General features: G+C 38.0%; 2 pseudogenes; both read right to left on the reverse strand.

Moving 5' to 3' along the window:
* Positions 1 to 7,466: 7,466 nt before the first annotated feature.
* Positions 7,467 to 20,888, reverse strand: LOC149237357 (pentatricopeptide repeat-containing protein At5g15010, mitochondrial-like; annotated as a pseudogene).
* Positions 20,889 to 27,062: 6,174 nt separating this feature from the next.
* Positions 27,063 to 45,776, reverse strand: LOC149237358 (glutamate decarboxylase 1 pseudogene; annotated as a pseudogene).
* Between the last annotated feature and the right edge of the window lie 26,313 nt (positions 45,777 to 72,089).

Below are 72,089 nucleotides of genomic sequence, written 5' to 3' on the forward strand. Positions count from 1 at the left end.
CCCCTTTTACTATGATGATTTTGAGCATTGAGCATTGTTTGTCTAGTCCGTTGACACAATTGCTTTATTTTTAAAAATTTGGATATCATTAAATTTGAGCCACCTTAAAGCAATTTCTAAAACCATGGCTCATGAACTTGGTGAGGGTGGAGTGCACGAGTTCAATTCGAACTTTCCCAAATCTCAACAACAAAAATAATTCAAAATGGAAGTTTTTCTTTTCCTTTTAGGCACTTACATGTTATGGTGGTGAACTTTTCCCTTCACCTGCAAGTTGGATTGACTTGGCAGTAAACACGCCATGAGTTACTCATAGCTAAGGATCTAACTCACCGTTACTAATGCGTTTGACTCGACTACAAAGACTCAAACTTGGGTCCAAGGTAATTCAATTTGACAAAAAGGGCGAGTGGCATGTCGACTTGACAGTGATCAATTTTATTAACTATGCGCCATAGAACCCATATTAGTGGTTTATGCCGCTTTGGATTTGAATGTGTGACCTCTTAGGAATAATCACATGTTCTTGACCATTAAGGCTAATCATGTTGTACTATAAGTGATTCATTTTCGTTAATCTATATTGGTTATGGTGTTTAAATGAATGTTAGTAGCACTAGAACTCGAACTAATACCGTTTAACACTAAAATCATTAATTAAATTGGAACTGGATTTAGAATCAAACACATTATCACAAATCAGATTCCAAATCAAAATAGTTAACCCTTAAATTAGGACCTCCTTAGAAGTGGAGTTGGACAGGGTGAAGCAAAATAAGAAGCAGGATTAGAACCAAAACCAAAAAGGTTCAACCTCAAAGTCATGAACGGGAGAAAAATGTTCAACCAAGACATATATAAAATGTTCAATTATATATATCCAAGCCATTAAAAAACACTTGCATAAATAATAATAATAATAATAAAACAATGTAAGCTACTAAACAACAATTATAGAAAGTATTTTTGATGTACAGAGAATGTAAGGGTAAATACATGGAATCTATTGACATTTAATTGAAATATATTTTGAACAAATATACATAACATTGATGATCTAAATTGTGTAAAGAGTGCAAAAATAATTATACTATAATCTACAATTAATGTATGTATATGGTCCAAAATGTTCGTTCATATATATATATATATATATATATATATATATATATATATATATATATATATATATATATATATATATATATATATATATATATCCAACCTATTAGACACCAATGCTATAAAAGTTTTTAATGCATAAAGAATGTAAGGGTAAATACATGACGCCCAGTGGAATCTAATGGCACTCAATCAATACATTTTTCAATCAAAATACATAATATTGAGGTTCTAAATTGTCTCAATAGTCCAAAAATAATTGTAGTATAGTCTACAATCAAATCATCATCCAAATATTAGTCTTCTACCATCTTTACATCGGTGTATACTCAATGTCCGATACCAATGTTTGTACCTTGCCACAATGAATGCCGTTTCCCGTCACAATTCCATCAAGATAAGTCCATTGAAGATGGGTGGAATCATTAAATAGATTGAAACCAAGCTTTGGGTAGTTGCGGTGTTTTTTTTTTTTAAATGGGGATGGCGCAACACCAATTAAATTAATTGTTTTGCCTGTGATTTATCACAATAGCCAATTTTAATGGATTTTGTCTAGTTTTGATCAATGCACAACATGAGAAGTGAAAACTAGTTTGGATGACTAGTGTTGTTTAGAAGTGACCAAAATTTGGTTGAATTAGTGAATTTTGGTGCAGAATGATCGATATCAATAACACCGGTTCAACAATTTTCTTTAATTTTATATTTGTTTAATTTTCAACATCCCTCCAATAAGATTGAAGAACTAATATCACGCCATGCTAAAACATCTCGATATGCTTTGCCACTAGAGCAAACAACCACTTTGATAGGGTGTTCAAAATGATGAGCATTTGGGTCAACACAAAGTTCAGCCCCAAACAAAGAATACCAGTGTCATCGCGGTTTAATATAGATTTCATGTATAAGTTATAGACTAGAGACTAATCTCACATTGTTCAAGATGCACAGGATCATGTGGTGAAGAGATGGGATTAGATTCATCGTGTTACAACGAACAATCCCACATAATAAGAAGAATGATTAACATAGATTATGAACAACGAGCACAAGAATAAAAGGTTACAACAATGCATCGAATATGCACACCAAAACATATCTGCACTAGTACATCAGTGGTGTTCATACATATTATTCACAAGGTGGACAATATATACATGCGCCACCAAAAGACATACATCAAGCATTTCTTCAATGGATTCATCCTTAATGGTTACATTGTCCATCTAATCATTAGCCACACCGGAATGTTATTGCTTAGTTCTGGTCCGTAGGTGTCAGCGTTACAAACTCAGCAGCCTCTCAATGACTTTCAATGTGCTCTATTGTACCAATTTCACCATCCTTAATTCCCCTTACTTTTGTCTCATTGACCTATAATATTAATCCTATTCCAAATCCACTTGACTTAATATCCAAAATAGTATCGATCGCAGTACCTTCAAGAATATTACCTCATCCATCTAGATTTTTATGCTTAGAAAGTTGCTTCCTTGCGATGGAAATACAAATAGACTTTAATTTCCTTCTAGACTGTAGGATGTGATTGTGGTGGGTTGTCCTCACAACTTATGGGGTGAGGGACGGGGAGCGATTTTGACGAGTAACATGATTTCATCCCAAAGTTGAGAGTTGCATGGACTAAGATAATCAGTGGGCAAACTCAACCTTTTTGGTGAGTTTATTTTTTAAGACGAGGTAAGGTTTTGTGTTGACCTACTCGTTTTTTCAAACTTTCGTTGATTTGGGTCTGCTTAAAATGAACCAAAACCTCTAATGGAACAGTTCCACGGTAAAGATTCCCATTAATCACGTGGAGCGTAACATTTGGCATTATTCCTAATAGATTCGAGCAATAATTTTAAGGGGAAAGAGACTAGGCTTTTCCAGTATCTAAGTTACTCCAAATTGCTATCATCCGCTTAGATACCCATGATAATAAACTAATACCTTTTTTGAAACCATAAATTGGAATTTATACCCACTTTCTCGGAAACCTTACATCCAAAATCCCACTCCATTTCTTCTTCTTGCCACCTCTTAAAACACTTGAAAGGTTCCATTTAATGAATATTCATGGCTTTTATTGTAGCAATGGCCGCGAGCTTTAATTAGTATGTGGAACAACTAGAACCTTTTCATATGAAATTCTTGCCCAAATCTCACAAGGTTTTTCTTCGAAGTTCTAATTCCACCTTGTTGATGGGAAATTTGAGGATGAGACTTTGGCATTTGGGTTTTTGGTCCATTTTAAGTCAAGGCGTGTGGACCAAGAACCCGTAATTCCTCATCCACCGTGACATACAAGGATTCAAGGGTAAGAGGTGATGTTGAGCTAGGAGAGATGGCAAATTAGAAGAAGGGAGGCTTGGGGGGGAGCATAAAACTCAAAGGAGTAGTTTAGCAATTGTAGCCAAATTTCGCCAACCCACAAGCATTCATTAAAGAAGAAGGATTTTGACCATGGAATTTTGAATAGCACGGTCTAAGATTAGTTCTTCGATCGGATGGAAGGGATGCCAAAGATTAAAGAAATATGAAATTAATGGAAATTGTTGAACTCAAGCTATCAATGTTGGTCGAATTACACCAAAATCCGTTGGCCATAGTTCCCGTCAATTAGAGTTCCTAATTGGAAAAAGGATATATGGCGTTGGGAACTTTGAATGGTAGGAACTATGACCGACAAGCGAAGGTCATAGTTACCCCGTTGGTCAAGGTTTCTTCCTCAAAGTTCCTATCAGTCAGAGTCCTTGACTAAGAAAGGGTGGTATGACCTTAGGAATGTTGACTGAGAGGACCTATTCCCTGCGATTACGATGGGAAAATGAAAGTCATAGTTCCTTTGTTGGTCAAATTTCCTTCACCACTATTCTTGTTAGTCAAAGTTCCTCACCGGAAAAGTTCCAAATCACTGAAGGAACCATGACCTCAAGAAATTTGATTGATAGGAACTATTCCTAGAAAAATGACTGATGGATGAAGGTCATATCCCCTTTGTTAGTCAAAGCTCCCGATGTCACAGTTGTTTACTAATAAAGGCACTGTGACCTCAAGAACTCTGATTGATATGAACTACGACCGACATATGAAGGTCCTAGTTCCTTTGCCAAGCAAAGTTCCTTCATCATAGTTCCTATTAGTTAGAGTCCCTAACTAACAAAGGAACTATGACTTGGGTAATTTTCATTGGTAGGAAATACTCCCTAGAACTATGATCTACAAATGAAGGTCATAGTTCATTTCTCAGTCGAATTTCATTCGTCGTAGTTCTTGTGGTCATAGTTCATGTCTGTCGAATTTCTTGATTAACAAAGGAACTGTGACCTCAAGAGCTTTGACTGGAGAGGACTGTTCCCTAGGATTCGAACTGACAAATGAAGGTCATACATAGTTCCTTTGACAGTTAAAGTTCATATAATTCATGTCAATCAAAGTTCCCGACTAACAAAAGAACTATGACTTCATGAACTTTGATTGATAGGGACCATTACCTAGAACTACCACTGACAAATAGAGGCAATATTTACTTTGTCATATTTCATGTGGTCAGAGTTCATGACGGACAAAGGGACTAGACATCATTTTTAAATTAAAATATCTGGATGATTTTAAAAGAGCATTTCATGTGGTCAGAGTTTATGACGGACAAAGGGACCATGACCTCATTTTTAAAATAAAATATGTGGATGATTGATTTTAGACTTTAGTGGTCCATACTAATTTTGATAATCCGAAAGACATTATCAAATCTCTGGATGATATATTTAAAAAAAAAAGAGGCAAGCCGGCATCTTAAAATATTAAAAAAAATCTGGCTGATATATTTTAGAAAAAAGCGCGGGCACGTTAAAATATCTAGATGGTGTATTTAGAAATATAAGCGGATGAGATATTTAAAAAAAATATGAAATGGATGATATATTTAAATATAAATGAAATTAAAATATGTAGATGATATATTTAGAAATATAAGCGGATGATATATTTAAAAAAATATGAAATGGATGATGATATATTTAAAAGAATAAAAAATTATGAAATGGATGATGATATATATTTAAAAGAATGAAAAATTATGAAAGGGATGATGATATATATTTAAAAGAATGAAAAATTATGAAATGGATGATGATATATATTTAAAAGAATGAAAAATTATGAAATGGATGATGATATATATTTAAAAGAACAAAAAATTATGAAATGGATGATGATATATAAATTATGAAATGGATGATGATATATATTTAAAAGAATAAAAAATTATGAAATGGATGATGATATATATTTAAATAATTAAAAAAGCGGGCACGTTATCCTTCCACTGCAGGGAGCGGGAGGTAGTCGTTGCTCTGTGAAGCCAGCCTCACGCGTTCCCCTCCTCTCTAAGGCGCATGACACTTTCTGGAAGAAGCTCCCGGACCCTGCCCTTCGACAGGGGGCCATGTACCAACTCTCTACTTGGACCAGGGCGCACCCACACGTCCAATTACACCTCACGCCCACCACTATCAACGCTTTGGTTTCTGCGCCCCTGGCGCGTGTGGGATATATGTGACTCTCTCACTCACTCACCATTACATTCCTATCCTCTGTGTCTCTGTCTTTGCTCGGCTCATCGCATTGTGGTACCAATTCAATTCTTATTATTGTGATCATCCATATTTTTGTCAAGGACAACGAGCAGAACACAGCTGGACGTGGAGAACAGAATCGATTGCTCTCACACTCACAATACGCATTTCACACCACATTCGCGCATTTAAATGTAAAACTTCCTTTCTGGACGTGCACATGCAGAAGAGAAGTGTATTCGCTCATTTCTCCCTTCAACACATTAATAGTGAATCATTCAGATAACAAGCCTGTCGTGCATCCATAATAACCCACTCCAACACTCACCACGTGCCAAGTTTTCCAGCTTTTGCTGTGAAGACATTGATAAAAACAAATTACTAAAAGAATAACAAATGCCAGTCGATTTGCTGAATCCTTTGAATGTTCACCGTCAGGCCTTGCACGACAAGGGAAAATAGGGATCAGTTTTTCACGTTCACACTCTTTCATTTCTAACTTCAGAAAAAATTGCATTCCTTCTTGTGTTTGGACATTGCAATCTCACCGCCAGATAAAATTGCTGAGTTTTCACGGGAATTGCAGGGAAGCGTGAAAATATGCACAATTTCACCACTGTAATATTGTGAAGTTGTGATCTGCATCCCAAAAATATGGAACAGAAGGCAGAAATATCTTCCTATGTTAAGAAAATATGGTGACTGTCATGAGAAAGGCGCGAGGAGAGGTAGCAATAATGTCCTCATACTCCTTGCAGTGTTACTCAATGCTTTGGACATAAATGAGTGTGACAGACCCTTCGGCGCGATTGTCCAACTGGCTTGCAAGCAGTCAAAAGTACATGGAGGCTTACGTGGCAGAAATACTTCCTCACATGTAGTTTGTCATTCTTGGCAAGCTGTCACCTAGAATAGTTTGCACAGGTAATACGGTGACAGGCCTCCGCTCAAATGAAACACAACTTGATAGAGAGTACTAATAACGTTTTCGGAAAATAATATTTCATCGAAAACACGTTTTGTAAATTTCATAAGACAAAGACATTGTGCAAATTTTTTGAATGTCAAATACAGGTTAAATGGTTTGTGATTGGAATTTTTCCCACAAACTATGGGGATTTTTCCCGTCAATTCCAGCTCTGATTACACTTCAAAGTTATGATAACATAGTGATAACATAGTGTTAGTTATTTCACTTCAAGGTGGATATCATACCCATTTAGATGGGTATGTGCTTATGGATTCAAATTCTCAGTCGTCTGTGACTTTTGTCATCTTTATGCTCATGCGTATGAGATAAAATAGGTATATTTCCATGTTTGTTCTCTAATGTAATTTGTTTGCAGGGTGCAGATATGTTTGGGGCCACAATACGTGCAAGTTTTTTATTTGAGCTATTGGTATTAGATATGGAATTAAATATTCAAAAAATAATGAAAGCAAATGTGTTTGTAGAGGTTGGAATGGAATATTGGGATCATTGTGCTTACCGAACTGTTTAGCCTGCCTCGTTATGGCATATCCATGAGGTATAACTATATTTTACAGACATTTATCCTCATTTCTCACATCTCTCTAGAGATCTGATATTTATTTCTTTGTCTTTATCAAGTGGTTAATCATTTATAATTACATTTTAGAGAAAGGTGGACATTGATCCTCACTTCTCTCCAGAGATCTGATCTTTATTTCTTTCTCTTTATCAAGTGGTTGATCATTTATTTTCAGTAGCTGAAAATTAAAATTGCATCTAGTATATAATGTTCACTTCTTAGATTTTGTGGCAATGCCACTACCCCTTCTATGGATTGTAGTAGTAAATTTTGTTCTTTGTCTATCTAATTTCTTTTCTATTGGTTTCCACTATTGCTAGAGAAGGAAATTTTTTTGTCCCAAGTCCAAGATTCAAATACATTATTTATTTTTGGCTCCAGAGAAAATCCATTGGCCTTTATTTCTTGATAACATTTGCAAGCCTTTTTTTTTGTTAGTAACCTTATGTTTAAAATTTTTCCCTTCAAAAGTGATTTTCTAATAATAAATTTACCCTTTACCAATAAAGGTTTTATTAAAAAATTATCCTTCAATAACATAGTTATGTTAAAAAATTTCACATATTTATTATACTAAAAAAAGAGAAATGATCATAACAAAAAAATGACTTATTAAATTTTGAATCTTGGTTTGAAACTGCATGGAACACTCACAATAAAATTTGGGGAACCTGAAATTAAATGTGGTTGACAAAATAGTTAATTTCATGAATGCAAATTGACCTCTCACACATTTAAGGACCCTACCAAATGGAGGAGATGAAAAATATGATAAGATCTATTGCACAAATTGATGATCAAATATTTGCTCAATACTCTAATATATGTCATCCTTAAATTTATATTAAAATGATGCATTAAAAAAAAGATATGTTTTACAATTTAGTATTGAACAAGTTGGTGAACAAACACTCAAAATTATGATATATAACATTTTTAAATTTAAATAAAAACATATATTTAAAAATTGAAAAAGAACATTCTTATACCAATAAAAATGAATACACCTTAGAGATGATAATGTCTCCTAAATTTAATATTAATACATATTAATTTCTATAATATATCTTACATAATTCAACATCAAAACAATTTTATTTAAAATAATTATTAATTATTTTTATCCCTTATAAAATATATTATATAAAATTATTTTTATCCTTTTATAAAATATATTATATAAAATATAAATTTAATAAAGATAGATTTAATTTGAATTACTTAATAATCATTTAAAGTTATATTTTAATAATCATTTAAAGTTATATTAAACCATCGATCCCCTCTCTATATATACTATTTTATCCATAAAATTTTAAATCAATATTCTTTATATTAGAAAAAAACTTAACAATATACCTTATTTTCTTTTATTCTATCATCCTATATTGTATTACTTAGGAATATTTTTTTCTTACTAAACACTAAATTGTACTTTCTTTTTTTAAAATTTCAACTCCCATAACTCCCATAAACTAGCCATAATGTGTTTTCATACTTTTAGTTGATCATGGACTCGGACACTGAGACCGATATCAATAGCTAACTAACTTCTTAGAAGGAAAAACGTAAACGTAATCTTACCTAGTATGGATGGCTTAATAACCCCGAAATGCCAATTGACTTATTAGCGTTAGCAAGGGAAGTAGGGATGGGATATGGCAATGGGAGAAATGCTAATCGACAAATTTACTAGTGGCATACGATGGTTTGTACAATTTTCAATTTATACAATTGTTTATTATAAATTTTAATGGTCGTCTCAATTGATAATGATGGATCCTACATTTTGTACTACATCACATCCCTATCTCTTTGAATTTCCACTAACAGCCCAGACGAATCATAATGTTAACCTCAACGCAACGGGATGCTTCGCGAAGTGTTCCATGGCCTCTTTTCTATGAAGGTTGGATGCGTGTTGGGTAATCTACCCACGTAGACATCCAAGAGAGCAGCATTTTCATCATGAAGAGGTTACAAGAAGGGTCAAGTGAAGAAGATATAGCCTTTCTTAACCCAATGAATTCAGGCACGTGAGATATAAATGTTTGCCAGCTTGCTTGACAGTGAAGTATTAATATCGAAGAATTATACTAAAAATTAACTCATATAACGTGAATGAAACGTACTCGGTTGATATTACAGGTTAACATTAATATCAAACACCTACACTCATACTAATTTGCATAATGGCAACGAAACTGAGTTTTTAACACTACCACCCAACCAAAAACCCAAAGTACTCATGTGGAGTATTTATAGCCAAAGTTTATCGCTGAAATTTAGAGTGAGTACTCTTCTGATATGATATTAAAAATTACAAAAACCCTTTTGTATCAATCTTAATTGATACCTTCACTCAACAAAACATCACAAAGCAAGCCCCTGAGAGAAATCCAACCAAATTCGATAGCATACTTGGCATTCAATAACAAAATTCTCAAAGAGGAGATTTTATAGTAGTAGGAGGGATTCAAAGCACCATAAAAGAGGCATATCAAATTATTGTTTTACAAACATGCACCAGACAACACATCAGGGTGGGGAAGGCCAAGCAAGAGCGCTTATCGCGCAACCAATTCCAACCAACATCAGTAGGAGAAACTACTATGGAAGTCCCCATAGAAATCAAAATATTCTCAAAGGCATTATTAATATAAAGTTGCAGTTATTTATGAGAAGGATTACCATGAAAAAATAGCAACAAAATCAACCATTATTTAAGCTGGACTGCTGCTTAAAAATCCAAATATTCTTCACATATACATAATTGGTAGAAGATTAAGTAATAAACTAATTGTGAACACAAAACGCATGACAAAGAGGAGATATTTACGTTCTCACAATCACATAAAGATTTCTTGGCAGAAGTTGTTTTTCCTCCTCCCAGAGATCCTACTCATTAGAAGCCTATGGAAAAGTTTCTTCCATTGTTGTTGCTTCTGTTTCTATTCTCAACTCCCTCTTCGTGTTCTTAATCATAAGAATATCCTCCACATGTGGGTCCTCCTCGAGGTCGTCCTCATTGGAAGCTTCTAGAACAAATTTTTCCTCTACTGTTGCTTCTTTTATCTCTATGCTTTTCTCCCTCTTCCTCTTCTTGATGACAATATGATCCTCCAATTGTAAATCCTTGTACTCCAATTGTCTGTATTCACTCGTTTCTACATTTAACACATTAATAATGATTCATTCAGATAACAAGCCTGTCGTGCATCCATAATAACCCACTCCAACACGGGTGAGCTTAAGTCAAATGCAGATTCCTTGAATATTCGGAAATTTGATGGACATGAGCGCGGTCAAATCTGCAATCGACTTGAGGGCGGCCCTCCAACACTCACCATGTGCCAAGCTTTCCTGCTTACACTGTGAAGACATAGATAAAAACAAATTACTAAAAGAATAACAAATGCCAGTCAATTTGATGAATTCTTGGGATGTTCACTGTCAGGACTTGCATGACAAAGGAAAGTAGTGATCAGGGTTTCACGTCGACGCTATTTAATTTCTAATTTTAGAAAAAACTGGATTCCTTCTTGTCTATGCACATTGCAATCCTACCGCCAGATAAAATTGCAGAGTTTTCACGGGAATTATTGGGAAGGGTGAAAATATGCACAATTTCAGCACTGTAAGAATTCAAAGTTGTGATGTGCATCCCACAAAAACGGAATACAAGGAAGAAAGATCTTTTCATGTTCAGAAAATATGGTGATTGTCATGATATAGGTGCGAGGAGAGCTAGTATTAATGTCCCCCTACTCCTTGCAGTGTTACTCCATGCTTTGGACATAAATGAGTGTTGCAAACCCTTCGGCGTGATTGTCCAACGGGCTTGCAAGAATTCAAAATTTCATGGAGGTTTATGTGGCACCAAGACTTCCTCACATGTAGTTTGTCATTCTTGGCAGGCTGTCACCTAGAATAGTTTACACACGTAATACGGTGACATGCCTCAGCTCAAATGAAACATAACTTGTGTCACCTCAGCTCAAATGAAACATAACTTGATATAGAGTGTTAATAACATTTTCGGAAATAACAAACCGTCAAAAATATGTTTTGTAAATTTCAAAACACATAGGCAAGATGGTTATGCAAATGTTTTAGATGTCAAATATAGGTAAAAATACGTTTTCCCCATAAAATTTCAACTTTGTAAGGAACCCATTCAACAAAAGGTAATGAAAACTAGAATCGTCACTGAAGAAATGCTTCTCCATATCATTCCACATCTTAAACGCACTCTCATAATCGCTCCAACTACAACACCTTCGAATTGACATAATGTAATTTTCCACACTAAGGGCGCAACAAATTTTATACATTTTATCAATAATTTTACAGATTGCACCTTCATTATCAACAAATCTAAAGAATGCATGATAGATTTCGATAGCTGGCACAAATCCCTTCATAATCATCTTGCCCAGATGATAGTTTTCGATAGCTGGCACAAATCCCTCCATAATCATCTCGTCCAGATTCTTGTAAGCCTCTTTTGGGTTCCATGTCCCACAAAGGAGATAAATAATAAATGTGTATGTAACGACATTTGAATGGAAACCCATTTCTTGAATCTTGTTAAGGAGGTTTAATGCTTATTTGTTACATCCTTCTTTAAAAAAAAGATAAATTACAACAATATAGACCTTAAGGAGGTTTAAGGAGGTTTAATGTTTATTTGATACATCGTTCTTCTAAAAAAATTGCAACATTATAGACCTTAATATTTGGATAATAACTTTCTTCTTCATCTTAGCATCGAGTCTGACATGATCATAAAACTTGCCTATGTTGGAGAAATAACAGATGGAAGTGGTGTAATAAAATGCATCAAGGGTGATGCACAGGTTAGACATTTCTTCCCGTAGACTCTTAATAGGACACACATTAACAAAAATGGCACACCAACCATAAAGGATAACATTGAATCTCTATGTTTCCAGTGTATAACACTTCTTGTTAAAATAAATTAACTCCTTTGCATCTTCAACCATCATGTTTCTGCAGAGTGCATGGAAAAGGAAAAGAAAATCATCATAGTTTGCAGCAAGTTTGAACTTATTCATGGCATGGAATATCTTTATCGTTTTAGCACCATCAACTCTTTATTCATGAGTCAATATTTTTTTATTTTTATTTTATTTTTTTATTTTTTTTTTACGTTTTGGATCTTTATGCTTTCTATTAGGTAACGTTATGTTTAAAATTTTTCCATTTAAGAGTGATGTTCTACTAATAAATTAACCCTTCACCAATAAAGACTTTATTAAAAAAATTACTTTTCAATACCATTTAAGAGTGATGTTCTACTAATAAATTAACCCTTCACCAATAAAAACTTTATTAAAAAAATTACTTTTCAATCACATAGTTACGTTAAAAAAATTTACACATTTATTATAATGAAAAAAACAAAATGACCATAACATAAAAATGACTTACTAAAATTTGAATCTTGGTTTCAAATTTCATGGAACACTAACAATAAAATTTGAGGAATCTGAAATCAAATGTCCTTGACCGAAAAATTAATTTCATGAGTGCAAATTCATCTCACAAATTTAAGGCCCCTACAAAACGGAAGAGATGAAAAATCTGATAAAATCTATCGCACACATTGGTGAACAATTATTTGCTCAAGATTATAATATATGATATTCTTAAATTTATATTAAAATGTGCATTAATAAAAAATATATGTTTTACAATTTAGTATTGAACAAGTTGGTGAACAAACGCTCAAAATGGTCATATATAACATTTTTAAATTTAAATAAAAACATATATTTAAAAATTGAACAAGAATATTTTTATACTAATAAAGATGAATACATGTTAGAGGCTCTAATGTCTTCTAAATTTAATATTAATATATATTAATTTCTATAATATATTATATAAAATTCAACAATAAAACAATTTTATTTAACATAATTATTATTTATTTTTCATCCTTTTAATAAATATATTATATAAAATTAAAATTTAATAAAAATGAATTTAATTTGAATTACTTAGTAATCTTTTAAATATATATTAAACCATCCATCCCCTCTCTATATATAATACTTTATCTGTGAAATTTTAAATCAATAATATATATTAAAAATACCTTAACAATATATCTTATCATCTTTTATTCTATCATCCTCTATTCTACTACACCTGAAGAATTTTGCAAATAATTATTTCTTACTAAACACTAGATTGTATTTTATTTTGTTAATCTTTTACAAAATTTTAAAACCCACACACTAACCATAATGCATTTTCATATTTTTAGTTTATCAAGGGCTTGGACATGGAGACCTATATTCTATAGCTAACTATATTCTTAGAGGGAGAAAAGTAAAGGTAATATTACCTAGTATGGATGGCTTAATAACAATGAAATGCTAATTGACTTATTAGTGTTAGCAATGGAACTATGGATGGGTTAAATATGGCTAACAAGAGAAATGCTGATTGACAAATTTCAGCCTAATTTACTTGTGGCCTACGTTGGTTTGTGCAATTTTCAATTCATACAAATGTTTATTATAAATTTTAATGGTGGTCTCAATTCATAATTATGGATCCTGCATTTTGTACATCATCAAATCCCTATCTCTTTTCATTTCCACCAACATCTTAGCTTTTCTTAACCCAATGAATTCACTTACGTGAGATATAAACGTTTTCCAGCTTGCTTGACAATGACGTATTAATATCAAAGAATTATACTAAAAATTAACCCATATAATGTCAATGAAACATAATCGGTTCATATTACAAGTCAGTATTAATATTAATTCACATAATGACAATGAAATTGAGTTTTTCATGCTACCACCCAACCAAAAGTATTGATGCAGAGTATTTATAGCCAAAGTTTATTCATGAAATTTAGAGTGAGTACTCTTTTGATATGATATTAAAATCTAGAAAAACCCTTATGCATTAATCCCAATTAATACCTTTTCTCAGCAAAATGACATAAAATTCAACAAAACAACGCAAAGCAAGTCTCTGAGAGAAATCCAAGAAAATTCGACAACATATTTGGCATTCAGTGACAAAATTCTCAGGAGAGGAGATTTTATAGTAGTAGGAGGGATTCCAAACACCATAAAAGAGCATATTAAATTATTATTTTATAAACATGCAGCCAAAGAAAAAATTGGATTCCTTCTTGTTTATGCACATTGCAATCCCACCGCAAAATACAATTGCGGACTTTTCATAGGAATTGCAGGGAAGCACAATTTCACCACTGTAATATTGCCAAGTTGTAATGTGCATCACAAAAAAATGGAACACAAGGCAGAAATATATTTCTATGTTCAGAAAATATGGTGATTGTCACGAGAGAGGCACGAGGAGAGGTAACATTAATGTCCTCCTACTCCTTCAAGTGTTACTCCACGCTTTGGACATAAATGAGTGTGACAGACCCTTCAGCGCGATTGTCCAACTGGCTTGCAAGAATTCAAAAGTACATGGAGGCTTACGTGGCATGAATAAATCGCCACATGTAGTTTGTCATTCTTGGCAAGATGTCATCTAGAATAGTTTCCAAGCCTAATACGGTGAAAGGCCTCAGCTCAAATGAAACACAACTTGATATAGAGTATTAATAAAGTTTTCAGAATATAATAAGCCGTCGAAAATACCTTTTGTAAATTTCATAAAACAACAGGCAAGATGGTAATGCAAATTTTGTGAATGTCAAATACAGGTAAAATGGCTTGTGATGGGTATTTTTCCCGTCAAATGCCATCTCTACCTACACTTCAAAGTTATGATAACATAATGTTAGTTATCTCACTTCAAGGTGGATATCATACCCATCTAGATGGGTATGTACTTATGGATACAAATTCTTAGTAGTCTATGAAATTTATCATCTTTATGCTCATTTGTATAAGATGACATGGGTATATTTCCATGCTTGTTGTCTAATGGAATTTGTATGCACAATGCAGATGTTGGGAAAAACGCTGAGAGAGGGGGGGTGAATCAATATTTCCAAATCAATAAAATTCTCATTTCATTTCCTGGTTTCTGTACGCAACTTTACAGAAGGGAATTTGTGTCTGTATGTGACTACTCTTAAGGTAGATAGCATATATCCAGTACACATACTTTGCAATTAATTCATCTTCTGCTTATTTTGATCTAGTGTATCAATACTTCATTAAACATTAAACAGACAGTCAGTAAGAACAACATAAACCATCACACATAAGAAACACACATGAACACCAGGATTTAAGATGGAAACTCAATGCAGGAAAAAACCACCTATTGTTGTCGTCTCTGTCTTCTTTTTAATATAACGAAAAGCTTTAACAATCTTGTAATGACGCAGACTCATACCAGTACGCAGGCACCCACCTGCAAAAGTCTAAAACCTTCGCTCGTTCTCCACCTCCTACTAGAAGGGAGCTTCAACCCCGTAGATCTTGTACTGGCTTACACTCATCCCAGTATGTAGGCACCAACCTACAGAAGGCTACAACCTTCACTCGTGCTTGAGCTACTACTGGAAGGGAGCTCCAACCCCGTGATATTACTTACCATCTACCATAGGAAGGAAGCTCCAACTCCCTCAACTTCGAGGACCACATTTCATAAATTTTCATACTGGATCCACCTGCTACAAAAAATCATAACTTGTAGGCCATGTTTCATCAAATTTTCATACTGGACCCACTACCAACATTTAAGTTCAATATTATTCATCAAACTAAAACTTATCTTTGTAACTCAATCTCTGCCCAAGCTGAAGCAACCAATCACTGGAACCCAATTAAATGAAACTCAACCAAAAATTCTACCAATCAAAACAATCAAATCACTATAACTAAAATATAAACAACATATTGTGCATCACAGAAACCAGATTCTGTTACTACAAACCTTGATCAAGCATCTGTCAAAATATGTACACTACTTTTCAGTAGAAAACCCGTGTGTGTACACACCTTTCATGAATCATACTCGTGTATAGATCTTAAACCTCTGAAAACTAAAAACTAAACAACTTCCATTCTGAAACAAACACTGAATCATACTCATATCTACTCCATCATTCTAAACCAATCACAGAGCTTTCCCTGGTCTCCAATCACAATTAGCAAGTAACTTCAAAATTCTTTAATCAATCAATCCATAATCAAAACATCATTGTTTAAGCAAAGATCATCAAGAAGACTTCATTAACAGACAACAGAAACACATCAAGACTAATTAAGCTTATTAGACATCCTTCTCATCAAAACCCTACTTTCTGTACGTGCTTTCTTCAAAGCATATCTGCGTGTGTATGCATTTTTTAGAAACCAAACCTGCGTGTACGTGACTTACCAGAAACACATCTGCATGTGTATGCGCCTTTCCAGCTATAAAAATTGCGTATAGATCTACAAATTCAGAGTCAAATCTTTGCTATAACATATAACTTTAGACATATCGATATCTTGACATACACAAACAGATCATGTGTTAATATGCCATCAACACAAATCAAATCATCCAATAATCATGATTGTCGTCTCAGATCTATTGGATCTGATCCATCGTCAAACTCTCGAGTGAATACTTAGTTTAGATCCAACAAAACATCAATAGCCCATAACATGCATATTTGCTTCAGATCTAACTATTCATAATATTTCCATCACTTGCACACATTGCACACATGTTACCACTTTGATCTTCATCACCTTATATAGCTTAGCTTTTTTCAATACCACAAGTCAAAACCATACTCCAGCCGCTGGGTTTCTTAGATGGGATATAAACATTTGTTATTGGGCTCAGTACCACAAGGAAATACCATGGTAAGGACCATTGGTATTTAGAATAGCATGGTGTGGAAACTGTATGCGCCTTTTCTTCTTCAAACTCGTGTGTGTACGTGGCTTTGCTTAACAGAACTTGCATATACTTCTTGAACTTTCAACTTTATCATACCTCTGCCTCGAAACTACTATTCCTTTGCCAAAATACTTTGTCACATTTGTAAAACACTCTGTTATGTCATGTTGACATCTTCAACAATCAGGTTCCCATCAAGATCCAACTCATCAAGTAGGTTGTCATTCATGAGGTAGGTTTCCATCAAGGACAACACATAATTCATAATTCCAATCATCTCCCACTTTGGACTTGATGGCAACCACTTTGGAGTTTGGCCACCACAACCTGTAAATACATGTAAAACACATCAAGCCAAGCACCAAACCAAGATACTCTTGAAACACCCAGCTACTCTTCCCCTTTGACATCAAGGGAAAAGGGTTGACCAAATTCTAAATGAAGACTTATGTATCTGAACTGTTGAGTATGAACACTAATCATGCTCCCCCTGAGCACATGCTAAAGTTTCTAACGAATGTACAATGAAGTACATGACTCTATGACTCATATGACTTGTTCTATCATCAAGGACCCAAGCTTACATCAATCATGCAATGATAGTGGGTTTACATATTTCACATCATTATTACATCAACTTCCCAAAGAGAGTGGGGTTACAAATTTCATCACATAATGAGAAGGACTTGACCACAATAGTCCATACATGACTTAATTCTACAATGATTACATCATAGGTCTTTACATGACCTTTACATCAAATAACAGATAAGACATTTATAACCAAGACCAAATACCTCAAAAATACCATGATAGTCATCAATAACTATCATAAACCATACATGATCTACACCATAAGCATCTGTCAGCATCAACTCATCATCAATATATAAGATAGAAGAATGTAGCTTCAATATCATCAACATGTGGCCTATTATGCAACCACAACATCATAAGTGAGAATCATCATAAGATAGGACAGTGTAGCATCATTCTTCAATATGCCATGTTTCCAAGTATCATTCAATAGATGTAGCAGTAGCATATGACCATGTCTTCACAACATCATTCTCTTGGCCCAAATTATTCATAAGAAGAATTATGACACCAACACCACTTCATGAAGAAATGTGCAAATCAAGCATAAATAATCAACAAGTTCATCATTCAAGAACTTCGTCAAGATAAGCAACATCACCAAAGAATCATCATGTATGAAGAAAACATAATGCCAACAATTCATTATTAGAAGCATAGCAAGTGCTCCCCGTGAACCTGTGCCAACTGTTCACTTTCAGATCTAATCATATAATTTCATATATCAGTTAGGATATCAAAGGATCTTCATCAACCAGTCATCAAAAACTTATACAAACCAAAAATAACTTTCAAATAACTTCAACATACTGTAACCTTCAACCATCAGAACATAAAAGCCAATTGATAATTGACTAAAGCATATTAGACCATTTTCCTGAGTTTGTCCCACTGTTTCTTCATCAAACCAAAATATACACAACTTTTCAGTTCAGAACTCATGTATACATGCGACAATTCTTCATAAGATTCATGTACAGAAAGTGAAATACTGAAATTTCACACCTTCAGCTCCCCCTGAGTTTGTTCTGTCTTTTCCTGTTTAATGTTACTTCACCAGAGACACTGTCAGTAGTATAAGCAACAAGAAAATAAAAAACAACCATGGGAATCAATATGTATTACTCCCCCTGAGATTACACATCACTGATCCTGAGGACCTGATAACCATATTCTATTTCCATGAGGTCAAGTACCTCTCATCACTTCTATAGTCAATGTTAGAAATATTCATTTAAGAATAAGAGACTGCAATAGGCACCATCTTCTTTTACTTTAAGTTTGAACCTTTCTCATATCTATGAGAATTTTGATCTTCAAACACATATAATTTTTCTTGATTTCTATATCCTATTATTATGACTTTTCCAGTTACTTCATTCATAAAATTACACTTGGTTGATGTAAACATAATTATATTTCCCTTGTCTTCCATTTTCCCTACACTTAGAATATTCTTCTTTAGCCCTTGAACTAACAAAGCATATCTTGCTACTCTAGTTTGATTAATTTTGGCTTTACCTTGTACATTAGTTCCAAGAGTAACATTAACATTACATTATATTAGTTCTAGTTTGATTAATTTTGGCTTTACCTTTAATTTTGCTGAAACATTAGTTCCAAGAATAACATTACCATGATGGTTCTTCCTGAGAGACTCCATTTTACTCTTATCCCTAGTCATGTGATGAGAACATCCACTATCTATGTATCATTCATCTTCATCTTCATATGAGCAGAGAACAAGACCACACCTTATATGATCTTCTTTTTCTTGCTCATTGGTGGATCCACCTCTTTCAGATTTTCTAATATTAAGGTTCTTATCTAGTTTCTTATCATGTTTTTTGTAGTGATACATAGACTTGTAAATGCATTATTTTGCTACATGCCCAAACTTGTTACAAGCATAACATATTATATGTTTCATATTCCTTCTATTGAAATTAATGGCTTTGTGCCCAAACATATTGCAAGTAAAACAATGTCCCTTAAAGTACTTGGAAGATGATGATCTTTCTGTGAAATAGTTATTAGATTGAAACATTCTACTTATGCAACTGGTCACAACATGTTTCAAATTATGATATATAGAACACTCAACATTATTGATCAGAGGAGAAAATCTATTAACACTTCTATAGTTAGGAGTAAATGATTTCCTTTGAAAAATTTCTCTCCTTGGTTGTTGATGAGGTTGACTTCATATCTCCTTGTTGAGCATTTCATATTTTGCATTAGAATTCCTTGACTCTGGTTGTGAGCTAGATTCACCTTTAATAGTTTCATGAAAACCAAGACCAGATTTGATGGAAGGCGACCTTTGAATACTAAGAATATTATCCAAAATCTTAGTACTATCTTGAAATCGCAAATGTTTACCCTTTTCTTCTAATTTACCTTTTAGGATATTTACCTCAACCTTATATTTATTTTCCTTTTCTAGATACTGCTTCTTCATGATTTCTTCAACCTTTCTTCCTTCCTCCATTTGTTGTTTCAATTTGAGAATCTCTTCTTTCAACCCATTTTCTTGTTCTTAAAAAACATGAAGTAGATCTTCATTCCACTTATTTGATTTTTCAAGATCTGCTCTTAGAGGGATGAACTCAGCTTCAATATCTTCACAATATTGGTTAGATACCATACCAGCATAATCCTTGTTATCATAAGCTTGCAACTTATTGTTAAGATTAACAATATTTTTCAAAGAAAGTTCAAGTTTTGTTCTAAGATCAACAATTTCTTCTAACTTGTCTTCTCTTGAATCAACAACTCTATTTGTCATATTGGACACACTATTAGATATAATATTACCTGTGATATATTCCTTTGAGACTTCTTCATATATTTCTTGTAACTGATCCCACACCTTCTTTGTAGTAGTATAATGCATAACCTTATTCAATATTGAATCAGATATGTTACAAAAGATTTTACTCAAAGCCTTACAGTTCTTTTGTAGTTCCTTTTTTGATGGAGGAAACTTGATGTAACCATTGCACACTAGATGCCAGACATCGAGATTCATTGGATTTTACTTCATCTTTACCTTCCATTGTTGATAATTATTTTTTCTTAGCATAGGCACATCTGCATTGTCCATTAATTCTAACTTGCCTTGATCTACTGCTTCAAGAGACTTACTTTCACTTTTACCCATAAGTGCAAACTCAATAGTTTCATTGTCATCATCACTATCATTGTTGCATAGACAAGAAAATGGATCACATCTTGAACAAGAATCCATACCTGATGATGCTTCGTCTTCTTCATTCTTGATCACTAGAAAGCAGGTTCCTCTCAGATTTGAATATTTGTTGACATCTGTAACTATTACTGCATATGATCTATTCCTGTCAAAGTTTTCAATAAATGTATCATTTTCTTCTAGGTCGTCAATGAAATTATCATCACACTAATATTCAAATGATGTAAGTAAATGACAATATTGATCAGACTCACCTTCTTCACCATTTGAAAGACCATCATTGTCTTCATGTGTATAAAAAATTCTCATGTATTCAAACCTCTTCCTATTTATTTTGGCAACTTCTTTTCCTTTCTCCTAATTTTCTTTATAGGGACACTTAGTAGCATAATGACCAACTCTACCACAAGCAAAACATTTGAAAGGAAGCTTATCTTTGAATCTTCCTGTACCCACTTGGTGTTTCTTTACAAAGTTTGCTTCTTTTTCTTCTGATACATAACTCGATTCTTCCTTCTCTTTTCCTTTCGTAGTAGTTTTGAAGGTTGCTTCTCTCATATTTGAAGGGTGACCTTTCTTCATCTCAAATGTTGTCAATATTCCATGGAGCTGATCAAGTGTAAGACTTTTCAGATCCTGCATTTTTTCAATAGAAGATACTTTGGATTCGAACTTTGGAGTTAGAGATTTGAGAATATTTTCAATAATAGAGGCATATTTTATTTTTTCACCAAGATTTCTCATGGAATTCACAACTTCATATACTCGAAGAAAAAATGGTGGAATTTTTTCATCATCATGCATTTTCAATGTCTCATAATGAAATCTGAATGTTTGAAGTTTAGCACTTTTTACCTTGCTGTCACCTTCATAATTTTGGATAATATTATCCCACCTTCCCTTTGTTGTGTTTAGGTGCACTACCTTCACAAACTCGGTCTTGGCCAGACTTCCCAAGATGGAATTTATAACCTTTGCATTGGTTTCTTATTGTTTCTTTTCTACAGTGTTTGAAGGAATGGTGGTTGGAAATTGATATCCACTTTCAACTATTTGCCATACATCAGCTCCTAGTTCTTGCAAGTATGCTCTCGTCCTAACTTTCCAATATAAAAATTTAGTTCCATTAAATATAGGAGGTATGATAGAAAATACTCCTTCATGACTAACCATCTTGACGGATCTCGTTCAAGTGATCAATCTTCTACCAAAGGACCTTCTCTGATAATAATTGCTGGAAAAGATACTGGGGGGTGGGTGGTGAATTAGTATTTCCAAATCAATAAACTTTTCCTTTATTTTCTTGATTTATGTATGTGACTTTATAGAAGGAAACCCACGTGTGTACACAACTATTCTTAAAACAACTAGTGTTTATCCAGTAAAGTTACTTTGCAGTCAATTCATTTTTGGTGTATTTTGATCCAATGCATCAGTACTTCATTAAACATTGAAATCGATAGAAGCCATGTGCAGTAAGAACAAAATAAACCATCACACATAAGGAAAATACATGAACACCAGGATTTAAGGTGGAAACCCAATGTGGGAAAAAACCACTTGTTGTTGTCATCTTTGCCTTCTTTTTAATATAGAGAAAATATTTTACAATCTTGTATTAACACCGACTCGTACCAATACGCAAGCACCCACCTGTAGAAGGCTACAAACTTCGCTCATTCTCCGGCTCCTACTAGAAGGGAGCTCCAACCCCCTAGACCATATACTAGTGTACACTCATACCAATACACAAGCACCAACCTGCAGAAGGCTACAACCTTGCCTCATTCTCAAATTGCTACTGGAAGGGAGCTCCAACCCCCTGATATGATTTACCAGCTACCACTAGAAGGAAGCTCCAACTCACTCAACTCCAGGGACCATGTTTCATAAATTTTCATACTGGATCCATGTGTTACAACACATCATAACTTGTTGGCCACATTTCATCAAATTTTTAGACTCGACCCACTACCAACATTTAAGCTCAATATCAATCATCGAACTGAAACTTATCTATGTAACTCAATCTCTGCCCAAAATGAAGCGACCAATCATTGAAACTCAATCAACTAAAACTCAACCAAAAATTCAACCAATTAGAACAGTCAGATCACTGTAACCAAAATACAAACGACATATTATGCATCATAGAAACTGTATTTTTTTACTGCAAACTCTAATCAACCATCTGTTAAAATATGTATGCTACATTTTAGTAGCAAACCCACATGTGTACTCGCTCTTCATGAATCATACCCACGTATAGATCTTAAACCTCTGAAAAATTAAAATTGAACAACTGCCATTCTGAAACAAACATTGAATCATACTCAAATCTACTGCATCATTCTGAGCCAATCAAAGAGCTTTCCCTCATCTCCAATCACAATCAACAAGTAACTTCAACATTCTTTAATCAATTAATCCATAATCAAAACATCATTGTTTAAGCACAAATCATCAATAAGACTTCATTGACAGACAACAAAAACACATCAAGACTGATTAAATTGATCAAACATCCTTCTCATTGAAACACTACTTTCTATATGTGCTTTCTTCAAAGCATATTCGCGTGTGTACACATTTTTCAGAAACCAAACCCACATGTATGCAACTTACCAGAAAAACACCCATGTGTGTATGCGCCTTGCAAGCTATAAAACCCTCGTACATATCGAAAAATTTAGAGTCAAATCTTCGTCGAAACACATAACTTCATACATACCCAAATCTCGACATACACACAAAAATAATGCATTAAGACGCCAACAACACAAATCAAATCATCGCATAATCATGATTGTCATCTCATATCTATTGGATCTGATCCATCATAAAACTCCCAGGTGCATACTTAGTTTAGATCAAGTAAAGCATCAATAGCCCATAACATGCATATTTTCTTTACATCTAACTATTCATAATATTTCCATCACTTGCACACATTGCACACGTTTAACCAGTTTGATCTTAGTCACCATATATAGCTTAGTATTTTTCAATACCATAGGGAAAAATCATACTCCAGCTGACGATTTCCTTAGAAGGGATCAAAACATCCGTTACTGGGCTCAATAGCACAGGGAGATACCATGGTAAGGACCCTGGGTATTTAGAATATCATGGTGCATAAGTTGTATGCGCCTGTGCTTCTTCATACTCATGTGTGTACGCGGCTTTACTTAACAAAACCATGTATACCTCTGGAACTTTCAACTTTATCATATCTCTACCTATGAACTACTATGCCTTTGCCAAAACACATTGTCGCATCTATAAAACGCTCTGTCACATCTGTAAAACACTCTGTCACATCCTGTTTACATCTTCAACAAGTAGGTTGCCATCAAGAGACAACTCATCAAATAGGTTTCCATTCATCAGGTAGGTTGCCATCATGGACAACATATAATTAAAAATGCCAACAATTGAGGTTCTCTACACAGATATGTTTGACGCATTTTCAGTGGTAGTTGGAGCCACAATATGTGCAAGTTCTATACTTGAGCTATTGGTATTAGATAGGGAAATAAATATTTAGAAAATAATGAAAAAAAATGTGTTTGTATAGGTTGGAATAGAATACTAGGATCATTGTGTTTACCCGACTCTCTAGCATGCCTCGTTATGGCATATGCATGAGGTATAACTACATTTTGCATAAAGGTGGAATATGATCCTCACTTCTCTCCAGAGATTTGATATTTCTTTCTTTCCATTTATCTAGTGGTTGATCATTTATTTGCAGTAGCTAAAAATTGAAGTTGCATCTAGTATATAATGTTCACTTCTCAAATTTTGTAGCAATGCCACCACCCCTTATATGGACCGTAGCAGTGAATCTTCTTCTTTTTCTATTTAATCTCTTTTCGAATTGTTTCCACTATTGCTAGAGAGAGGAATATTTTCTTCCCATTTCCAAGATTCAGATACATTGTCTATTTTTGGCTCTAGAAAAAATCCATTGGTCATCATTTCTTGATAAAATCTGCAAGCCTCTTTAGGCTTTCCATTCAGAAGGAACCAGGGTTAGAATTTGGATTCCTCTTTACCCATGAGACATTTTTTTTGAGCTTTTAGGTCTTTATGATTCCCGCCGGGTAACATTATGTTTAAAATGTTTCCCTTCAAGAGTGACATTCTTATAATAAAATAGCCCTTCACCAATAAAGATTTTATTAAAAAATTACCCTTCAATAACATAGTTATGTTAAAATCTTGGTTTGAAATTGCATCTAACACTCACAATAAAACTTGGGGAACCTAAAATCAAATGTCATTGACAGAACAAGTAATTTCATGAGTGGAAATTGATCTCTCACACATTTAAGGCCCTTACCAAATGGAGGAGATGAAAAATCTGATAAGATATATTTCACAAATTGGTGAACATATATTTGTTTAATAATATAATAAATGACATTTGTAAATTTATATTAAAATGATGCATTAAAAAAAAAGATATGTTTTACAATTTAGTATGGAACAAGTTTGTGAACAAAGACTCAAAATTGCGATACATAACATTTTAAATTTCAATAAAAAAGATATATTTAAAAATTGAATGAAAACATTCTTATACTAATAAAAATGAATACACCTTAGAAATCGTAATATCTCCTAAATTTAATATTAAGATATATTAATTTCTACAATATATTATATAAAATGCAACATTGAAACAATTTTATTTAATATAATTATTAATTATTTTTATCCCTTTATAAAATATATTATATAAAATAATTTGTATCCCCTCATAAAATATATTATATAAAATAAAAATTTAATAAAGATAATTTTAATTTGAATTAATTAGTAATCGTTCAAAATTATATTAAATCATCAATCCCCCCTCTATATATAATACTTTATCCATAAAATTTTAAATCAATATTCTTTATATTAAAAATACCTTAACAATATATCTTATCCTCATAAAAATTTAATAAAGATCATTTTAATTTGAATTACTTAGTAATCATTCAAAATTATATTAAATCATCAATCCCCTCTCTCTATATAATACTTTATCCATGAAATTTTAAATCAATATTCTTTATATTAAAAATACCTTAACAATATATCTTATCCTCTTTTATTCTATCATCGTCTATTGTACTACATGTGAAAAATTTTGTAAATAATTCTTTCTTACTAAACACTAAATTGTATTTTATTTTATTAATATTATACAAAATTTCAAATCCCATAAACTACCCATAATGTGTTGTTATACTTTTAATTGATCATGAACTGGACACAGAGACCGATATTGAATAGTTAACGAACTTCTTAGAAGGATAAAAGTAAAGGTAATATTACCTAGTATGGATGGCTGAATAGCCCCGAAATGATAATTGACTCATTAGTGTTAGGAAGGGAACTATGGATGGGTTAATAAGACAATGGGAGAAATACTAATTGACAACTTTCAACATAATTTACTTATGGCCTACAATGATTTGTACAATTTTCAATTCATACAATTTTTTATTATAAATTTAATGGTGGTCTCCATTCATAATTATAGATTGTGCATTTTGTACCACATCCAATCCCTATCTCTTTGCATTTCCACTAACATCTTAGCTTTTCTTAACCCAATGAAGTCAGCCACGTGAGATATAAACGTTTGTGAGCTTGCTTGACAGTGAAGTATTAATATCGAAGAATTATACTAAAAACTTAACCCATATAACGTGAATGAAACAAAATCGATTGATATTACATGTTAAAACGAATATCAAACATTCACACTAATATTACTAGCAATTGTCCCAAAAGGTACAAAGAGAGGCCGATAGGATCATTAAATTAGAATTGTTGAATTTCTCTAGAGGAGATGTTGGTCCAAGTGAATAATTAGGCAGTATAACAGGACCCCGAGTTTAAATAAGGGCTACTAAAACGCTCTTATAAGCTCACACTCTTTTGAAATTGATTACCCATACATATACCACAACACTCAAAATAAACAGATATAAACCAACAAATATGACAATACAGGCGTGGCTTAAACTCTAGAACCGCCAAAATCATGGAATGTAATAATTATAAGAATTTACATCTCTTTTTAGAGTAAAATTACCTTAAGTTAAAAAAACGGATAAAGTCAACACATTCACAACCTCTGGCTTTGTAGCATGAAGAGCATTTCAAAAAATTTTAAGAATTAAATAAGGTGAGACTGAATAATCTGAACAATGCCATGAAATGGAATGGAATGCAAATGAAGACTCGGCCGAAATCCACTGACAATGAACGGGACTACAATGCAATGTAATGAATAACAAGAATTGAGTGGGGAGCGCTATGCTTCCCTGCTGTTTTGTTTTGTTCCCAACTTTCCACCACTCATACAGCTGTGAAATTAAATTAGAAAAAATCAAGCTCTAATAATAACAGCGGGCATGCATGCAACCCAGCCCATAAACGGAAACAATACCGGGTAATAATAGAAAGCTTCCCTTAACTTAAAAAATCTTCGAGCTTTATCCATTTGTAAATCTGGATACGAAGTTGGCTTTTGACAGCCTCATGCTTAGAAATCAATCATCCCTGTAATGTGTAACAACTGCCTGTAAACTCGGCAATGGTATTACAGCTAATAAAAGTTTGATGGGCAACAACAAACCTCGAACCCCAGACGTATGAGCTGGTAATATTGAGCAATTATTTGGCTGGCCCCTGCAGGGTACATGGTCATGACTTTAATTCAAAGATGTTTTGTCCAAGGGAAACATCCAAATATCCCATTGACCTAATAAATTGAAATGAAATACAGTGATCATCAACTAAGAAAATTTGTTTTAACCTTTGGAGAAGTTGAGGGTGAAGGTGGGCTGATCGACCCCCAAATAGTTGATGTGAAAGATAAGATCCTCTGGGAGGTCATGCTTTGCTCTCTAGATAACCCATCCGATTCCGGCATAGACGAGTCCATACTTGTTCCCGCTCACGTTTATGCTCTTCACCAATGGAAGCCGAAAATCCCATTCCAAATCAGGATAGAGGAACGGTGCAATAAATCCGCCGCTTGTCGCGTCCACACGTATGGGTGTGTCCCACCTGCAACCATTGGGCGCAATCAACGGTCATGACCACAATCACAATTTTCAACCTGGTCAGTCCTATTCAATGAGCAGGTAAATCGAAGGAGATCTGATGGCTCACCCTGTTTCCCTGTTTTTCTGTAGGAGGAGATCATTCAACAACTTGACATTTTTGAACTCGCCATTGTAAGTAGAACCCAAAATGGCTGCCACACAAATAGTGTTCTCGTCAACCATCTCAACAGCTTTGATGAGATCCATCACATAGTACCCTCTTTCAGTTTAACTTCTTTCAGCTCTACGTCAAAATATCGAGCAAATTTCTCCCAACAAACCTCCTGGACGAACTCTGTTATCAACGGCTTATGTTTTTATGTTGCTGATGATTGACATGTTCCTCTTCTTTACAACATGCACCTGTATTCATTGATGTTCTTTTAAAAATGCAATTTAACACATCACGAAAGTAAAAGGTCTTGGAAGGGTCCTTTGTCAAACCCGGACCTGGATCATGGCTAAAGCTTTCTCATTTTTTTTCCTAGCTAGGGTTTGGAGAGTTTGACTTGTACCAACTTGTGATAATCTATTGGTATGTATTGTAGTTCAAATTTAACACTTGAATTAGCTTTTCTATTTCAAAGTTTGTTCTTGCATGCGTTATCTATTATTAGAGTAGTGTGCATATCCCAAGGGAGGTATAGATCCCAAGGAAGAATGTGCATGCATGCATGCCACAAAGATCCTCAAATTGGGACACACTATTTCTAACACTTCTATCCATGTATGAGGGTGCACCAACAGAGTAAATTAGGGTTAGGGTTTGATTGAGACAATTTGGGCACTTCATGCATGTGACCAAATACATCGTATCTTCCATTTGTCTCTTGTTCTATAAAAGAGACATAAGCTCACCAATGTGTTGGTTGGCGAGTTTTAGTTTTGAGCTACAGCAATTTAACTATTTTTCTTTCAAAAAATAGAAGATAGATACACCATTGAGTGTTCCACATTGTGCATTTGCTCTTTGTAATTTCCAGCAGTGTGTGTTTGTACATTAATGTCTTTAGAGATTGTTATTTTGATTGAGATCTTTAGTTTATAGGCTACATAGGTTTATGTTAACTTATCTAAGTGCAGAATCTACTTACCATGGTCAAAAATTTAACAAGTATATCATTCTCTTAACATTTTTTTCTTTTTGGAGGGAGGTTGGAGGGTGTTTTTTTTTCCCTTTGATGGGAGGGTATAGGGTGAGTGAGTCTGAGGTTTTGGATCATACATAATTAAGGTTAAAAATGAATAAAGAAAAATCATAAAAGAACACAATGTTGATGTTTGTAGCAGCGGACAGATATTTCTGCATTGGCTAGGTGTCAAGCATGCAGGAATCGTCCAAAGCTTCCCTAGGAAACTTGCTCAATTTATTAAGGAAGTTGTTTTTATGATTTAGCCTAAGTCTAACATAAGAAAAGCACATTAATTAAGTTAATTAATTAATGTTGGCTATTGAGCTAGGAAATCTAAGGGAATGTAATTTTAATTACATTAGTGAATTTGTTTTAATCTCAATAGTTAATCTCAAATACCATTCATCACTTTGGACATTTGGGTTAGGGATTTAGCTCAATGAGAAATTGTAAAAGCAAGCCTAAGGAGTGGATAAAGACATAACAATTGACAGAGATTGAGACAGTGATTTTCTCAGGAGCTGAAGAGAAAAGAGGTGTCCAGCAGTGAGAGGAAAATTCTAGAGGTGATTGAGTGGAGGCTCTTCAGCAAGGAGGCCATACCAATTTCTGAGCAGAAGTTTTGCAGGGGCTGTACAAGGAGAGCCGAGGTCACACATGCCATGCGGGTTTAGTTTCAGCAGGCCGCATGTGTGAAAGAGAGGCTATGCGCAGGCTGTACATACTACAACACTTCTGCAAATTAGATTTCTCAGGGGCATATTTGCCAAGTTTATTTGTTGTAATAATTATTCTAATTTTCTTTGTAGGCCAATTTCCCAGTAAGAGAGCCTCACTGTTCAAATAATTAAAAGTCAAGATCAGTTGGAGAAGAATTTTCTGTGTGAAAGATGTCATGTATTTTGCTTCTGTTATTTCATTTCTGAGTTAAAAATCCTAGTGTATTTTATTCAGTAATTGCAGAAATAATTTTTTCGGGTTATAAAAATTACTAGGAATTATAATCAGATCTGGAATCTAGAAATTAACACCCATCAATGCCTTGGTACACTAGTGACGTGGATGGAGAGTTGAACTGTCCAACAAGGTTCCTTCTCATTGTTCTTTGCCCCACCCAAATGGCATATTAAACAGGGGTGAGGCCAGGTCCAAGTCCAATTGAATTTGGTGGAACAGATACCCCTGATACCTGATAACTAAGCCAAAGAAAGTCCAGGTTATGATGTGCAACCGCTCATGGTGTCTTCTGGAAGCACTTCCAACAACAAAAAAATTAAGAAAGAGATATGCTTTCGCATCCTTTCTATGTCAAAGGAGAAGGCAAGTGGCATATGCAATGCCTATCAATATGCAAAGTACAATTAGAATCATCATATCTATCGGACAACGTACAAACATAATCCTCAATGCAAGTAGTTATGCTACAAGATGCACAAAGGCCTGAAATCAAGAATAAGGAGTCGCATCTTTAGATATAGCCAGAAGATGAAACAAAGCCTACTGGCGGTGCTGTATGCTTATCCAAAGTATGGACTCTGTAAGAGACTTGCTCAAGGGTCACTTCCTTTGTAAGTTTGCACTATAGTATAAATGAACCAAAGCCTGCAGGGATGAAACATATGCTTAAGGCTTAAACAAAGTATGGGCTCTATCAGAGAGTTGCTGACAAATCTTGGAAAGGTTCACAACTTCACAATCCTCCAATCTGTGATCCCCCTTCCTAGTTATTAGCATAGCACACAATCTGCACGGAAGCACAGTAACACTGTATCCTTTTTTGCTTTCGTCTCCTTTTGATGGCAGGTTATATGGTGAATCTGATGTTCTAGATAGTACATGATTAATTGTAAATATGCAAAAAGAAAATTTTAAAATAATGAAAGTAATACATGCTTATTCCATAACAAGCTAGCTCCAAATTTGAATAGCCACCATTTACTATTGGATTCAATAAACAGGCTCGGTACATGCTAGCAAGGACTACTGATAGCCTTCTAGTCTCTAGAACATAATGAACAACAATGCCATAATTTTCTAGCACAATCATAAAAAGAAAAGCAAAGTTATCGACAAATAAATGAATTTGCCCATACTTCAGAAGCATTGTGAAATATCACTAGAAATACGCAGAAACTTCGCATAGCAGGACATCTAATTGGAGTTTCAAGGATGAGGCTATAAAGCCCTCAACTGCAAATACGAACCGAAAACATAGAAGATTTGAAGTCAAAGGTAACTATAAAGAAGATATCAAATGTATGAATAGCAACTTCTTACAAGATTAGGAATCTTCATGGATTGATCCCTTGAGTTTTTTAGAGTCCAACCACCATCAGCACCCACATCTAGAATCGTCGAAAAGTTCCTAACAGCAATGATAGATAATTCTCTGCATAAATTAAAAAAACTTATGTTAGCTCGAGTCTGACAAACAGACTTTCTAAAAGTTTGGAGAAAGCATGACACTTATTAATACATCCTAATCAATTCTATACGCATTACTTGCGCTTGAATGGTAGATGCATTTCTCGTATACCCCAAAAACCTGTAGCCCAATTTCTCCTTCTGTTCTTGTTTCCCATATCATGTTTATGATAATATAGACGCTATGAGGTGCAATGTTATATATACACACGGATCAAACCCCTGATTAAATTATGATTAAACTCATTTTTCAATTTTTATTCTAAGCGAAGAGGACATAAAACCAGGCAGGTACAAAAGAATGTTAAAAAATAAAACATAAACATAATGTGTGTCGGTATTCAAGAGTTCACAGCAGAAATTGTCAGTTACTCTTGAAATCTAGATCTGCATAAGGGTTTCAACTTAACAGGTCTCCTCCCTGTATGTGTATATATGTATACTTTGTTAAATTGTGTACACTTCGTTAGATCGAGTACAGAGAAGTGAAAGTCACAAGAAATCAAAAGCAATAACATTTCAAAAGCAGAGTAATGTGAACAATAGAAACGAAATTCCACACGATATTGAGGTACCTTTTGGTGAGAAGGACTATATCAATGCTTTGTCGAGCCCCACTTGCTATGTCTGGAATTCGAAGTGCCTGAAACGCCTTCCCACCATAGATTTTCTCAAGTCTGAGCTTCAAGTAAAAAATTACATAATAACTCAATCAATCCAAACAAACTACGTAATTAATCAGTCCTTGGAAAAAGCAAAGCAGTAGAATGGGGGTGAAGGAAGGAAGGAAGGAAGACGTACCGAGGCAAGGATTCCTGATTATCTTGAAGCAAGAGTTGAATGAACCGATCCATCCGTATCAGCCGCAGCGCTGCTCAAAGCCATTTTTGGCTGAAATCTGAATATCCAAGGGCGGATCTTCAACAGGCTCTTATTACACAGCGGCTTCAGCCAGTATGTCGTCGATTGCAGGAAAACTGCGGAGCAGAATCGAATGTGGGAGTATGGTGTTTAAAGGAGGCTTTGACAAAGGGCGAGCTTGTTCACGGCACTACGGTTGCTTCTGTTTGTAACATGTTCCTATAGTTCCATAATAGGAAATGATAGTGCTTCATGGCGGAAAGGCATGGGATTGATGATTTTTCCACATGAAAAAGTTTTCTGTTGTTTCCTTTTCTGGTTCAGATTAACGGTTGAAAGTGTCTCACATGATCAAACGGAGCAGAATAAAAGTGTTGACTAAGAAGTTGACGCATACGAAGGCCTATCGGCCTAAATATGCCCTAAGCTTAAATCGATTGTTGTTTCCCCGAATATTCGGATATTCGGGAAATATGGAGTCTGTCCAATTCCTAAATATTTAGGGAATCAGCAATTGACTTAAAGATGGCCATTAATATGTATAATGATAATGAAATTGATTTTTTCACCCTACCGTCATCCAATATTAATATACAAAAAGACAACAAACTGATTTTTTTAGGTTACCCCAACCAAAATGACTGATGCGGAGAATTTATAGCCAAAATTTATTCATGAAATTTAGAATGAGTACTCTTCTGATATGATATTAAAAACTTAAAAAAAAAACGTTATGCATCAATCCCAAATGATACCTTCGCTTAGTAAAGCAACACAAAGCAAGCCCGTGAGAGAAATCCAAGCTAATTCGACAGCATATTTGGCATTCAATAACAAAATTCTCAAAAGAAGAGATTTTATAGTAGTAGGAGGGATTCCAAACACCATAAAAGAGGCATATCATATTATTTTTATACGAACATACACGCAAACAACTCATCATGGAAGGAAAGGCCAAGCAAGCACAGTTATCCCGCAACCAATTGCAACAAACATTAGTAGGAGAAACTATTGTGGTAGTCGCCATAGAAATCAAAATATTCTTCAAGGAATAATTAGTAGAAAGTTGCAGTTATTTATGAGAAGGATTACCAGGAAATACTAGCAACAAAATCAACCTTTATGTAAGTTGGATCGCTGCTTACAAATGAAAATATTCTTCCACCTTTATGTAAGTTGGATTGCTGCTTACAAATGAAAATATTCTTCATATATACATAATTGGTAGAAGATTAAATAAGAAATTGAATGAGAACACAAAACACATGACGAAGAGGAGATATTTACCTTATGACAATCATATAAAGATTTGTTGGCAGAAGTTGTTTTTCCTCTTAGAGATCCTACTCATTAGAAGCCTATGGAAAAGTCTCTTCCATTGTTGTTGCTTATATTTATGTTCTCAACTCCCTCTTCATCTTCTTAATCAAAAGAGGATCCTCCACATGTGGCTCCTCCTCATTGGAAGCTTCTGGAACAAATTGTTCCTCTGTTGCTGCTTATTTTGTCTCTATGCTCGACTCCCTCTGCCTCTTCTGGACGACAATAGGATCCTCTCCATGTTTCCTTTCTTTCTCTTCTTCCTCCATTCCCATCATTGAGGTTCTGTGTTGTTATCCTTCAGTAGAAACTGAAAGTCCTTGTACTCCAATTGTTTGTATTCACTCATTTCTCCCTTCAATATGTTAATAGTGATTCATTCAAGTAACAAGCCTGTCACACATCCATAACAACCCACTCCAACACTCACCACGTGCCAAGATTTCCATCTTGCACTGTGAAGACATAGGTAAAAACAAATTGCTAAAAGAATAACAAATGCCAGTCAACTTGTTGAATTCTTGGGATATTCACTGTCAGGACTTGCATGGAAAGGGAAAAGAGGGATCAGGGTTTCACGTCGACACTATTTCATTTCTAATTTTAGAAAAAAATCGATTGCTTCTTCTCTATGCACATTGTAATCTCAACGCCAAATAAAATTGCAGAATTTTCATGGGAATTGCCGGGGAGCGTGAAAATATGCACAATCTCACCACTGTAAGATTGCGAAGTTGTGATGTGCATACCCGAAAAAAGGAAAAAAAGGAAGAAATATATTTCTATGTACAAAAGATACGGTGATTGTCATTAGAGAGGCGCGAGGAGAGGTAGTATTAATGTCCTCCTACTCCTTGTAGTGTTACTTTATGCTTTGGACATAAATGAGTGTGGCATACCTTCAGATTGACATAATGTAATTTTCCGTAGTAAGGGCACAACAAATTTTATAATTTTATCAAAAAAATTATAGATTTTGATATTTAACATAAATACCTCTATAATCATCTTGTCCAGATGATAGATTTTGATAATGGCACAAATCCCTCCATAATCATCTTGTTCAGATTCTTGTAAGCCTCTTTCGGGTTCCATGTCCCACAAAGGAGATAAATAAGGCAGGTGTATGTAATGACATTTCGATGGAAACACATTTCTTGAATTCTGTTAAGGAGGTTTAATGCTTATTTGATACATCCTTCTTTAGAAAAAAACCATAAATTACAACATTATAGACCTTAATATTTGGAGCAAAAACTTCCTTCTTCATCTTATTATCGAGATTGATATCATCATAAAACTTTCCTACCTTGGAGAAACAACAGATGGCAGTGGTGTAATAAGATGCATCAGGGGTGATGCATAGGTTAGATATTTCTTCCCATAGCCTCTTAACCTAGACACGTCAACAAAAATGTCACACCAACCATAAAGGATAACATTGAATCACTTTGTTTCGATTGTATGACACTACTTGTTAAAGTAAAACGATCATGTTTCAGTGGAAAGCATGGAAAAGGAAAAGAAAATCGTCATAGTATGAAGCAAGTTTGAAGTTATGCCATGGAATATTTTTATGGTTTTTCGAGCATCATCAAAAGGGTTGGAATTTGGATTCCTTTTTATCTATCAGATATTTTTCTTTTATGTTTTGGGTCTTTATGTTTCCCGTAAAGTAATGTTATGTTTAAAATTTCTCTCTTTAAGAGCGATATTCTAATAATAAATTAACCCTTCACTAGTAAAGGATTTATTAAAAAATTACCCTTAAATAACATAATTATGTTAATAAATTTCACGTATTTATTATAATGAAAAAAACAAAATAACCATAACATAAAAAAAACTTATTAAATTTTAAATCTTGGTTTGAAATTGCATGGAACACTCAAAATAAAATTTGGAGAACCTGAAATCAAATGTCATTTACAGAATCGTTAATTTAATGAGTGCAAATTGATCTCTCATACATTTAAGGCCCCTACGAAATGGAGGAGATGAAAAATCTGATAAGATCTATTGCACAAATTGGTGAACAAATATTTTCTCAAGATTATAATATATGATATTCTTAAATTTGTATTACAATGATGCATTCAAAAAAAATATGTTTTACAATTTAATATTGAACAACTTGGTGAACAAACACTCAAAATTATGATATATAACATTTTAAATTTAAATAAAAAGAAATATTTGAAAATTGAAAAAAACATTCTTATAGAAATAAAAATGAATACACCTTAGATATCATAATGTATCGTAACTTTAATATTAATATATATTAATTTCTATAATATATTATATATTATATAAAATTCAACATTAAAACAATTTTATTTAATATAATTATTAATTATTTTTATCCTTTTATAAAATATATTTTATAAAATTAAAATTTATTAAAAATAAATTTAAATTAAATTATTTAGTAATCATTTAAATTTATATTAAACCATCAATCTCCTCTTACTCTATATAATACTTTATCGATAAAATTTTAAATCAATAATCTTTAGATTAAAAATACCTTAACAATATATCTTATTCTCTTTTATTCTATCAACCTCTATTGTACTACCTTTGAAGAATTTTGTAAATAATTCTTCCTTAATAAACACTAAATTGCATTTTATTTTATTAATCCTATCCAAAATTTCAAATCCCACAAACTACCCATAATGTGTTTTCATACTTTTAGTTGATCATGGACTTGGACACAGAGATTGATATTGCACAACTAACTTCTTAGAGGGAGAAAAGTAAAGTTAATCTTACCTAGTATGGATGGCTTAATAACCACGAAATGCTAATTGACAGTCAATTAGTGTTACCTGAGGGAACCATGGATGTGTAAATATGGGAATGGTAGAAGCATTAATTGACAAATTTCAGCGTAATTTACTCGTGGCCTACGATGGTTCGTACAATTTTATATTCATGCAATTGTTTATTATAAATGTTAATGGTGGTTTTGATTCATAATGATGAATCCTGCATTTTGTACCACATCCCATCCCTATCTCTTTGCATTTCCACTAACATCTTAGCTTTTCTTAATCCAGTGAATTCAGACATGTGAGATATAAACGTTCCCAGGTTGCTTGACAGTGAAATATTAATATCAATGAATTATACTAAAATTTAACCCATATAACATCAATGAGACGTACTCGGTTGATAGTACAGGTTAGTATTAATATCAAACACCTACACTAATACTAATTTGCATAATGAAAACAAAAATGAGTTTTTGACACTACCACCTAACCAAAAGTACTCATGCTGACTATTTAGAGCCAAAGTTTATTTATGAAATTTAGAGTGAGTAGTCTTCTGATATGATATTAAAAACTACAAAACCCCTTGTGCATCAATCCCAATTGATGCCTTCACTTAAAATAATAACACAAAGCTCAACGAAACAACACAAAGCAAGCCCTTGAGAGAAATCCAATCAAATTCGACAACATATTTCGCATTCGATAGAAAGATTCTTAGAAGAGGATATTTTATGCATCAATCTCAATTGACGCCTTCACTCAAAAAAATAACACAAAGCTCAACAAAAAACTACAAAGCAAGCCCTTGATAGAAATCCAATCAAATTCGACAACATATTTGGCATTCAATAGAAAGATCTTAGAAGAGGATATTTTATAATAGCACGAGAGATTCCAAACACTATTGTTGGTTTGTTGGGGCCTGACCCAGGTTCAGAAGTGATTTAGCCACACAAATCCCGAAACTACCGGCCCTTTCGACAATAGTCCGCGGTGCGCGAACTAAGGTCTCACTCGAGGTAGTATGGAAGGGTGCTTGAACCAGGTTTCCGCACCCTAGGGATGTCTTGATGAAGTCTAGGAAGTTCGCGCACCGAACCCGCGCGCATGCGCTGCTCCGCGCAACCCTTTGTCCTTCGTAGCTTGTGCGACTGCTTCCGCGCGGCTTTGTAAAGAGCACGAAGAGGTGTTGTCTCGATCCTTTATCCTTAATGTGCTATTATTATAGATCTTAACTTAATTGTGTGTACCCAATATTCCCATTAATCATTCAACATTCATAGCAAGTGCGCACAATCATAAAACTGTAAAGAGATGCATAAACATAACAGAAGCATAAACACACAGTATTTTAGAATCAACTTATCTTTTATTAATCCTTTGTTCAAATACAATCCCAACTCCACCCTGTGCACTCAGCTGCAGGGGTTCGCGCACATAGCTGGGGACTCTACCAAGCCTCTGCGCACTCAGCTGCAGAACCTCTTCCTACCACTACAACCCAAGACTTGGACTTACAGACTCATAGCTAGTTCATCATCCAAAAGAACATAAGACTTCTCCCCCCCCTTTACACTTAGAGCCTTGCTCTATTTATACAATCCCATGGTCCGTGAACCATGGGTAGGCCGACACACTCTACATTAAATTATATTATTTTAGGGCAGACAACCCTAGCCTCTCGTGCTCCGCGCCCACATTTTGTGGGGTCTTTTCATTACACTTGACCAAAATCCAGGCTTCCAGCCCCAAAAACCCACTATGGGGGGATCCGCTGCCCAACAGGCCCCCAACACAATCATCATGACTCATCCCGAGTCACTCTGCTGGTGCGGCGATCTTTGCGCGAAGTCCATGCAGCAGGTCTCGCGTAGCTTGGGTGTCTACAACACACTGTTCTGCCGCCTGTTGTACTTGTTGCATGCATATTTTTGAACTTTCGTGTGCCGGGTCACATTCCTATCCAATCGTGTACAGTTCTTGCATCTGTGCCAGCTTCCCTTCAATGGTAGTTGTGATTGTGAATGCTTCATCGATCCATGGCTGGATGTGCACTTTAAACAGGGCTTCCTTTTGGCGCGCAGTGTCTAATCGGTCCTTCAGTGCCCTTGCTTGTTGTAGTCTAGTGAGTCATTGAGTAAGGGAAACCGTCTGCACAATGCCCCGAACACTGTTGTACTCCTGCTGCAACTCACGCGCCTCTGTCTCTAGGCACTATAGGTTTGGGTCTTCCTGCAGATGTGTAAGTATGGTGAGTGCTTGCTCCAACATCCCGGTGCACCCCTGTGTCGCCTGGCCAATTCGTTCCAACCCCATCTGGATAGCACAGGCGCGTTGCTCTCTGACTTCTGGGGGTGTGGAGGGTTGTGCCTTCAATCGCAGCTCGGTGATTTGCAGGTTCAACTCCAACTAAACCTTTGTCGTTTCCTCTCGGGCCTCGTAGACTTCGGCTGCCAATCTATGGACCCGCTCTGCTGCTGGTAGTTTTGCTGGCACAGCCAACTCTGGAATGCTCCTGCATGCGTCCTCTACGGCCTGCTCCAATCCGCTAGCCTATGCAACCAACGCATCCCTCTGGATGCTGAGCTGGTCCATGTTGATTTTCTGCTCATTCAGGACCTGGATCACTTGGCCTTCTCGGGCGCGGAGTTCAGTGATGACCCCATCTTGTAGCTAGTACAGTACTTCGCGCAGCATGGCGGCCAAGTTCAAGCCGACCCCTTTCATGCTGCTCATCGCAGCCTGGTCCTCCTCGTTTGCTACTGCTAGCATGCCTTCGGGCAATATGAAGGTGTTACTCATACGGGCACGCAGCGTCTGTTCAGCCTCAATGGTTCCTACTGCGACATACTAGGCCATTGTACCTGTTTGGGGGTGTTGTACCTGTAAATCTTGTAGCTGCGCGCTGAGCGCCTCCAACACAGTGTTCTGCTCCATTCGTAATCCCTGGAGAGCGTCCTCCGCAACTTTGTGAATCTTTTTGGTGATATCCAATAGATCACCTTCTATGAGCATGATCAGGTGGTCGGACGTCTTTGTGACTTTCCCTTTCTTTCTGTGTTAGGTCCCTATAATACTAGTGATTACCCCATTACTATTGTAGTTATATCCCTTATTAATATTGTTGTGCCCCTATTGTCCCCATATCATTATTACTGTGCCCCATAGAATCCCTCTATTGTTATTTTTGTGCCTTTATATTATTATTGTTAGGTCGGCTGGGTTATATTGTGACTCCTTAGACTCCTATATATAGAAAAGAGGTTTTGTCATTTGAATCATCAAAGAATCATTCATTTGTGTAATGTAAAGGAGGTTGCCCCCTCGAAGAGGCTGAATTCTAAGGCATTGATCTATCTTTTCTATCTTTTTGTGAGCTGGTTTCATAACATTTGGTATCAAAGCTTTAAATTCTAGGGTTTTTCTACTCCAAATAGGTCATCGTCGCATTTTCGCTATAACTTTTTTTCTGCGATGTTTTAGAAGTGAAAAAAAAACCCATTTGAGACGAAATCACACTGAACCTTGGGTCCGAATTTCAGAGCTTTTCGCACTATATTTGCGGCAATATGATCTGAGGAAGTTGGTCTTTTTGCAGACCCCTGAATTACATTCCAAATAGGTGACCTGGGGAAAATCGTCATAACTTTCTCTTTGAGCATCAGATTGAAGTTTCATAAGAAGATACAAAAAGAGGATGGACTGTAGTTTCTTGTGTATATTGTTTAGAGCCAAAGGTCAAAACAGGGACACGTGGCATGTCATACAAGTTCGCTCTACTGAACTAGTATATAATCAAGTCACTGTGGGAGATTTGGCATAACTCTTCCTTGGAGAATCCAATTTGGATCAGACTGGTGGCATTGGAAAGAGGACACAGAGGGCTACTACAGGTTGCAATTTAAGAACTGGATAATCTGAAATTACAGAGATACATCAGAGGCAATATTGAGCTCCTACAAAGTGAAAAAAAGTGTGTAGATTTTTTTAAATTTTTGCTTAAGCTTGGTTTGAAAAATTATTTTGAAGGAATTCAAAGGGAATAGTAGAGAATTATTATCGGTAACTTATGCCCCGAGGAAAGAAAATGCAAACACCTAGTAAGCAACCTGAAATCTCTAGCATGACTCATGAAGAAGAGGAAAAAATGCTACATGATATATCAAAATTACAAGACCAAGTGCAACAAATGTCACTCTCACAAAAGCTAACAGAAGCTAAGTTAAATGGCGTGGAATCTAAGATAAAGGGAGTGGAAGCTAAGATGGACGATTTGAAGACAGATTTGAAGAGACGTGGCAGATTTGAAGACAGACATGGCAGATTTGAAGACAGATTTGACAAATTTTCTACAAGAAATACTTACAAATGGTGAAAGGGTAGTAAAGGAAACTCATGATGCGAACAAAAGAACTGTTAATCATGACTTCATAGAATCTAACGTTGGATCGAAGACCCACCATATTCCAAAAATTGATATGAAGAAGTTTGATGGCAAGGATCCCGCAACATGGATATTACAGATGGAGCAATTTTTCGATCTCAATAATGTGCAAAACACACAAAAGGTACGTATTGCAACTTTATATTTGGAACCAAATCAGTTCGTATGGTATCAATGGCTTTACTCTCGTAAACAAATTATCACTTGGGAAATTTTTACAGAAGAATTGACAGCACATTATGAGGATACAAAAAGCAACACTTTTTTTAGCCAATTGATAAGTCTCAAACAAAAGGGTTCAATAATGGAGCACATTGAAGAGTTCCAAAAATTGAACATAAGGGTAAAAAATATTCCAGAGGAGCATATGATTGATGTGTTTATAGGGACTTTAAAGGATAATATCCAACATGATGTTCGCCTTTGGGAACCTGATTCATTAGAGAAGGCATTCAGGTTAGCAAGAAAAATGGAAAGAAAAATTATGGCAACCAGGAAGCATACCACTCACAACTATAAAGATGGAAGTGTTGTTGCCCCTAGTCTTCCACAACCTATAAGGTTGACACCACAACAATTGGAAGAAAAAAGAGCAAAAGGGCTTTGTTACAGTTGTGATAGCAAATAAACTGAAGGTCATAAGTGTGCTGAGAAGAAATTATTCTACATAGATTGTCAAGAAGAAGAAGAAAAGGAGCAAGAAAGGTCAAAAGAAGAGGATATACTCCAGGAACAAAGCCTAGATAAAGAAGAAATGAATCCGACCATATCTTGTAATGCATTGGTGGGAATTACCACTCCTCAAACTATCAAGATAGAAGGAAAAATCAAGAAGAAAAAGGTAATAGTGTTGATTGATTTAGGAAGTACCCACAATTTTATTCATTGTAAGGTAGCAAAAGAATTGAATTGCTTCCCATAACCAGCACCAGAGTGTCAAGTGATGGTTGCAAATGGAGGAACAATAAATTGCTCTGGAAAGTGCCATAATATCAAGCTATCCATGGGAGAATATGTATTGACTAGCCCAATGCTTTCCATTCCAATGGGAGGTGTTGATGTTGTACTAGGAGTCCAATGGCTACAATCCTTGGGTACAATAGCTTTTAATTTTCAAGAACTTTTCATGAAATTTTCTGTGGAAGGAAAGGAAGTTGAATTAAGGGGTATTGCAGGGAAACTAGGAAAGATAATCAGCTCTAACGGTATGACAAAGCTTCTAAAAAAGGAATAAAGAGGTGTAATTGCACAATTATGTTTGCTAGATGTTTCCACATCGAAATCATCTATTTCTCCAGATCTCCAAAAAGTCTTGGAAAATCATTCCAAGGTATTTGAGACTCCCAAAGGTCTCCCACCTATTCGTGATCATGATCATGCAATTCATCTGATTCCAGGAAGTGTTCCTCCAAACATCAGGTCATACAAATATCCCTATGCCCAAAAGAGTGAAATTGAATGTATGGTTGCAGAAATGCTAGAGGATGGTATAATTCAACCTAGTCAAAGTTCTTTCTCTGCTCTAGTAGTATTGGTGCACAAGAAGGATGGATCATGGCACATGTGTCCGGATTATAGGGAGCTCAACAAGCTCACTATTAAAGATAAGTTTCCCATTCCTGTCATTGATGAATTACTGGATGAATTGCATGGATCAATTTACTTCACCAAGTTGGATCTTCGTTCAGGATATCATCAAATCAGAATGAAGACTGAAGACATTCTGAAAACAGCATTTAGAACTCATGAGGGTCATTATGAATTTTTGGTCATGCCTTTTGGCCTTACCAATGCACCTTCTACATTTCAAGGTTTGATGAATTCCATTTTCAAACCCTTCCTTAGAAAATTTGTGTTAGTATTTTTTGATGATATACTAATCTACAGCAAGTCTTGGAAGGATCATGTTGAACATGTTGACAGGGTGCTACAACTATTGGAGGAGAAACAATTATATGCAAAAAGATCCAAATGTTTCTTTGGAGTACAATAGGTGGAATATCTGGTCATATTGTATCTCATGAAGGAGTTAAGGTAGACCCTAGCAAAATTAAAGCCATTAAGGAATGGAAAACCCCCACATCCATAAAGCATTTACGAGGATTTCTTGGGTTGATAGGGTATTATTGCAAATTTGTTAAAAGTTATGGGAGAATAGCAGCACCTCTAACAACATTATTGAAGAAAGATGCATTTTCATGGACTCCAGAAGCAACAAAGGCCTTCGAACATCTTAAAGAGGCAATGTGCCAAGCACCGGTCTTAGCTACACCGGACTTCACAAAAACCTTTATTGTGGAATGTGATGCTTTAGGAAATGGAATTGGTGTTGTTTTAATGCAAGATGAAAGACCCATTGCTTTTGAAAGTCGTCCAATCAAGGGAAAGTTTTTACACAAAGCTATTTATGAGAAGGAAATGTTGGCAATACTACATGCACTTAAGAAATGGCGACCCTACCTAATGGGAAGACACTTCAAGGTAAAAACGGATCATGATAGCCTTAAATACTTTTTAGAACAAAGATTATCCTCTAAAGAGCAACAAAAGTGGGTCACAAAGATTTTGGGTTATGACTTTGAAATCATCTACAAAAAATGGAAGCAAAATGTGGTGGCAGATGCACTCTCAAGAAAGGATGAGGATGTGGAAGCATTGTTGTGCGTCATTTCTATTATCCAACTAGATTGGATAAATGAAGCAAGGGATGAATGGAAGAATGATGAAGAAGTGTGGGCACTTATTCAAAACTTACAACAAGATTCCAGTACATCTGATACATTTAGCTGGCAAAATGATTCGTTATGGTACAAAGATCGCTTATACCTCTGTAAGAATTCCCAACTCAAACAAAAGATTCTTATGGAATTGCACACTTCTCCCTTAGGAGGGCACTCAAGATTTTTAAAAACTTACCACAGGGTTAAGAAGGAATTTTTTTGGGATGGCCTTAAATCGGATATTCAAAAGTTTGTGGCAGAATGTTTGGTTTGCCAACAAAATAAAGTTGAAACAATTAAGACCCCGGGTCTATTACAACCTTTATCCATTCCAATCCAACGTTGGGAGGAGGTTTCAATGGATTTTATCACAGGTTTACCCAAGTCTGAGGGAAAGAGTGTCATCATGGTGGTAGTTGACAGACTTACCAAGTATGCACACTTTTGTGCATTATCACATCCATTTAAAGCCAATATAGTTTCTACTGCATTTATGGAAACAATTCAAAAGCTACATGGAAACCCAAAGATTATTGTAAGTGACAGAGATCCCATTTTCACTGGAAATTTTTGGACAAAATTATTTTCTTGTCTTGGTACTCAGTTAGCTCATAGCTCATCTTATCATCCTCAATCTAATGGGCAAACTGAGATAGTAAACAAATGTTTGGAAGGATATCTTCGTTGCTTTGTATTTGATAAACAGACACAATGGGTCAAATGGTTGCCTCTGGCTGAATGATGGTATAACAATTCCTTCCATACAACAACAATAATAAGCCCATTTATGGCACTTTATGGATATCAGCCACCATCCATCACATCATATTTAAGAGAAAATTCTAAGGTTCAAGCAGTGGAACATCACATCGAGCATCAACAACAAGCCCTCCAACTCTTAAAGGATAACCTCGTGTTGGCGCAGAATAGAATGAAACAACAGGCAGATCAACATCGCAACGAAAGAAGTTTTGATGTAGGTGATTGGGTATTCCTATGGCTACAACCATATAAACAAATGTCCCTCAAACAAGCTAAGAAGGATAATAAATTATCACCAAAGTATTACGGTCTGTACAAGGTGTTGCAAAAGATTGGTACTATGGCATACAAATTGGAGCTTCCTACAGCTTTTCGAGTGCACCTAGTTTTCCATGTTTCATGTTTAAAGAAGGTTATAGGCGACAAGCTCCCATTTCAAACAATATTACCAGAACTTGACGAGGAAGGAAAAATTATATTGGAACTGGAAGCAGTCACAGAAACAAGAACTTGACAGCTATGAAATCGATCAATTTCGGAGTATCTCATCAAGTGGAAGAACTTATCCGCTGAAGATTCCACATGGGAAGATGAGAATTTTATACAGAAGAATCCAGAACTACTCAAGCATTGAGGACAACACTTTTCTGAAGGAGAGGGGCATGTTAGGTCCCTATAATACTAGTGATTACCCCATTACTATTGTAGTTATATCCCTTATTAATATTTTTGTGCCCCTATTGTCCCCATATTGTTATTACTGTGCCCCATAAAATCCATCTATTGTTATTTTTGTGCCTTTATATTATTATTGTTAGGTTGGTTGGGTTATATTGTGACTCCTTAGACTCCTATATATAGAAAGGAGGTTTTGTCATTTGAATCATCAAAGAATCATTTATTTGTGTAATGTAAAGGAGGTTGCCCCCTCAAAGAGGCTGAATTCTAAGGCGTTGATCTATCTTTTATATCTTTTTGTGAGCTGGTTTCATAACATTCTAGGGACGGTTTTCTCCGGGTTGCACGACCGCTTGAGTTGTGTTGATGTTGTAATGGGTCCGCATGGTCCTCTTCCCTGTCCACCTCCCTGGTTTGCTGCTCCGAGGACATCTCCTGGCCTTCCTCGACCTCTCTGGTGGGAATGGTTGTGGTTTCTGTCGTCTGTGCTGCTATTGCTACATCGGCCGCCTTCTGCCGTGTGGCTGCTTCTTGTTCCTGGCACATCCTCTCAGCCAGCTGCGAGAGGCATAGCTTGGTGTCCTTCTTTTGTTGCTGCATTGCGATCTTCTTGATTTCCGCCAAGTCTGGGGTCGTGCCACTCCAGAGGCCATGACTCCATCACTGCAAAGATCGCATCGTCCATTGCAATGAACAGAAGCTTCACCCATTTTCGTATTGGATCCTTGCGCGCCCGGATATACAGGTTATGCATATCCGCCTTGAATTCTGTCACGCTTTGCAAGCTGTTATGAACTATAGGGGACAAGCGTGGCCTACGATTGATCCATGTTCAGATGCTTGCCTCCACGAACACCCAGAACACCTTTATCTCGTAAATCCTGTTCGCATCTCTTGTAGCCCAGAGCGAGGTGTACCTCATGGCTTCGGGCAGGTCACCCTCAGTAGTGGGAAACTGGCTATTTTCCGACAGCTCCCCTGCAACCAACATAATGGATAAGAGCAACCACGCATAGTGGAAGGTCTTACCCTGCTCCTGGGCCTCCCTGCAGTTCGTCAAGAATTCATCACATAGGAACTGCGCCCAGTTGAACTGGACCCCCTCTGCACATTGCTCTGCCAACGCAATCATAGATGCTGGTACTTCGTCGGCGCAACATTTCCTCATTAGCTTGCTGGCCAACAGCTGGGTGGCTACGCGCACCCCTTGGTCTTTAATACTTGCTATTACGTACCCCCGCTTTCTCTTTTCTAGCTTATACTTGGCCTTCATAGCTTCTGCGAGGGCCAAGTCGCTGCTTTTTCCTGCTATGGCCGCGGGGTCGTTTCCTTTGACTGGCAGTCGAGAAATTCAGTGAATCAGATCAGCCGTGATGGGAATCGGCTCCTCCAGCCAGAGATACCCATCATGCACCAAGCACAACAGCTGCTTGATGACAAAAATGGTGATGGGCATGCGGTGGTAGTGGGGTATCCATCGCAGATGGAGTAACCTAGCCTTCTCCACACCGCGCAACCATTTTTGCTTTATTAACTTCTCCGCGGCCAACTATGGGAACTTCTCGCTGTTTGCGAGGTCCCAATATTCAAACTTCATAGTTGGTACTTGTCCCAACGGCGGACCTTCAAACCTTATATCATCAGGGAGGAGTGGGGTCTGGAGGGAACTCTTCGTGGCCTCCAGGTCCTTCGGTATTTTGGCTTTTCCCTTCCACGGGGGAATGTAAGGAGGTAATTTTGTCGCAACATGCTTTTGAGAGAATTCCTCTGCTTCATCGTCTTGCGCCTCAATTTGGGCAATCAGGGCCTGCAAGTCTTCCTCCTCCTCCTCTGTTTCCAGGGTGACGACTTTTCCCTTCTCTGCCATTGACAATTTGCCAAACCGTGGGTTTCTTGGGGATACACAGACTGGCCCCATCGGTTGCATATCTTTCTGTGGCCGTGGCGTGCATGGTGATTTTGGAACTTCAGCTGTAGTTGCCGCCTCTCCAGGCTCCTCATGGGCCATACCGGGCTCCGCGGTAACTTCGGCGAATCACACTCTCGTTCTAGCAGTTGTCATTGTGTCTACACTTGAGGATGGTAAGAGTACGCGGCGCTCAATGCTTTGTGCTTGCTCAATTCTCAGACAACCAAGTGTTGCCTTGGAGCTGGCCCTGGGGTTTTTATAGTGTCCTTTGAATTTGAATTTGACCCTTCCCTCCACTTCTGCATCATTAATGCCTTCTTAGCAGCAAATCGTCCCAAATCTTGCATTTAATTCGTGTCTTAATGGCTCGCCGCCCGCTCCTTTTTGCCTTAAATTGGACCTCTTGTCATGAACAGTGATACCAACGGTCACCTCCCAGCCTACCCGCGCAGCAAAGCAGCACCCTATGCACAGCCGCGACCCTTGTGACATACTGATCCTGCGCGCAACCTCCTTGTCATGCAACTCCCATACAAACTTGTTTAGAGTCCCACGCTCTCTTTCAACTGCTTGGAGCACTGAGACTGTGCTTCCTACAGATAGTCAGGTGGTCGCACCACTGGTGCAAGGCTTCAAGTTACCTTCCAACCCAGTCCACGGGCCCTCCTTAATTATCTCGCGTTCTTCCTTAGACGGTGCACTCCCCTGTTTACTTTGTCTAGTAAGGTGTGGTCACAGCCATGGTAGCAGGGTCATAACTTCCTCTACTGCAGTAGTATGGCTGACTATTCCTTGTCCCATCGTGCTTAGTTTCTCGGTGCAGCATGCTTGCGCGACTTCGGTTTCCAGTTTGTTGATTTCTTCGTCCAATATCATACTTTTCTTTCTCAGCCATAGCCAATCGTCGTCGAGTGAAGTTTCAAGTTCCCTCGCCGAATGGCTTCCTATAACTGCATAATTCCTTTACCCGGGTCTTCGCATACTGTCCCAACTGTGGGAGTTGTTTTAGGGGGATTCTTCTCTGCTCTTATGGTTTTGTCTCTTCTCGTCAGTGTTGGGATCACTTCCGCGCTCTAGTTTTTGCTTATGGCCCTATAGGCCCATTGAACCGTTGGTACACGCAGGTCCCAGTTAGTTTGTTTCGCCTGGTAAACTTTGTTCATGATTCCGCATAGCTTTTTGAATGCTCTGACGTGGAATAGTTGTGGTGCACGTCGCTTTTCCTGTTGCCGTGTCTGGTTCTGATTTTTGATCCTTAGTTTGGGATGTGCTTGCACAGCACACGTCTGCACCCATCGACACAGGTGGGCGCACAAGCTGCTTCGTCCTGGCTTCCCGGCTCTTGTTTGATGCTGGGGACTTCCAAACTGTAAGCGCATCCATCTTCTACATTCGCGCTAGTTTCCAATGGTCTTCTGATGTGTACTCCACCATTGTGCGGGTGTTGCGCGCAGTGCCCATTCCATTGCACCGTACCACTGCTGTTCCGGTACTGCGCTTTCAAATTTGTCTAGGAATTCATCCACCGTTGTCACCCCACCATATGTTGGCAGTTCCCTTGCCTCTGTCATCACGCAACAGGATGATCTAATCATCATATTGCAATTCAGCGTTGTCACTTCGTGCAACCGGTTCTGCCAGCATTCTACTTCTTCGTCTGAATCCGAAGTACAGGAACTATCGCACTCCCATGAGATTCTCCCATCTACAGTCGGATTCACCCGATCCTAGTCTTGTGCCGTTATCTGGTAAATACAATCCAGCTCATCATTGCTTTCATCGTTGCGCACTGTTTCAGTGTAGTGTGCTCCTTCGGCTGAGTCTAGTGGATCTACTATGCGTAGGGACTTTTTCTCAAATATCATATTCCGCTTATTCAGGTTAATGACTCCATTCATGTCAGTGGCCGAGTCTATTCCTAGCAACGCGGGATAAGGATTGCTGTCATCAACAATCTCTATTACTTCAAAGTCTGTCTGCGTGCTCACGCCTTCGATATCAACTGCTACCCATTGCAACCTCCCCATGGGCAAACTCTTTTGTTGGTTCGCCATTCGTAATTGAATAGGGGACAACTATAATGTGGGCCTACCCATGCGTTCCCATGTCAGATTTGGTAACACATTCACGTCCGACCCCAGGTCTAGGATTACCTGATCCATTTCGTACTTGCCAATCTGCGCTGTCAATCTCATTTCCCTCCCGGTGCGCACTGCATGCTTTCCTAGTTTCTAGACTACACGCGGTTCCCCTAACCCCGCGCACCTGGTGATCAACTCTTGTAGTCCCTTAACTGCCTTATTGTCACACAGTAGTTTCATGCACGTCTCTAAAAAGGTAGTAAGCATAGAAGGATCCATCCCTGGCTCTGGTTGATCCTTACTACCTGAAGTGGAGGCCTCCGTGAAGCTCTTCTTAGCTTCCATAAATGTCTCCTTTGTGCGTTCTAAGTCAAACTCAGGTTCCTTGGTAGGAGCCTTGCGAACCCATGTATCCTCCTCAGGCTGCTTCCCCTTATCTTCCCCTGTGGTCGCACCGCTTCTGAGCATCATGTTCACATTTGGGTCTTCTTCACGTGGTTCAGTCCTCATCATTTGGATATTCTGAGTCGGAGTAGGCTGCAGTACCCCTTTCTCGCGCATTTGTGCGATCAACGTAGGACAATCTACTGCTTCATGATCAAACTAAGCATAGTATGAACAAGATACTCTCGTTGGGTTGGTACAATCGCGAGCATAGTGCCTTGGTCCTCCGCAATTGTAACGAATTAACTATCCACAACCCCTTCCTGGCCCCATTTCTCCTCGTCCTCAACCTCGGCCCTGAAATCCAGCACGCGCCATCCCCGCGGCTAGGTCAAGGCCTCGTGTTTTTGTCTGCATTCTGTAGGATGGGGTTTAATCCATCATTAGCTCGTAGCTACGAAAAGTACGCTCGTCGTGGCCCGCTGACCTGTAGAAATTACAAAACAACTGCTGGGGAGTTTGTGTATACCTCTGCAACAAATGACAATTATCCGTCCTGTGTTTTTCTCCTATCCGACAGGTCGCACACCATAATGCGGGTGTTGCACTCGGCCCTGCCTGTGCATCTAGTCTCAGCGGCATTAGTCCCCCTCCTGCCAAGTAGTTTGCGAATACTAGACAGTGGTCCTTGTCATGACCCTACCCTTTGCACTTTATGCACCACACTTCCTTGCGCACCTCTGGCTGTGATGCCCTATCCTGCTTCAAGCTCTGCATTTCCAGGCAGAGATTTTGTAGTTGCGCATGGATTTGTTGAACTCCCAGCCCCAGATCCTATATCGGTGTTTCATGCAACATCATCGCTATTTCGAACACTTCAGCCTGGGTAGCAAGTTTCTGTTGCGACAAGGTCGTCCTCAGGTTTGGTGTCAAAGATGGAACAAACCATGCACAGTGTTGTGCATCCGTTAGTGTCATATTAGCCTCACGGATCATAATCTTCAGCTGCTGATCCAGATCCCAGGGGGTTTCGCCTGGAAGCATAACGATCTCTTTGAACCTAATGATTGACTATGTCTCTGATTTCGGCCGGCTAAATTCTTTGTTCAGCGCATTCTGGATCTCTGCTATTCCTACATTTGGGTGATCATTAGAGTGCTTGATATACCATGTCAACGCGCGATCCTGCAGTGTGCTCACCAATGTAGCCTTCTTAATGTTGTCGTCTGTGACCCCTTGTGCTTCCCACACTGCTCTTACCACGAACCAGAACTGATCCGGATCCTCATTCCCTACTCCTCTGAATACGGGTAGCTTGATCGTGCTCGCCATGCTGAACTATGGGTTTGGTTGAGGTGGGGTTGGTGAAGATGGAGGTGAAGGAGGTGAAGTGGGTGGTGGTGTAAGTGGAGGTGGTAACTACAGAATGCGCTACCTTATCAAACTGATCGCACTTCTCGGAGAGACCCGAGCGAGCTCTTCCTCGCTCTCTCGTGAAGGTGAAATTAAGGGACTATTCCCTAATTCCCGCTACCTCTGTAGATCTTTCCACTCCGTGTCGTTCTAAACATTAATGTATTCGCATCACCCGTTTTTCACATAACAACATCTTAATCCAGGTATTCAAAGATTTAATGTACTTACCTTGCGGTCCCTTAAGGAAAAGTCTTTCTACTTCGCTGTAGCTCACAGTTGTGTCTATAGCAAATTCAGTGATAAAGCCCCCTATTATCTGGTCGAGCCAGTGGTCCACAACTCGCGCGATCTTATATTCTTATGTCTCTAGTCTGCACACTAATTCTGGAGTCCACACTATCGGTTGGTCGAGCTTATATCTTCCTTAGCTATCGGCTAACCTCACAATCCACTCATATAGTTTAGAAGGAAAGGACACGAAGAAGATCTCGTGGATTTTTGTATATACGTAGTGATCCAGCCACCTTTTCTCGGATATCTGCGGAGTTCTATTTTCCTGTGTCATGAACTCGTGAAGCTTCTTGTCCAACCACTCTTCAATTTCCTTCTTTGTTGGGTTCCAGTGGCATGACATCAGACATCCCTTAGGCAGATCCCAGTCCCGACAACAGAACCATTTGTTGGCTTGTTGGGGCCTGACCCAGGTTCAGAAGTGATTTAGCCAAACAAATCCCGAAACTACCGGCCCTTTCGGCAACAGTCCGCGATGCGCGGACTGAGGTATCACTTGAGGTAGTATGGGAGGGTGTTGGAACTAGGTTTCCGCACCCTAGGGATGTCTTGATGAAGTCTAGGAAGTTCGCGAACCGAACTTGCGCACCTACGCTACTCCGCGTAGCCGTCTGTTCTTCGCAGCTTGTGCGACTACTTCTACGCGGCTCTATAAAGAGCGCGAAGAGATGTTGTCTAGATCCTTTATCCTTACTGTGCTATTATTATAGATCTTAACTTAATTGTGTGTACCCAATATTCCCTTAATCATTCAACATTCATAACAAGTGCACACAATCATAAAACTGTAAAGAGATGCATAAACATAACAGAAGCATAAAAACATAGTATTTTAGAATCAACTTATCTTTTATTAATCCTCTATTCAAATACAATCCCAACTCCGCCCTGTGCACTCAGCTGCAGGGGTCCGTGCACAACTGTGGACTCTACCAGGCCTCTATGCACTCAGCTGCAGAGCCTCTTCCTATCACTACAACCGAAGACTTGGACTTACAGACTCAGAGCTAGTTCATCATCCAAAAGAACATAAGAATTATCGCCCCCTTTACACTTAGAGCCTTGCTCTATTTATACAATCCCATGGTCCATGGACCATGGGTAGGCCAACACACTCTACATTAAATTATATTATTTTAGGGTGGACAACCCTAGCCTCTCACGCTCCACGCCCGCATTTTGCGGGGTCTTTTCATTACACTTGACCAAAATACAGGCTTCCAGCCCCAAAAACCTGCTATGGGGGCATTCGTTGCCCAACAACCATAAAAGAGGCATATCAGTTTATTATTTTAGAAACATGCACCCAAACAACACGGCAGGTAGAGGAAGGCCAAGCAAGCACACTTATTCTACAACCAACATTAGTAGGAGAAATATTGTGGCTCTCCCCATAGAAATCAAAATATTCTTAATGGAATAATTAGTAGAAAGTTGCAGTTGTTTATGACAAGGATTACGAGGAAATACTAGAAATAAAATCAACCATTATGTAAGTTGGACTACTTCTTACAAATCAAAATATTCTTCATTTATAGATAATTCATAGAATATTAAATAAGACACAAAATGACAACAAAAACACATGACAAATAGGAGATATCTACCTTCTGGCAGTCACATAAAGATTTGTTGGTAGAAGCAGTTTTTTCTCCTCTTGGAGATCCTACTCATTAGAAGAATATGGAAAAATTTCTTTTGTTTTTGTTGCTTTGGTTTCTTTTCTAAACTCCCTCTTCATCTTATTAATCATAAGAGGATCCTCCACATGTGGCTCCTCCTAGAGGTACTCCTCATTGGAATCTTTTGGAACTATTTTTTTCCCCTGTTGCTACTTTTGTCTCTGTGGTTGACTCCCTCTTCTCTTCTTGATGAAAAAAGGATCCCCATAGGTTTCCTTTCTTTCTCTTCTTCCTCCATTCCCATCATCGAGGTTCTTTGTTGTTATGCTTCAGTAGAAACTGCACATCCTTGTACTCCAATTTTTTTTATTCACTCATTTCTTCCTTCAACATGTTAATAGTGACTCGTTCAGATAGCAAGCGTATCATGCATCCATAATAACCCACTCCAACACTCACAATGTGTCAAGCTTTCCAGCTTGCACTGTGAAGACATAGATAAAAACAAAGTACTAAAAGAATAACAAACACAAGTGAGTTTGTTGAATTCTTCAGATGTTAACTGTCAGGACTTGCATGACAAGGGAAAGTAGGATTAAGTGTTTCACGTTGACACTATTTCATTTATAATTTGAGGAAAAATTGGATTCCTTCTTGTTTATGCACATTGCAATTTGACTGCCAGATAAAATTGAAGATTTTTTATGGGAATTATTGGAAAGCGTGAAAATATGCACAATTTCACCACTGTAAGATTGCGAAGTTGTGATGTCCATCCCCAAAAGATGAAAAATAAGGCATAAATAGCTTTCTATGTTCAAAAAATATGGTGATTTTCATGAGAGAGGCCCAAGGAGAGGTAGAATTCATGTCCTCCTACTCCTTGTAGTGTTACTCCATTCTTTCGACATAAATGAGTGTGACAGACCCTTCGACACGATTGCCCAACTCGCTTGCAAGCAGTCAAAAGTACATGGAGGCTTACGTGGCACCAAGACTTCCTCACATGTAATTTGTCATTCTTGGCAAGATGTCACCTAGAATAGTTTCCACAGGTAATATCGTGGTAGGCCTTAGTGCAAATGAAGAACAACTTGATATAGAGCATTAATAATGTTTTCGGAAAATAATAAGCTGTCAAAAATACATTTTAAAAATTTCAAAAAACATCAGGCAAGACACTTATGAAAATTTTTTAAATGTCAAATATGTGTAAAATGGCTTGTGACAGACAATTTTCCCATCAAATTCCACCTCTGTTGGTAATAATCAATGTTATTGAACAATCTCATTTTAATCTTAACCTCAAGCGAATTAAAGGAAACAATTTTTTATAGTACTTAATTTAGTCTTTCTTTGAATTAATTTGAATTTCATATCAAATATTTTGAATTTTACGCTATCCAAACCTTTCCACCTTGCTTTTAAAAGATCATAGTTAAAAATTTTCACCTTATTTCTAAAATTTTGTCATTCAACATATCAAGATTGAGCTAATATCCCATTGTTGGCTTTGGGGGCCCTGACCCAAGTTCAACGTTAGTCAGCCAAACAAATCCCTACACTACTAGCCCTTTCGGCATCAACCAGCGAAGCGCGGACCGAAGTCTCACCCGAAGCAGTATGGGAGGATGCTGGAACCATGTTTCCTCACCCTAAGATGGTTGTGATGTCGATTTATACCCCCTTCCCCTGCCTGCGCGCAGGTCGCTAAGCCTTAGGGTTTATCGTTCTACCTTTTATCCCGCCCTTTAGTAACTCCATGATTGTCTATCGTTGACCTTTGCACAGACCTAACCAGCGGCTTAGGTGCTTTCGCGCTGCTATGATGATGTATTGTATAGGTTCTCGAGTTATCTCAAGTGTTCTACTTATTCCACCAATCAATTATAGTTATCGGCGCGTAAACTGATATTCTTAGTTGTGTTCAATTAACAAATATAATCACATAAATTCGTGCATCAAACAAGCATTGTAATATAACCCAGATCGCAATATAATCAGATGCATTAACAGAGACTTAAATATACAGTAATTGTAGAATACTTCTCTTTATTGATATCTTCCAGTTTAATACAGACTCTATCCACCCTGCGCACACAGTTGCAGGGGTCTGTGCACTTAGCTGCAGACTTCCACCCTAGGCCTCTACGCACTCAGCTGTAGAGCCTCTACCTATGCTAAGACCCAAGAACACTTAGAACTCACTAACAAAAACTTCCAAAGCTACCTGGAGCTTACTTACTTAGCTCCTTTTTATACAATCCCATGTTCCTTCAGTATTTTGGCCTCCTGTTGCTTCGCAAGTATCTGTGTGAGGGCGACAGTGCATGCTGTTACTTTTACCTCGTCATAGCGCTATTGCAGTTCTCGTGCCTCTATCTCCAGACACTGTACATTAGGATCTTCTTGCAGACAGGTCAGTACTTTGAAAGACTATTCAGACCGTCGTGTACAGTCTGCTACTGCAATGTCTGCTGCTACTATCGCCTTTCTAATAGCGGTTGCGCATTGCTCCTTTACTTCCGGTGGAGTTGAAGGTTGGGCCTTCAACTGCAACTCCACAATTTGGAGGTTCATCTCCAGCTGAACCTTGGCCAACTCTGTGCGAGCATCACACACCCCCGTCGCAAGTTTGTGGACCTGTTCATCTGCCTCTGCGTCCTTAGGAATGGCCAATGCGGGAACCATTCGACAAGCTTCCTTCACAGCCTTAATCATGCGTTTATTTGAATTAGTAAATTCCACCATGGAAGTGAGGGCGGTGTCTCGCTACAGGGCCATCTGTAGATTATTGATCTTCTGCTTACTGATCACCTGCAAAGCATGCTTTTCATGGGCCCTCAGCTCTACAATCATCCCATCCTATAGTAGGTGGAGCACCTCACCAGGAAACGCTGCCAAGTTCAGCCCCACTCCCTTGAGGGCACTAACAGCGGGCCTGTAGCTTCGTTTTCTGTGGTCAGTGCCCCCTCCGGCAACACTATCGCTCGGGAGTCCTTCGCATGCAGCATCCTGGCGGCTTTTGAAGTGCCAATGACGAGGATGGTGGATGCTACACTGGTTTGTGATGCGCGGATCTGTAGCTCATGCAAACCTATCTGGATGGCCCTCAATACTTGCTGTTGCCGCTGCTCGAATTGTTGTAGTACCTCCGCGGTCATATCCCGCATCGTATCTTCAATGTCATTCAAATCTCCCTCTGTTAGCGTGATTGGGTTTAGCGACATCTTACTGGCCTTGGATTTCTTTCGTGGCCCAACTTTTTCCTGTTCTCTTGGATGCTTGATATGAAACGACGTCGTCTGCAAGTCCGCTCTATGCTGCTCTGTCTGCTCGTCCGTTTCTTCCTCTGTTTCAGGCGAGGGAAACCTCGCACCTTTGTCAGATCCATGCTCTACTCCACCTGTCTGTTCTTCCTCCTGCTGTGTGGCATCGCGCTCTTCTTGGGCCTTGGCCTCGGCCTCCTTCCTCCTCTTCTCGGCAAACTGTGCCATCCTGAGATTGGCTTCCTCCTTTTTGCATTGCGCGATGGACTTCCTCGATCCCACTGCCGAGTCTGAGGCAGTGCGCCATTCTATCGGCGAGCGATCAAGAATTGCATCGATCATGTCCTTAGTTGCCAAGTAAGGCAAGTCATGCCACTTTTGATCAGGTTCCTTCTGTGCCCTGATCGATACGCACTGAAAGTCTACTTTGAACTCCACGTACTCTTGTAGTTTGGTAAACACAATAGGCGATAATCAGTGTTTGTAGTTGATAGCCATGTGTATATTCATTTCCATAAAGATCCAAAAGATCTTGCTATCCTTGATGCGCTGAGCATCCTTGGTCTCCCATAGCAAAGCGTACTCCGCTGCTTTTGGTAGGTCTAGCACGACTGAGGGGAATTCGTTGTCTTCAGGAAGCCCCCAGGCTACCAGCACAATAGACAACAAGAGCCACACATAGTGGAAGGTCTTGCTGACCTCTTGTGTGTTACATGGAAAAGTGTCTATGCAGAACTACTAATCCCACTAACGCTGGTAGCTACCTTAGAAACAAACAAAGTAAAACTACTTTCGTTTTCCTTTATTAAAGATAGATGAGAGAAGAATAAAGGAGACCAACCTCTGTCTTGCGCTTGGTTCCTTGCTCGATTCCCCTCTCTTCTGATAGTCCTTTGCTACTTGCTTTCTTGTATACCCAGCTTCACAGAGTACCTGCAGAATCAAAGCAGCATAGCACTATACGAGAACATGGATCTATTATCATAAACAATCTAGGATCAGATGTAAATTGACCATACAAATGCATAAAACATAAATCACACAAGAGTATGGAGGAAAACGTGAATAGCTTTATTGATAATCAAGAAAGAGCCAAGAGAGTTACAAACAGTTTTTCTGACCCAACATCATCCTCTCAGCAAGTAAGCCCTTATTCACCTCATGAAAAGCTTAGATCACCCAACACTATGATGTTACCTCAAGAAACCAACAGCAATTCCTTACAAGATGCAAAATTCCAGCCTCTGGATCTCTGGGATGAGGGATCCATATATAAATGTCTGCAAGGGAGATGAGTCAGCTTGTGATTTGATTAGTGTCTTCCCTCTGATAGTTCTTGCTTCCACTTGGAGATTGATGATCTCTTACTCATCCCTGGTTGAATTCAGAGAGGCAAGTGTCATAGGAGAAGTTTCTGGAAGATTCCATGCTTCTCCACCTCGCGGATTGACACTGCCATTTGTCTCTTCTCGCCCATCGCACCCCATAGAAGGGCTTTTTGAAATTCAATGCACCTACTGTGTGTATTTATGTGAGATGCAACGCACTTTGCCTATGGAGTAGGTGAAATGATCCAGTTTTGACCAGTTCTGAGTAGTTTTTCATGGAGAACTTCTGGGAGAAGCTGTAATCAGTTGACCTTGTTCATTTAGGGGTTGGAAAAAAACTTTTAGGGACTTAGGAGCCCTTGGTTTATGGACATTTATGCTTGGGGTTGCAGTGCCCAAAAATTTCTATAACAGTTGCCCCCTAAAGCATGAGGTCGTTAATCTTTTTTGATGTCGGGTGAAATGCTTTATCATGAGGATCCGAAGTTCTTTCAAGCTGGAAGCAGACCTGTAATAAGATACAATAAAATACATTATCTTCATAATATTTTCATGATTTGGCTGATGCGGGCATTCCCATGCTCAGCTTTATAAATTCACTTTCATGTACATGAGACAAACAATTGTCTGAGTGTAGACTGATGATTCTGGTAGAGCCATCATCCCATAGATTGGATGATTATCTGTGCAGCAATGATGTACATTTGATGTCTTTATTTCCTAAATATATATCGCAGCTCGGATGGATGAAACTAGATCCGGGGTCTTCAATCTCGTTCTATCTTCACTCAAAGTACAAGTCGATCCATGTGAGAGATGTTCTAGAGTCGAACATGGAAAGACATCGCCTGATTACCAGCCAATGATGTAAGCTGTTAACAGGTGCGAGAGGAATCACCGATAATGATAATGATCCTCAAGGTAGTATAGTACAATTCACGCGGTGTGAATAAAGGACTTGGCGTCGAACACCACGCAAAATCTTTCGGTCGAAGGTCATTGATGTAAACCTGTCGCCGGAAGTGAGAAACTTGCCATTGAGGCATGCAAGCTTCAAAGTACTGAAAGGGGTGTTCCTAGATCGACTTCTTGGATAATGAGCTGATGTCGACAAGAAGCGATCCATCATAGGAGGGCCTTAATGAATCCCACATCAATGACACGGAACAGAGCAAATGATTTTAATGGAGGTGAAAACGATATGGTGATATAAGGTTCATGGTGGCGGTCATGAAAGAATGGAGTGTAAATGTATTGCAGCGGGTGAGACACAGGTGAATTCTCTGAGTGACTTCTCTTGAACATATCGGCGACACTGACATGATGGATTGGTATCATTAACCCCAAATGTGGATGGTGTGATGTGACCATGGTGATGTGACCGGTGAATGAAACAACCCAACCCGACTTGGATGCGAAGTGAAAGTGTCATGTTCAAGAGCGACTTGCTACCAACAAAGTTTTTTCAAGTTTTCTTCCCAATTTTTCCCCAGTCATTGCTGACTAGTACCTCTTTATTTTTGTCAAGCTTGAGGAGGATAACATATGCTTGTTCTATAATTTGCCCTTCGGGCAAACCCATCGCTATGTTTTAACGATCCTAGCAATAGTGAAACTCGTTCTTGTCTGCTATGGACAAGTTTGTCGCTATTAGGTTTTAACGAGTTTAACAACAAAGATAACTCGGTCCTTTTCAATTTTAGAGAGTCTGAAAAGGGACGTAAAGGAAACTCCAAAAATCCTTTTTCGTCATCTAATCCCTTAAGTCGAAAAAGTATAAAACAATACAGAAGGGATGAATTTTCGGTACTTTTAACGAGCCGAACAAAACAAGCGCTCGATCTTTTTGTGTAATAATCCCTCAGGTCCAAAAAGATTAAAATCTAAAGGAGGGATAGCACTTCCGGTCACTTTAACGAGTTGGAGAGGCCAATGGCTCGGCAATCTTTTCATATTTTACGAGTCAGTTGAAAAGAGCTTAAAGGAGACTCGTCTTTGAGGAACGAGTGATAAATTCGGGTAGCAGCTGATTCCAGGTAAGGTTTGGAATTTCCCAATCACGGCAGTGTTACAAGGATGGCTAACAGGATCACTCTTCGCAGCTGTTCCTCAAAAGGGGTAAACAATCAAATGGAGGTGAATGATCGGCCAATACAGAGTGGAGGTGATGATGAGAACACGACCAAGGCTTTAAAGGCTGAAGTACTACATTCACAACGGTTATTTACTGGAAATTGGTTCATTTTTTATTGAGCTTAAACGCTGGGGGAAACATTTGCTCATTGCTTATGTTTATTTTTTAACGAGCATGAAGTCCGCGTTAAAACTACTCGATGCGGGTTTATTTTTTAACGAGCTTGAACCCTGCGGTAACACTGCTCATGATAAGTTTGCATGCCCCCAGCATAATAACGCAAATCGAGGCACATGCCCCCCAAGCTTCATTGCATTCATCTCGGTGGTTGGAATGAAGGTTTACCTTTGAGATATTCGAAAGAATCGACTTTGATTTTACGAGATCGTAATCAAAGACTCGATCTGGAAAGGGAGTCATTTCATTTTTTAATGAGGTCGACACAAGATAAGAACCATCCTCGGAATCCACCGTATTTACAGTATTTGATAGAAAATCAAAAACTGAAGGATGCTTAAGGTTGCTGGAATAATCTCCGTGGTAATCCGGGAGATGGGAGTGATGGTGGTAATCTTCCCATTGTGCCTCTCCTATCATCATTGATTGAATGATTCCTTCGTCTGTAGTATGTACATGCGACCAAGGATCTGAAGAGGTGCCATATTCCTTAGACCTATCTATCCAAACACTTGATGAGCATTGATTTGGGTTTGCCCCCCAGGCCAAGAAAATTGATTGCTACAATATTTCTAAAATGGCGATGATCCATGCTGACAAAATGTTTAGGAATCTTCCAAATCCATTAGATATAGAAGATTTCATATTGCAGGTTTCCACTGTGGCCACTTCCGCCAAATTACTCGGAGGCGGTAGGGCAAAAGTACCCATTAAGGCAGGGTCTTTTAGGAGGCCTACTCCAATATTTTGAAGCGAATGATTGCTTCCATGGATCATTGGAATGCTTCTCGTAACTTGTGAACTGTTGGGGAGAAATGTTTGTTGGTCGATGATTGTAATTCCTCCTTGGAAGGGAAATGAAATCTTCCTGAAGTAGGTCGACACAACTGCGGCCATGGCATATATCCAGGGCCTTCCCAGTAGGATGTTGTAATCGAGGTTTCCATCGATTACTTCAACATCAATTTCTATTGTTTTGCCCCCCAGTTCAACTTGCAAGTTACTTAAAATCCTGTATTGAGTGTATGATCGTCCATCAAATGCTTTTAACATCGTTGACGATCCGACAAGGGTGGTGAGCCTAAATTTTTCCAGCAACTCATCGACATAATACATGTAGATGCCCCCTCATCAATAATTGTTCGATGAACAGTTTTGTTGAGGGCTTTCACTTGAATAAGGAAAGCTAGTTGAGCTGGTAACTGAGGGTCATATCCTTTGTGATTAAAGGATACAAGATTGGAATCTGTTGGGTCAATCCCACCTATTACTGATAATAGATCCTGCTTTTGGGAGGGGAAATTTTGCGGTACCTCAAGTGTCGACATAGCGGATGGCGATTGGGCCAGGTCCTCTACTATATTATAATTCTGTGCTACTTTGGCACGAGGATTAAATGTTGATTTGTGTACTACTCCCTTTGGCGGATTTATCATTGGCTCAGGAATGATGGGTGGCACAATTTCGGTCAAAGTTGTTGTCGAACTACTAGGTCGTTCATTAGCCTTGTTATTCGACAGCTGTGGACTCCCGTAATCTTTATTCCTTGTCAAAGCATCATTTTACTGCTCTGAGATAGACAACATAAGCACTTGGGATCGGGAAGCATTTTGATTAGCAACCAGTTTGGTTCCCGGGTTTGGAAACGGATCAGTCAATACTGCTGAGGTTTTTGAACTCTTAAAGAGTTTCTTAACTTCAGCTTTATGTGGACAATCTCTCGTCCGATGATCCTGATCGCATATCTGACACCCCGCAGGGGGTTTCCTTTGCCCAGAAGGTTTTGCAGAAGGTTTTTCAGGAGATGACTCATCCTGGTTCTTTTTCCTCCCTTTATTTTTCTTCTTGCCCCCTGGTTGCTTCAGTTGTTTGCCCTTGTCGGTCGACACGACATTTACCTCCGAGGTGAGAAGTTCTTCATTTGCATTTTGATCAGAAATTTTATGGGCTTTCTTAGATGTAGCCTTTATCGATTTCGTGCTTGTCATACCTATCACGCCATTGCCGACATGAGAGTCTTTGTTTGATTTAGGAGGGGGGAGGAATGGAAAATTCTGGTCTAGGAGCATCAGGTATTTTATCGTAGAGTGTGCCAGACTGAGTATAGATCAAGTCTAGATATTGTGCACGAGAAATAACTTGCTCTTTAGTGACGACTCCTCCCTTTGCCACATCTTCTGTGATAGAAGGTAATAATGACTTAATAAACCATTCAGCTAAAAGCTGATCAGGAACATATGTTTTTACCATTCTGCGACGACGTCGCCACTCATGAATATGATCAGATATGTGAGTGGCCGTTGTCTATTTGAAATTGGTAAGAAGCTCTGTTCCTGTTTCGTACCTTATTGGTAACTTAAAATGGGTTAAAAAGGTTGTGGCTAGGGTGCTAAAGTTATCGAATGAAGCTCTAGGTAATTCGATATACCATTTTGCTGCTGGACCAGTTAACATTCGCTGAAAAAGGCGAAACCTAATCGAATCATCATTTAGAGTGTTAGATGAACACCATAGATGAAAGGTCATCACATGATTCGACGGGTCTTCACCCGGATTTCCATTAAATTTAGGAATATCTGACGGAATTTTATGCGGAATCGCCGGCCACCAAGGGGCATAAGCAATTGGATCATTCGTCAGCCGGTTTATATCTGGTAATTCTAGAGTTGCTACAAAGGGCAACTGTTGATTCAGGTTAGGCGAAGCATACGAAGGATAAGATGGAATCACCTGAGCAGTGGATCTTTGCATACCAGCATAATGTATTTGATGCTGGTAAATTTGATAAGGTTGATGGGCATAACCATTATAATATGGTTGTTGATAACCGCTTTGGAAATGCGGTTGCCCATTACTTACAAAGACTTGTTGCTCAGGTCCTTGATATGATTGCTGGAATGGCGGTTATTGAGATTGAATCAGCCATGGTTGTTGGACCATTTGCTGTTGCCGAATACTGGATGATTGACCAAGATGAGGAGTCATAGTACTTGTTTGAGCCTGAGTCACTCCAGATAGGGAGGCACTAACCTGAGGTTGTGGTTGAGTCGTTGAGACAAGAGGCTATTGTATTGCAACCTGAGAAACTTGGGGTTGACATTCAACAGGTAGCACTTGTTCTTGCGATGCAGTCACCATAGCAGGTATAGTGGGAATATTCGACACAGGGTGGACTGGTTGCATTGAATATACAACCCTTGGTCGCTGAGGCAGTATTGGTACCCAACCGCTGGATGTAATTCCAGTTTGACCTGAACTTTGTTGTAAACTCTCATATGGTTGTTCTCCGGGAGGGAACAATGAAAAGGCATGCTGCCCTCCATATGGTGGCAATCCAGTACTTAAAGGGTAGATTGGCCTTTGAGGACACATTGGATCAATTTGTTGAGTTTCAACATAAGAAATACCAGATGATAATCCGGATGAAGAAATAGGAACTAACCATGTCGTCCAAATAGTCCCTGATTGGACTCCCGCTTGTTGTTGATAACTTGCCGAGACAAATGGTATACCAGCGAACATCGTTGGAGTAGCAGCAGGAGGCTCTGCCACTGCTGCATCAGATGACACAGTCCTGGATGTCGACGGTTGTTCAGACATATCTAGTCTATCGAAAAGATTCCCTACGATTCTACAAGAACTTGCGATGAAGGGAGACTAACTTCTAATGAAGAAGGATATAGGGTGATCTCGACTCCAAATTGCGATGGAGTACTAGATGTAGGATCCTCCACAATCTCTTCTATAGCAATCAGACCAGGTGGAAGAGGTAGACCGTCAGGTCCGTAAAATATTTCTGGTGCCGAAGAAGGTATAGAATCTGCAGCGACAGATGTTTGGGGAATAACACTCTCTGAACCAGTTGTAGATGAAACTGGTTCAGTAACACAAGTGTTTACCTTCAAACTAGGATCAGAGCTACTGTCCCTCGGTGGCTGTTGAACTTCTTCTGTAAAGGCAGGGATACCAGAAATGTTTGGAGTAACCGGAGCCTCTGATGGTGTTGGAACACTTGTTCTAACTTTACCAGGAGATTTGGAACCGGTTAAACGAGTTCGCTTTGTCCGTAATAGTTTCGATTCCGGAGACAAAGACGGTTGACTCGTAAGCCTCCACGAATGATGGGGTTTCAATTGACTTTCTTCCACGATTGCGGATTACTCGATCAACTAAAAATAAAAGGGAAGTATGTTTCCGAATTAGATGAATTTTAGATGCTTTGACACAACTTGTTTTTTCAATTTTAAAGAGTTGAGAAAAAACAAAAGATGACTCTAGTCGCCTTCGATTTTTAATGAGCCTGAAGTGACAAGTGCTCAGATGGACCTTTTCCGTTAAGGAGTCTGAAAAGGAACGAAAGGGATTGCTCTGGAAATCTAGACAGAGGGATTACCAAACCAATCGCAAAACTACAGAATACTTTTTACGGTATGGCAGTCAATCTTCCCGAATGTTGTGTTCAGTGCATTGCGATCGATAGGGCAGTAGACACAGCTTCCTATGGATAAAGGATTAAGCCTATTGTGGTCTCCCAAAATATACTCGACGGTACGTGGGAGCACAAGTCCGTACTGGCACTTATCGTCTCAAAGTGGAGGAATCACCCAACCAACAGTGAAAACAACAGTTACCAGGCTTTACGACGCCGGAATACGTCTCTAGCCTAGACTTCTAGATGTTGTGCGTTAGGTTCCAAAGCATTGTTAGATTCATTAAATTTATTTTATAGTTGATCTTGCTTAAGAAATTTGCCTTTCAGGTTCACCACGTGATGTAGACGTACAATTCCTAAAATGCAAGCTAAGATGATAAACAACCATTTTACCTTCTTTGTGCAATGAAAATCGTAGCTACTAAGGAAAGAGAGACAATATTCTTTCAACAAAGAGCATAGAGCACACACTATATGCACTGTCCTAAATCAAACCAATCAAACAGTCTAAATGCAAATGCACATGCATGTATTTGTTTTCAGCCCTCTTAATTTGTGAATGATAAAAAGAAAGCTAATGCGCAAATCTGAATTATTTTTCAAAGCGACAATTACTAACAAGTTTCTTTTCAAAATCAAAATGAAGACAATACCAACACTTTGCGATTTGGAAATGAAAACTTGCTTTCGACACTAGAAAAACTACTAATTCAAATCGAATACAATAGTAACAGAGTAATCGACTATAAAGAACAATCATATTCTCTTCTATGACTGAAAACGACAGTACAATTACGTTACTTCTTTGTAAAGGAGAACTGAAAATGACTCAACAAATACATAAAAACATTGACAGTTCTTTGCACAATGGAGGCGGAATAACAACAAGGAAATGGGTTTCAAACAGAGGTGTACTGACTACAGGCAGCAAAACTCTTGAATAGATCTGAAAAGAGTGAACACAGAAACCAAAATTTAGGAACAATGCCTAGACTGATCAGCGCACCTGTAACATAGTGAAACTGAAATGCAACGCACCTACTACACTTGGTAAGTGCGCTGTTTGAAGTTCACAGAACAGACAGTGCGCTGGACCAGGATGAGACTTTGATTGGGTTCCGGGTCACAGTTTGCAGTTCAGTTCAGGGATTTTGGCCGAGCAAGTGGTAATCAGTAAATCAATCACAGGGGTAGATCTAAGGAGGTTACTAGAGCCACCACAAGGGCAATTAGAAAGCTTGTAAATCAATTGTTTAATTCATAAACAAAACCCAGAGATTGACTAAAGCAGCATTGATCTACTTTGCACTTGCATAGCAAATGCAGTTCGAAGGCTAGCTGGCTTGACTTCAGGCTCTGTCTGTAAGTTTATAAAGTAAACAAATGTAGATAAACAATCAATCTATTCGCTCCCCAGTGGAGTCGCCATTTTGTTACAGGGAAAAGTGTCTATGCAGAACTGCTAATCCCACTAAGGCTGGTAGCTACCTTAGAAACAAACAAAGTAAAACTACTTTCATTTTCCTTTATGAAAGATAGATGAGAGAAGAATAAAGCATACCAACCTCTGTCTTGCACTTGGTTCCTTGCTCGATTCCCCTCTCTTCTGATAGTCCTTTGCTACTTGCTTTCTTGTATACCAGCTTCACAGAGTACCTGCAGAATCAAAGTAGCATAACACTATACGAGAACATGGATCTATTATCATAAACAATCTAGGATCAGATTTAAATTGACCATACAAATGCATAAAACATAAATGACACAAGAGTATGGAGGAAAACTTGAAAAGCTTTATTGATAACCAAGAAAGAGCCAAGAGAGTTACAACCAGTTGTTCTGACCCAGCATCATCCTCTCAGCAAGTAAGCCCTTCTTCACCTCATGAAAATCTTAGATCACCCAACACTATGATGTTACCTCAAGAAACCAACAACAATTCCTTACAAGATGCAAAATTCCAACCTCTGGATCTCTGGGATGAGGGATCCATATATAGATGTCTGCAAGGGAGATGAGTCAGCTTGTGATTTGATTGGTGTCTTCCCTCTGATATTTCTTGCTTCCACTTGGAGATTGATGATCTCTTACTCATCCCTGGTCGAATTCAGAGAGGCAAGTGTCACAGGAGAAGTTTCTGGAAGATTCCATGCTTCTCCACCTCGCGGATTGACACTGCCATTTGTCTCTCCTCGCCCATCGCACCCCATAGAAGGGCTTTTTGAAATGCAACGCACCTACTGTGTGTATTTAGGTGAGATGCAACACACTTTGCCTATGGAGCAGGTGAAATGATCCAGTTTTGACCAGTTCTGAGTAGTTTTTCATGGAGAACTTATGGGAGAAGCTGTAATCAGTTGACCTTGTTCATTTAGGGGTTGGAACAACACTTTTAGGGACTTAGGAGCCCTTGGTTTATGGACATTTATGCTTGGGGTTACAGTGCCCATGTCTATAACATTGTGCCTCGCATTAGTTCACAAGGAACTCACCGCAGAGATAGCGCGCCCAATTAAACTGAACTCCTTCTGCGCATTGGGCCACTAGAGCGACGACGGGTGCCGACACTTCATCTGCGCGACACTTCCACATAATTTTTCCTGCCAAAATCTGCATGGCCACCTTAACCACAGGATCGCAAATACTCGAGATGGCATAGCCTTGCGGCTTCTTCATGAGCTTGAATTTCTCCTTCATGGCCTCTGCGAGGGCATGCTCACCACCTTTTCTACCAAACATCATGGCCAGATTTTCTCCTGTATAGGGCAGTCGTGTGATCCTATGGATCAACCTATCAATGATGGGTATCGGCTCCTCCAGAAACAGACACCCATCACGCACCAAAGATAGCAGCTGCTTGATTACCAATACTATAATGGGTGTGCGATTGTAATGCGACACCCATAGCAGTTTGAGAAGACCTACCTTGTCTACACCTCTGAGCCACTTCCACAGTTCCAATGCAGTCATCCCGGTGGTTGTATGAACAACACGGTGCATCAGTTGTTCTATCCCCAAGTGAGGGAAGTTCTCAGTGTCAGCTAAGTCCCAATCTTCCAATTTCAATAGCGGAACCTGCCCCAAGCGCAGTCCTTCAAAGACAATCTCATCTGGTAGCAGAGGTATGTGCAAGGCGACCTTTCTTTCGTCAATGTCCTTTGACACCTTGGTCTTGCCCTTATGTGGACGGACGTGTTCAGGCAACTTAGTAATAGGTTCAGAACCCTCAACTTCAACGTCCTTCACATCCACCCCCAAATTCTCATCATCCATCGGGATGTCCTCAATCTCTTCCTCCCCCTGCTCCAAATTAATAGTTTTTCCTTTTCCTGTGTGGTGGGCTTGTCCTTCTATGGGTTTCTTCTAGGCGATGTGTGCATAGGTGTTGCAGCCTGCTTTCCCTTCTTATCCTTTGCACTCTCCTTGGTTGGGGTAGGCTTCGGTCTCGATGTCCGTGGTGACTTGGGGACTTCATCTAGTACCTCTGCAACTTCCGGAGCAGCTCCTTCTCCCTCCATAACAACCTCTGGCACAGCCCCCTCAGTTGTCACTGCTTTGGTGTCCATAGCTTCTGGGATAATGTCACAAATGAAATTGCGGTAAAACTCTGGAAATCAGTCAAACACTGGGGAGTTAAGCAATTCTTCGAAAAATGTGCAGTTCGTGCACATCTGAGAGCTCACCAACTCAATGCTCGAAATGCCAAGTGTTTTTTGTTGGGCATCCACATGTAATTTATAAGCCATTTTGAATTCAAATCCGACCATTCCCCCCAAATTCAGTTCATTAATTCCATATTGGTAGCAGATTTTCAAGGATCTTAACCATAAATTGTGTCTTAAATGCCGGCCACCCGCTCCATTTGGCCGCATTCTCATCGTCAATTCATGAATAGTGACTTTAACGGTCACTTTCTGTTATGAAACTAGCTCACAAAAAGATAGAAAAGATAGATCAACGCCTTAGAAATAATCCTCTTCAAGGGGACAACCTCCTTTACATTACACAAATGAACAATTCTTGGATGAAACAAATGACAAGACCTCCTTTTTATATATAGGAGTCTAAGGGGTCATAATATAATCAGAGACGACATAACAATAATAATGTAAGGGCACAATAATAACAATAGTGGGCTTCTATGGGGCACAATAATAACAATATGGGGACTACATGGGAATAACAATATAATAAGGGGGTTGTACTAATAACAATAAAGGGTTACACTAGTAGTATAGGGACCTAACATGCCCCTCTGCTTCAAAAAGTGTTGTCCTCAACGGTTGAGTAGTTCTTGACGCTTCTATACAAAATTCTTGTCCTCCCATGTGGAATCTTCAGCGGGTAAGTTCTTCCACTTTATGAGATACTCTGAAATTGATCGATTTTGTAGCTATCGGGTTCTTGTTTCTGTGAATGCTCTAGGTTCCAATATGATTTTTCCCTCCTCGTAAAGTTCTGGCAATATTGTTTGAATTGGGATCTTCTGTAACTTTTTAATGAGTGGCCAGACTTCTTCATCCTTTTTCCATTCATCCCTTGCTTCGTGTATCCAATCTGGTTGGATAATAGAAATAGCACAAAACAATGCTTCCACATCCTCATCCTTTCTTGAGAGTGCATCTGCAACAACATTTTGCTTCCCTTTTTTGTAGATGATTTCGAAGTCATCACCCAACATATTTGCGACCCATTTTTTTTCTTCTTCTAAAGATAATCTTTGTTCTAAAAAGTATTTAAGGCTATCATGATCCATTTTTACCTTGAAGTGTCTTCCCATTAGGTAAGGTCACCATTTCTTAAGTGCATGTAATATTGCCAACATTTCCTTTTCATAAATTGCTTGCTTGAGATGTAGGTGTAAAAATACCCAATCGCCTACGTCAAAACTTCTTTCACTGTGATGTTGATCTGCCAATTTTTTCATTCGATTCTGCACTAAAGTGGCATTATCCTTTAAAAGTTGGAGAATTTGTTGTTGATGCTTGATGTGATCTTTCACTGCTTGGATATTTTTCTTCTTGATATGTCCTTCTACCTTTAGAGTTTGAGGAGTGGTAATTTCTTCGAATGCATTACAAGATATGGTCGGATTCATTTCTTGATGCTCGATGTGAGCTTTCACTTCTTGAACATTTTTATTCTTGATATATCCTTCTATTTTGATAGTTTGAGGAGTGGTAATTTCGGCCAATGCATTACAAGATATGGTCAGATTCATTTCTTATTTCTCGATGTGATCTTTCACTTCTTGAACCTTTTTCTTCTTGATGTGTCCTTCTATCTTAAGAGTTTGAGGAGTGGTAATTCTTGCCAATGATTTACAAGATATGGTTGGATTCATTTCTTCTTTCTCTGGGGTTGGTTCCTGGTGTATATCTTCTTCTTTTGATGTTTCTTGATCCTTTTCTTCCTCCTCATCATAATCTATGTAAAATAATTTCTTCTCAGGACACTTATGACCTTTACTGTATTTTTTATCACTATTGTAACAAAGCCCTTTTGCTCTTTTTTCTTCCAATTGTTGTGGTGTCAACCGTGTAGGTTGTGGAAGGATAGGAGAAACAACACTTCCATCTTTGTAGTTGTGAGGGGTAGACTTCCTTGTTTCCATAATTTTTCTTTGCACTTTTCTTGCCCTCTCCAATGAATCAGGTTCCCAATGACGAACCTCATGTTGAATGTTATCCTTTAAAGTCCCTATGGAGACATCAATCCTCTGCTTCTCTAGAATATCATTTTCCCTTATATTCAATTTTTGAAAGTCCTCAATGTTCTATGCCATTGAACACTTTTGTTTGAGATTTATCAATAGGCTAAAGAAGGTGTTGCTCTTTGTATCCTCATAATGTGCTATCATTTCCTCCATGAAAATTGACCACGTAACAAGTGGTTTATGAGAACAAAGCCCTTTATACCATAAAAATTGATCCAGTTCTAAATAATTAGATGCAATACGTACCTTTTGTAACAGTGGTATGCCATGTAGATCAAAATATTTCTCCATCTGTAGTATCCAATTTACCGGATCCTTGCCATCAAACTTCCTCATCTCGATTTTTCTTGATTTTAGGAGCTTGATTTTGAAATGATTGTAACTCTGTAATTTTAGATCTCCAAGTTATGAAATTTTGTCCTATAGTAGCCCTCTGAGTTCTCTTTCTAACCCTGAAAGTCTGATAAAGATTGGATTCTGTAAGGAAGCATTATGTCAAATCTCCCATGATGACCCGATTATAGACTGGTTTAGTAGAGAAAACGTGTATGAAGTGCCACGTGTCACTGTTTCAACCTTAGGACTTGAAACCAATACACCGAAAGCTACAGTTCGTTCTCTTTCTGTAACCTCTGACGAAATTTCAATTTGATGCTCAGAGAGAAAGTTATAACGATTTTCCCAAGGTCACCTATTTATGATGTAATTCGGGAGCCTGCAGAAACCCTAAATGTCTCAGATTATATCTCCAAAAATATAGCGATACAAGATCTAAATTTCGAACCCGAGCTTCACCACGATTTCTGTTCAAATGGGTTTTAAAATCAGAGTCTGAACCTTTGTAGAACAAATATTATAGCGAACATTCCACGATGACCTGTTTGCGATGAAATTATGGAGCTTGCAAAAACCCTAACTTCCTCAGATCATATCTCTGAAACTATAGTGAGACAAGATCTCAAATTTGGATGCGAGGTTCAGACCGATTTATTCTCAAATGGGTTTTTTTTAGCTTCTGAAACTTCATAGCGAAAAAGTTATAGCGAAAATTCCACGATGACCTGTTTGGAGCAACGAAACCCTAGAATCCACAGCTCTGATACCAAATGTTATGAAACCATCTCACAAAAAGATAGAAAAGATAGATCAACGCCTTAGAAATAAGCCTCTTCAAGGGGGAAACCTCCTTTACATTACACAAATGAACAATTCTTGGATGATACAAATGACAATACCTCCTTTATATATATAGGAGTCTAAGGGGTCATAATATAATCAGAGCCGACATAATAATAATAATGTAAGGGCACAATAATAACAATAGTGGGCTTCTATGGGGCACAATAATAGCAATATGGGGACTACATGGGCACAACAATATAATAGGGGGGTTGTACTAATAACAATAAGGGGTTACACTAGTAGTATAGGGACCTAACACTTTCCGACAGATCTGCGCAATTTTTCCCGGGGTAGTGCAGCTCTCTCTGCGTTGTTGTGAACCCTGTGACATCTCCTTGTTCCGTGCAATCCCCCAATCGCGCAGTGTCCCAACCCGGGCAGTGTAGTTTATAGTCTCGCACCTCCTTTTAGCCACCTGGAGTGCTAAGACTATGCTACCTTCATATAGTCACCTAACTGGATCACCGGTGTATGGCTTCAAACGGCTGCCATTCACCTTTCCTGGGAAGGGATCTCCATTCAATTTAACCAACTGGATTTCTCCACCATCGGTAATCTCCTTAATGACATAGGGTTGTAGCCAGTGCATCCTAAATTTCCTTGGAAATTTATCAAACTTGTTGTCATATAACAAAACCAGATCATTTACCTTAAGGGTACGCAGTTTAATGTGCCGATCATGGCATGATTTTTCGCGCTACTTTTGGACCTGTTGGTAAAATCTAGCCAGAAACCTTTCTTCCTCAAGCTCAGTAAGCTACATGAGCCTCTCTTCTAGGGATCCGTGATCCATCATACCCGTGAGTGCCGCTATGCATAGACTAAGCAAAATGTATTCCATTGGCATCACTGCTTCAACATCATATACAAGCCTAAAGGGTGTCTGTCCAGTCAACTTTTTGCACGTTGTTCGATAGGCCCATAGTACTGCAGGTATGCGCAGGTCCCAATCACTTTGTTGAGAGTTGCAAA

This window comes from Pinus tabuliformis, chromosome 8 (assembly GCF_031772625.1).
Source record: "Pinus tabuliformis cultivar Carrire ecotype Pingquan chromosome 8, CPIR1, whole genome shotgun sequence".
Classification (NCBI taxonomy): Eukaryota; Viridiplantae; Streptophyta; class Pinopsida; order Pinales; family Pinaceae; genus Pinus; species Pinus tabuliformis.